The 67842-nt window shown below is 37.4% G+C and overlaps 9 protein-coding genes and 1 long non-coding RNA gene across 24 annotated transcripts; 3 read left to right on the top strand and 7 right to left on the bottom strand.

The window, feature by feature from the left end:
• Positions 1–5807: 5807 nt before the first annotated feature.
• Positions 5808–6857, bottom strand: LOC126593402 (18.1 kDa class I heat shock protein-like). Its single transcript, XM_050259468.1, has 2 exons — positions 6678–6857; positions 5808–6340 (listed from the first exon to the last, which is right to left on the bottom strand). Exons 1-2 carry the CDS (start codon positions 6784–6786, stop codon positions 5895–5897), a joined length of 555 nt encoding a protein of 184 aa, XP_050115425.1. The 5' UTR covers positions 6787–6857; the 3' UTR covers positions 5808–5894.
• Positions 6858–8398: 1541 nt separating this feature from the next.
• LOC126593401 (inactive protein RESTRICTED TEV MOVEMENT 2-like) lies at positions 8399–9466 on the bottom strand. The gene is made up of 2 exons (XM_050259467.1): positions 9294–9466; positions 8399–8960 (listed from the first exon to the last, which is right to left on the bottom strand). Exons 1-2 carry the CDS (start codon positions 9397–9399, stop codon positions 8533–8535), a joined length of 534 nt encoding a protein of 177 aa, XP_050115424.1. The 5' UTR covers positions 9400–9466; the 3' UTR covers positions 8399–8532.
• Positions 9467–9773: 307 nt separating this feature from the next.
• LOC126593400 (GPN-loop GTPase QQT2-like) lies at positions 9774–12910 on the bottom strand. 2 transcript variants are annotated; one of them, XM_050259466.1, is made up of 6 exons: positions 12651–12910; positions 12372–12510; positions 12014–12240; positions 11343–11633; positions 10436–10641; positions 9774–10300 (listed from the first exon to the last, which is right to left on the bottom strand). In XM_050259466.1, the coding sequence occupies exons 1-6, from the start codon at positions 12747–12749 to the stop codon at positions 10030–10032; spliced, it is 1233 nt and encodes a 410-aa protein (XP_050115423.1). In that variant the 5' UTR covers positions 12750–12910; the 3' UTR covers positions 9774–10029. The 2 variants fall into 2 exon arrangements, with proteins under 2 accessions (XP_050115423.1, XP_050115422.1); XM_050259465.1 differs by having other exon boundaries at positions 12372–12513; positions 12651–12909.
• A 984-nt stretch (positions 12911–13894) lies between these two features.
• Positions 13895–15383, bottom strand: LOC126593399 (uncharacterized). The gene is made up of 4 exons (XM_050259464.1): positions 14846–15383; positions 14535–14753; positions 14343–14432; positions 13895–14241 (listed from the first exon to the last, which is right to left on the bottom strand). The coding sequence occupies exons 1-4, from the start codon at positions 15281–15283 to the stop codon at positions 14023–14025; spliced, it is 966 nt and encodes a 321-aa protein (XP_050115421.1). The 5' UTR covers positions 15284–15383; the 3' UTR covers positions 13895–14022.
• An 8554-nt stretch (positions 15384–23937) lies between these two features.
• LOC126593397 (binding partner of ACD11 1) lies at positions 23938–28335 on the top strand. The gene is made up of 8 exons (XM_050259463.1): positions 23938–24120; positions 24217–24320; positions 24743–24818; positions 25402–25470; positions 25554–25619; positions 26194–26528; positions 27342–27465; positions 27928–28335. The coding sequence occupies exons 1-8, from the start codon at positions 24109–24111 to the stop codon at positions 27943–27945; spliced, it is 804 nt and encodes a 267-aa protein (XP_050115420.1). The 5' UTR covers positions 23938–24108; the 3' UTR covers positions 27946–28335.
• A 4057-nt stretch (positions 28336–32392) lies between these two features.
• LOC126593398 (uncharacterized) lies at positions 32393–34849 on the top strand. Its single transcript, XR_007612937.1, has 4 exons — positions 32393–32415; positions 33218–33313; positions 34110–34199; positions 34820–34849. It is a non-coding gene; the product is annotated as an uncharacterized LOC126593398 (long non-coding RNA).
• A 1609-nt stretch (positions 34850–36458) lies between these two features.
• Positions 36459–42000, bottom strand: LOC126593394 (choline/ethanolaminephosphotransferase 1-like). Of its 6 annotated transcripts, none has more exons than XM_050259456.1 (19): positions 41709–42000; positions 41082–41324; positions 40508–40517; positions 40369–40419; positions 40085–40162; positions 39867–39942; positions 39745–39767; positions 39564–39664; positions 39272–39366; positions 39085–39153; positions 38747–38816; positions 38143–38206; positions 38020–38060; positions 37828–37912; positions 37581–37730; positions 37338–37396; positions 37169–37221; positions 36958–37030; positions 36459–36734 (listed from the first exon to the last, which is right to left on the bottom strand). In XM_050259456.1, the coding sequence occupies exons 2-19, from the start codon at positions 41216–41218 to the stop codon at positions 36713–36715; spliced, it is 1257 nt and encodes a 418-aa protein (XP_050115413.1). In that variant the 5' UTR covers positions 41219–41324; positions 41709–42000; the 3' UTR covers positions 36459–36712. The 6 variants fall into 6 exon arrangements, with proteins under 6 accessions (XP_050115413.1, XP_050115412.1, XP_050115414.1 ...); XM_050259455.1 differs by having other exon boundaries at positions 41082–41288; XM_050259457.1 differs by having other exon boundaries at positions 41082–41246.
• Positions 42001–42429: 429 nt separating this feature from the next.
• Positions 42430–50403, top strand: LOC126593393 (uncharacterized). 3 transcript variants are annotated; one of them, XM_050259451.1, is made up of 12 exons: positions 42431–42741; positions 43637–44215; positions 44891–45068; positions 45175–45403; positions 45840–45979; positions 46188–46477; positions 46653–46865; positions 46967–47449; positions 47759–48430; positions 48958–49485; positions 49665–49898; positions 50023–50403. In XM_050259451.1, exons 2-11 carry the CDS (start codon positions 43961–43963, stop codon positions 49896–49898), a joined length of 3222 nt encoding a protein of 1073 aa, XP_050115408.1. In that variant the 5' UTR covers positions 42431–42741; positions 43637–43960; the 3' UTR covers positions 50023–50403. The 3 variants fall into 3 exon arrangements, with proteins under 3 accessions (XP_050115409.1, XP_050115408.1, XP_050115410.1); XM_050259452.1 differs by having other exon boundaries at positions 42430–42741; positions 49668–50403; XM_050259453.1 differs by lacking the exons at positions 42431–42741; positions 43637–44215 and having other exon boundaries at positions 44907–45093; positions 49665–50403.
• Positions 50404–51103: 700 nt separating this feature from the next.
• On the bottom strand, positions 51104–65328 carry LOC126593396 (uncharacterized). Of its 7 annotated transcripts, none has more exons than XR_007612933.1 (6): positions 64812–65327; positions 63713–63942; positions 62342–62734; positions 62171–62229; positions 52489–52604; positions 51104–51675 (listed from the first exon to the last, which is right to left on the bottom strand). XR_007612933.1 is itself a non-coding variant. In XM_050259461.1 (4 exons), exons 1-4 carry the CDS (start codon positions 65191–65193, stop codon positions 62405–62407), a joined length of 816 nt encoding a protein of 271 aa, XP_050115418.1. In that variant the 5' UTR covers positions 65194–65328; the 3' UTR covers positions 62278–62404. The 7 variants fall into 7 exon arrangements, 2 of the variants coding, with proteins under 2 accessions (XP_050115418.1, XP_050115417.1); XR_007612936.1 differs by lacking the exons at positions 51104–51675; positions 52489–52604 and adding an exon at positions 62007–62040 and having other exon boundaries at positions 62342–62422; positions 62549–62734; positions 64812–65328; XR_007612934.1 differs by lacking the exons at positions 51104–51675; positions 52489–52604 and adding an exon at positions 61985–62040.
• On the bottom strand, positions 51427–52590 carry LOC126593575 (hydroxymethylglutaryl-CoA lyase, mitochondrial-like). The gene is made up of 2 exons (XM_050259676.1): positions 52489–52590; positions 51427–51675 (listed from the first exon to the last, which is right to left on the bottom strand). The coding sequence occupies exons 1-2, from the start codon at positions 52588–52590 to the stop codon at positions 51427–51429; spliced, it is 351 nt and encodes a 116-aa protein (XP_050115633.1).
• Positions 65329–67842: the final 2514 nt, after the last annotated feature.

The following is a 67842-nucleotide window of genomic DNA, read 5'->3' as shown; positions in this document are numbered from 1 at the left end:
CAAAATAAACAAACAAGAAGGAGCCTTCACAAAGGTTGCTTAGGGGAAGTCTCAGCAGTCGGTAGAGCCCCAGAAAGAGAAAGCACCGGAGGGTGGTTATCCGGAGCCTCAGTACTGGACAGAACCCCAGAAGGAGGAGGCATTGGAGGTTGATCATTTGGAGCTTCATTATGCGGTACAGCCCCAGAAGACGAAGGCAATAAATGCCTTTGGAACAAACCCACAAACCTTTTATGATCAAGTAAAGCCTGACCATCAGATTCCTGCATCTGGTCAAGTTTCCTCTTCATATTTGTAGCATAGTCATGCGCGAGCCTGTGCAACTGTTTATTCTCATCCTTGAGCCCTCTAATCTCCTGTTTGAGACTTATCACTTCAGCAGCCAATGATTCAACTTGGCGGGTTCTAGCAAATAGGCGTTGGGCCATATTAGACACAGAAGCTGCACACTGAACACTAAGAGCCAGAGAATCCTTAACAGCCAACTAATCAGACCGTTTGGAAAGTAGTCTGTTATCTCTGGGAGTGAGAAGGTTCCTGGCCACCACCGCAGCGGTCATATCATTCTTCATCACAGAATCCCCAACGGTAAGAGGACCAGTAGAGGATATGAAGGATGGGCGCCATATGTTGTCTGGAGAAGGCGTGGCTGCATCTTCTCCAAGGTTCAAGTCAAAAAGACGGTCGGAGGGGCCAGACATTTTCAAAGGTGTTGAAGAGAGAAGAGGTCAGACAAATCAAGATCTTAGAAGTGCAAGAAATGAGCTTCTACTGGTGGAGATTCAGGTGTGATGTGGAACTTAATGCCAACCTCTATAAAAATCTGCACTCGACGGAGCTTCAGAAATCGAAGAGGCGTTTGCTTTCTCAAAAGCTGGGCTGCTCAGAGACCACGAGGGCCGATCTCAAAAATCGAAGAGGCGCTTCCTTTCTCAAAAGCTGGGCTACTTAGAGACCACGAGGGCCGATCTCAGAAATCGAAGAAGCACCTGCTTTTTTAGCCTCGTCAGCACCTGTCACATGCACACTCAGCTTTGCGAAAATTACGGGCAATCTGTCGAAGATTTCTGGTGAAGTAGAAAGCACATGAATCTTACTGTTCAATCACTACTCTCCACACGCACCATCAACTCCTCGGGTACCACATATAACTTTGCCAAAGATCTCTGACAAAGTTTAGGCACGAGAATTTCGAAGTTCCAGCTACCCTACTATTACCCACAAGGGTAAAGGAACAGCACCACTGCTTGACAACTGGAAAGTCCCTATGTGTGTCGACCTCCGTGTTCCGTGGCAAGACAGGCTAGCAAGAACGTCCAACCTTTACTCACATTCGAGAAAAGACTCTCAACATAATTACTTTCTCAAAAACCGAAGCGGCACCGCTTTCCGAATCTCGAGAGCCAGATCCCCGACGGGATTGCTTGTTCTAAAACCGAAGAGGCACAGCTCTCAGAACTTCGAGAGCCAGATTTCCTTAGATAAAGCTTGTCTGTAATCTTCACACGCAACATCAGCTTTCCAGATACCACATACCATTTTTTCAAAGTGCTCTGACAAAGTTAAAACACGTGAAGCCGGCAGCTCCCACTACATTGCTGTGACCAAGAAGGGTAAAGAAATAGCATTACTACTTGTTATTGGGAAATCCCTATATACATCGACCTCCCTCCTCAACGGACAGGCAAACCTGCAAAAATGTTCAACCCATTCTCGCATTCGAGAATGCACCCTCAACATAACCTCTCGAAATACTCAACTTTATTTCCCCCCAATAATACCTCAGCAAATAAGCCACACCAAGAACAAGAGTATCTCATATCATCAGGGTCGAAAGCAAGAGTATCCCATATCATGCTTTCTCCCTGTCCTTGTCTTCGTCCTTGTCCACACCTGCAGGACAAAGAGAAAGAGAGCAGTCAGTCGGAACCTGAAATCAAACCTCCAATCTGGAACTGACTGTCTGAGACCTTTGCCTGGTTGTTTACTTAGCATTGCTCTCGAGAACTCATCCTCAACTGCTGTCAAGGTCATGAATTCCACCGGCACATACCTCATGACAGTTGATCAGATATTGGCTCTTTACACTGAAGCTGCCAAGCGTGGATGAGTCACTATGAAGGAATGTTCTGAAGGACCATTTAAATGCAAAGGTTGCACACCACTTCTGCCATGCAAAAGATTGAAGCAGAAGGTTCAACGGTGAGCTGAAACAGATCACTACAGCACGACACCTTTCCATACCACATTCATTATTCCGTCAACAGCAAAAGTATCCCATATCATCAAGGTCGAACGTACTCTAGATTTGATGGACTTGTTTTGACCCTCAAATTCTTGAGTCGGCCTTATACTCTGAAGGGAACCAGAAAACCTTCCAGCACAGTTAAAGAATAAGCCTGTGGAAAGTTACTTCTTCAAAAGCAAAAGTATCTCATATCATCTCTTCTCCATTTGCTTCTCCTTATCCTGGCAGCTGAATGAGAGACAAGGAGAAGGAGAACAATCAACTGGAAGTCAAAGTCGAACCTCCGATCCTGGATTGCTTGCTTGGAAGTTTGACTGCTTACCTTGTCTGTCACCTCTTTCGGCAGATCTCCTAGCTCGGCGACTTGGGGGACTCCTACTATAGGGTTTGTATCGCACTTGACCAAGCCCGAAACTACAAGTAAGCTTCAAGTGAAATTGATACATTACCTTGTGCATCTTCATCGGTTAAAGATACCACCCATGGATGGAGGAAAAGTACTTCCAGAGAAGATGCCACATCTACATATGAGACAAATAAGGCACGTGAAAATGATACCACACTTCGGTACTTAGAAGTTTCGTGATTACTCAATGGCTTGGATTTTGCAAGTCCCCAACCGAGGAGCTTCCCTCACTCGGGAACTTAGGGGAGCACTGTTTGTACCATACTTGACCAATCCCGAAACTACTGAGCACCGGTCAACGTTATACCGTCAAGGACCCAGAAGAGCTTCCCTTCAACCAGGAGGCCAATCACAATGCGACACATGTCGACATCAGAAGCCAATCACAGCGCGACACGTGTCAACATCAGAAGCCAATCACAACACGACACGTGTCAATGTTAGAACAAAACTAGAAACTCTCTTCTATAAATAGGGATCATTCTCCCACAATAATCTCTAATGTCATTTTGTACTAAACTATTCACTAGAACTCACAAAATGAGAGCTTGAACCTATGTATTTGTGTAAACCCTTCACAATTAATGAGAACTCCTCTACTCCGTGGACGTAGCCGATCTGGGTGAACCACGTACATCTTGTGTTTGCTTCCCTGTCCCTATTCATTTACGTACTTATCTTCACTAGTGATCGAAGCAACCAAGCGAAGGTCACAAACCTGACACTTTCTGTTGTACCAAAGTCCTCGCTGATTTTGTGCATCAACAATATTTATCCAACACACCATTGCCAAACCTTGCATGAATATCCTTAGTGTTATAAACATTGCGATGAAGTTTGAATTTTTGGCGGAAGCGGCTCAATCTACGTTCACGCTAGCTTGATGAATTGTTCAATCTTGAAACCTACCAAAAATTTAAACGTATCAGAAAACTTCTATTTAAAATTGATGAGCAAAGTGTGTAATTAAAGAAACAAATAGTATGAGAAGTCTCTTAAAGAATTATTAACTTTGGACAAGCTTTAAATAAATATGGTGAATCTACATATAAACTTTGTATATTTTTCATATGTTAAAATACACAAAACAAAGAACATGAAGAGTACCATGGAGAGGAATCTGGTAAGTGTCGAATTGTTCCTCTTTTAGGAACTTGCAATAAGGCATAAAATCGTCGTAAGAACGTATAATGTCAACGAATTCACCATTGGAATCCATGGGATAATCAGTCACTAGCTACTTTTCTAGATTTTTGGCTCTGTCAGAGGTATATAGTATATATAGCTTCATCTTATTTACAGGTTTCTTGTAGGCTTGGTCGATCTACGAAGATCAAGAATTGTTCTTTAGTTTGTTTAATATCCTTTATCTTGCTTTCTGTCTTTGTATTTCTTTAAAACAAGGCATGCAGAGAAACTTAGCTATAGCTGATGATGCCTTTCTAACATTTTGTAGTTGAATAAAAGTGTATTCAGCTTCAAGGGATCTGACGATTGGATTCATCATTATTTCCAATGTATTTGCAGTCCTAAGCTTCTGTGCTTCCAATTGTGTATTAAATAAAGACTCTCTGTTTCTAAAATTCTTCCTTAATAATATTTTTTTGTATATATAGGACTTCGGTTGCAAAGGGAAATGCTCTTAACCACTAGCTCTACAAGCCTTTTTTTTTTTGTTACAAACTCTACAAGCCTCTTTGCTCGATCTTCTTAGTAATACATAGGTTATAAGATAGTCGTAGTTTTGTTACAGTAAATTCTGGAATGGAGTCAACAACACCATAGCGGAGCCAAAGACAACTATTTATATTTATAAACTACCCCCTTCTTAATAAACTAATTCTCATATGGTTATATGAACAAGCTAACAGTATAGGTTTTTATTCCACAACAAATAAGCAAGGAAAATTCTAGAAAGATTAAATTTGATAGACAATATGATGTGCCGGTTTATGGTTAGATTTTTTTTTTAAATATTTTTTTTTAAAAGAAAATAATCATTAATCGCTGCATCATGTGGTCTACAACATATAATTACAATAATTAATCTCTCTAGCATCATCAAATGAGCAAATACCACTATAGGAAAAGCGAGCAATAGTTACAAAGACTAGTAGTTATTTGGTGGTTGTTGGCGTACCAATGATGTTATCAATTAGAAAAATAGGGGAAAAAAGCTAAAAAGTACTAATGGCCACACCACTATGGTCACTAATGCATTAAAATATATTATTTTTTATTTTTGCGCCTTTTTCTCATTGGTAACACATTGCTATACCCTAGCAAACATCAACCAAGTACAATGGCGCGGAGCCACGTTAGGGGCCAAAGGTGACCATGGCTCGCGGCCCATTTTATTCTTCAATGTAATGCAATATCAAGAAAAATTGCAATGATATGTTTTAAATTTAATGAATTTCAGCTTTTCGACAAAAAAAACAAAAGAAAATTGCAACGGTTTTGGTAACAAGTAATATTTTCATGGTGAATTGTTCATTTGTTGTATGCATTTGAATGGCTAAAATATCTCTAAATGAAATGATTTTTTGCAAATAGGATCTTTAAATGATAATAAAGAGAATAAATGATTCCGATTATGATGTTCAGACAGTAAAAATTCTTTAATAGTATATAAGAGGACAAATAAGTACCCCAAAGACACAAGCATTATCGAATAGATATTTCTTTTCATATTTAAGCTTCACTATTCTCTCCCTCGCCCCTCCTCCCTCCCCTCTCCCCCCTCCCTAAAACGTTGAATTTAATGTTAATATTCTATTATCTTCCTCCAATCCTTCATCTTTGAAAGAACGTACGTCTACCACTTTATCTCTTTTTATTCATTCATTTCCTACTCTTCCTTCATTAATTGGTTTAGTAGTTGGAGACAAATTTCAAACTCATATTCCACACAACATGGTTATGAGAAGATTGAAATGCTTCTATGAGTCTTTTTGTTCCCAACCCCTAGAATGGTGGATTGTGATGGCGAAGCTACCAACTAGTCCTTTAAAAAAAAAAAAAATATATATATATATATATATATATATATATATCTATAAGTGCCACTCTTTATTTCACAAGCTGTATTTTCTTAAATCTTTTAATTTTAATATTGTGTGTGGTTTGTGTATTTGGTATTACTTTAGTCGGTTAATTAATATATATGGTGTTATGATTATAATTGATTACAGTTTTTCAACGGTACTTGCTAGTTTGCTAGTATTGCTACAAAGGCATTCATGGAACTTGATCTGATGGAAGTTCCCTCAAATCAAAGGCATTCAGGGAGCTAGCTGACTTTGGATATCTAGATACTGCATAACCTCCCAGCGCCATGACCAGAATAACCACCACCGCTGTCTTCTTGCTCAGTCTTGGCCTCAAAACTCTGCTTCTTAAACAAACTAAGTAGTCATTAACTGACGACCATGCAGCATTATCTGCCCCGTGTGATCCAGCTGATGCGTTAGAATGCTGAGCTTTCTTTGGAATAGTTATGGAAAGAATTCCACCAGAAAACTTAGCGCGGATTCCGTTCGTAGTACAATTTTTAGAAATTTTAATCTCTTTACAGAAGCGGCTGGGTAAAGCAGATGTAGTTTCTTCAACCCTAGGTTGCTTTCCGCTAATGTTTAGGATGCCCAAATTGTTGATTTGAACTCTAATATCTTGTCTTTTGAAACCTGCATGCGTGCATCAACGAGTAAAACAAAAATTACGTAAGAGAAGATGACAGGAAACTTGGTCTCTTGCCAAACAATTGTCATGTTCACATTGTCGCATTGCATGTACAAGCTCATATTTAGACTGTGAATCTTGACTACAATTTAACAAAAATTCTAGCGGAGTTATTGTATAGCATGTATTATTACTGAATATAACACACAACTAGATGTGCGCTGAGAATTTGATGAAATTTAACTGGCGAATCTGAGTCAATTAAAAAGCAATGTATACTATACATTGATGCATAACAGAAGGACTCGATATTTAGTCAAAATCAATTTGATCTAGTAATACCTGGTAGATGTACTTCAAGAATGTTAAATCCTTCCTCCTTATTCCATTGGCAAAACGGTTCAAAATCCTCATAAAACTGCTCATCCTGTACTGCAGTTTTGGTTTCCATTGGTGATGAATAATTCTTTTCTCTCTTTAAGGGTTTCAATAGGGAATGCAAAAGGAATACATGAAGGTCTCTCTTTCTTTCATCTTATAGATACATGCTGAAGGGGTTGGGGACAAGGTAGGTATAGCCTAAAAGGTTTCTTCTGGGTTTCCTTTCAAAAGAGAATGATTCGATTTCTTTATTTTTTATTTTTTACTCTTCTTAAGTTTTCGTGTTCCTGCATTGATATAATTTCTTCATCCTTAAGATATCAAGCATATGCTACTACTTCCAGAGCACACCATCAGCTAAAGGCTTTATACTGAACTGTGGAAAAAAGTTATTTTGACGACAAGGAAGCAAAGCGTATATACTGAACTGTGGAAAAAAGTTATTTTGCCGACAAGGAAGCAAAGCGTATAATTGCTATTAACAATCTGCAATTAGAACCGTTCAATTTCTCAATAACTATTTAATATCATCTCTTTAAAAATTAATCAGATTAGGGATCATTTAGCCATTATCAACAAATTGACGGTTCCTGATGAGGATTTTAACCATATCAAACTGTTTTATTAAGTTAATTTTTTGAGCGATGATCTTTAAATTATATGACGTAAGAAATGAACTATTTTGGTTTGTGATGTGTATGATGAAAATTTGATACGCAATTCGGATGAGGAAAGGCCCTCCGAGTGTTATGATCCTCTCTCCTCCGAGAGGGTTGCCACTGTGCACCTTTGTGAACCAGAGTAAGGTAGCTAATAAGAATTGATCAGACGTTCTTCAAGAAATTACATTCATTAAACTTATCTCACAAAATATAATCACGATTATCGTAGTGAAATAATTGGATTATACGTGGATTGTACAAATATAATCTTTGCATCTTTTTCATATGTAAAAAAAATAACAAAACAAAGAACATGAAACAGAAGAGTACCATGGAGAGGAATCTGGTAAGTGTCGATTCGATCCTCTTTAGGGAACTTGCAATAAGGCATAAATCCTCGTAAGAACATATAATGTTCTTTACAGGTTTCTTGTAGGCTTGGTCGATCTACAAAGATCGAGAATTGTTCTTTAGTTTGTCTAATATCCTAACCTTTATATATCTTGCTTTCTGTCTTTGCATTTCTTTAAAACAAGGCATGCAGAGAATCTTAGCTAGCTGATGCGCCTTTCTAACATTTTGTAGTTAAATAGAAGTGTATTCAGCTTCAAGGGATCTAACGATAGGATTCGTCATTATTTCCCATGTATTTGCAGTCCTAAGCTTCTATGCTTGCAATTGTATGTTAAATACAGAGTCTCGATTTCTAAAATTCTTCCTTAATAATACTTTTTTAGTATATACAAGACTTCGGCTGCAAAGATAAATGCTCTTAACCGTTATCTACAAGCCGCTTTGCTCTCCTTAATTAGTTATACATAGGTGAAAAGATAGTCGCATTTTTGTTACGATAAATGCTCAGTGTGAGTACAAAAGGGGTTAACAACACCAACTGATGCATAGCATAGATGAGCCAAAAACATAGCCATTTCTATTCTAAACTTTCCCCCTTCGTTATAAGTTAACTCTCATATAGTTATTTGAACAGGATAAAAGTATAGGTTTTTACTCCATAACAAATGAGCAAGTATAGGTTATAAATTAATATTCATATAGCTATATTTTCCTAAATCTTTAAAATCATATACATTAATGTGTGGTTTATGTATTTGGTAATACTGTATGATTATGATTGATTACAGTTTTCAACGGTACTAGTTAGTATTGCTACAAGGGCATTCAGGGAACTTGATCAGAGGCATCAGGGAGCTAGTTGACTTTGGAAATCTAGACACTGCATAAACTCCCAGAGCCACGACCAGAACAATCACCACCGCTGTCACAGCCCTCTTCTTGCTCAGTCTTGGCCTCGAAACTTTGCTTCTTAAACAAACTAAGTAGTCACTAACCGACGACCATGTTGAATGCTGAGCTTCCTTTGGAATAGTTACGTAAAGAATTTCACCGAAAAACTTAGCGCTGATTCCGTCCGTATTAAAATGTTTAGAAATTTTGATCTCCTTACGGAAGCGTCTGGGTAAAGCAACAGATTTAGTTTCTTCAACCCTAGGTTGCTCTCCGCTAATCGTTAGGGTGCCCAACGTCGTGTTTTTGTGAATTCTAATATCTTGTCTTCTGAAACCTGTACCCATGCATCAACAAGTAAATCAAAAAGTATGTAAGAGAAGATGAAACGAAACTCGGGTCTCTTGCCAAACTTATGTTGTCAGACAATTGTCATGCTTACATATTGCATGTACAAGCTCATATTTGGATTATGAATCTAGATCACACCTTTAACAAAAATTCTAGTATAGCATGCATTACTGAATTTAACACACAGTTAGATATGCGCTAAGAATTTCATGAAATTTAACCGGTGAATGGAAGTCACTTGAAAGGCAATGTATACTCTACATTGATGCATAAAAAAGTACTCGATATTTAGCCAAAATTCGATTTGACCTAGTAATACCTGGTAGATGAACTTCAAGAACCTGAGTTCCTTCCTGCTTCCATTGGCAACGCGGTTTAAAATCCTCATGACGCTGCTCATGCTGTGCTGCAGGTTTGGTTCCCATTGGAGAGAAATATTTTTTTTTTTCTCTTTTAGGGTCTCAGTTCAAGGGAATGCAAAAGAAATATATGAAGGCCTCTCTTTCTCTCGTCTTATATATACATTCTGAAGGGGTTGGGAACAAGGTAGCTATAGCCTAAGGTTTCTTCTGGGTTTCCTTTCGTAAGAGAATGATTCGATTTCTTTAATTTTTTGTTTACTTTTCCTAAGTATTCTTGTTCCTGCATTGAATTTGAGGCAATAATTTCTTCAACCTTAAGATGTCAAGCATATGCTAATACTTCCAAAGCACACTTCCAAAGCACATCATCAGCTATAGGCTTTATAGTGAACTGTGAAAAAAGGTTCTTTTGACGACAAGGAAGCAAAAGTGTATAATTGCTATTAACAATCAGAACCGTTCATTTTTATAATCACGATTATCGTAGCGAAATAGCTAGATGGATTATACATGCATTGTACGACCAATTTCATAGCATTTTCACCAACAAAGTTTACATCCAAACAAGTTGATGAAAAAATACTCCTTTACCAACGTCCACCCCCAAGTGATACCATCCATTCCCTTGGTAACTAATAACTAGTGAGTTAATACTTTACAATCCAAAAAACATCTGCCAGCAACGAAGCATCACTAAAACGAGAACCTGCCAACCTCTTCGTCTTCATCTTCATCTATACCTTCCTCATCTTCAGAAAAAACCTCATCTTCCTCTTCGACTTCATCTTCTTCATCCTCATCCATCATGGCTTTACCCCTCTCATCTTTGTCCTTCAAACCGGTGCTCAAGACCACAGTTTCTCCCCTGGATTTCTCCATATCCTTCCTTAACTTCTCCATGTTCTCCTTTCTGTGTTCCTCCTCTAATCGTTGCTTCTCTGCCCGTCTCTTGTCCAGATCAGCCCTATTCAAGCAATCAGAAGCAGGAAATTATTAAAACTAGATCAAATATACATATAATCATGGCCTACATCATAAACATATTCCCACTGGCATTGTAGCATGGAGGGAAGGTACGTTCTTGAAGTTCAAGCATTACTTATAGGTTTCCATGTACTCGTCAGCACTTGCTTCAATGGTGTTAAAGAAATCCTTCATTCCAGCACCAGTAACCGCAGACACTCCAACAGACCGCAAGTTCTTGTAGAATTCATCCAACACAAGGGAGAGGCTCTGAGCCAAATTTGAAGAGTATGAACTATCTGCATTCACTGCTGCTTGAAATGTCTCAAAATCCTCCATCCACTGCATGAACACAGCAGTTTTCAGGACAAAGTAAAAAAAAAAAAAAATCAAAGAACACGTTTTACATGTTTGAGATTACAGCAAAAATGGAGAAACCCCAAGAGCATGGTAGAACAGCTGCATCTTAAGTGCATGACAGTAATTTAGATGAACAGAATCAAAACAGGAAGAGAAAAAATGCAGTATTCCAAAAACAAAGTAGATTGAACTACAATTCTTCCATATAAATTTTCTTCAGGCTACTTAAATCCAGACATATAAAAATGGTATTCCAACACTTGAATCATAATAAGGTTGAACAGAGCTTGTATACTCAGAAAAATTGCATAATATAATCCCCGAGATTGTTTTATGCTCTGCTCCCTGTCACTACTAGAGTTTCGTATGACAAACTGGCCCCTAAAAGAATTGTTGCACAATCTCTACATTCGTTTGGTATTTTAAACCTAAAGAATTATAAACCACCTGAGTTTGAGACAGATTCTACCGCTAGGCCCGAGCAATATGTTCCTGGAACCATCTACTGCTTATATTATGGCCAACTGACTTAACTTATGGTTTACCGTAAAAGCTTGCAGACACACCATATTCAAGCACTTCAGTGATGCGAGTATGTCATTAAAGTGCTTATGTATATGTGTATCATTCTATGTCTGCATGAGCTCTCCTGCCTGCACTTACATCTAAAACTGTAAACATACCTCCAAAGCAAACTGATGTTGAGCAACGTCAATCTTGTTGAATGCCAACACAAGAGGCAGCCTTGTCTTGTAAAGGATACTGCAAGCATACAACATATTGCTCATAAAAGTAACTGGGCTAGCTGAACGAGGCGTATCTACCACATACGCGATTACAGTGGGAAATGTTGAAGCAAATGCTTCTGTGATGATAGCACCAGAAGCCGACCAAGTGAATATCTCAATCTGACCAGGAGTGTCCACAAGAACATAATCAAGCTGATCCGCTCGCTTCTCAATGACAGAGATAACCTGAAAATTTAGATCATGATGACAATTTCATTTTTTATTAAACGAGACAAAAAAGAATGAAGCAAATCAGAAAACATGAGTTACAAGAACCACATTAAGAGCTTAGTCATATGGATCCAACCAAAATCGCCATGCATTTGGAAACAAATTGAAAAATTAGAACCAGTACTCAAGCCAACGATGCAATACAATATACAAAGTTATTGAATGAGATCACCATAAAATCTGATGTACTATGCATGTGATGCAAAACTCTTCTGAATGCTTATGAAGACGGGTTATGATAGTAACAAAATGGCACCATGTCTCATTCACAGGGCTCTCCAAACGCTCTAGTCAACAAAATGATTTAAGGTGAAAATTCAAAATCAAGTTTTTACCTCATCAAACTTGGTAGCAAACAAGTTGAGTGAAGTCAAAATCCCACCATTTGGTCCAAGATTGAACTGTTTCATCACCTCCTTGTACCGAACAGTGTCCCTTATGTCAATGTTGGCACCAAACGGGAGAGTCATCACAGCCGGGTCGAGATTCATCACATAGCCACGAATGTTCGATTCATGTGTGTGTGAAACCAACCGATGCATAAAGGTTGTCTTGCCACTCCCTAAGTAAAAACCCATAACGCATTTCAATCGCTTAACTTCGAGTAGTCACATAGTAAGTTAACAACACAATTCTTCACCAAATTAGGAACCGAAATGCATCAAGTAAAACAACCAAATTCGATGAAGTAACCTGCCATGCCCACAACGATTACGATAACCGGTTTTCTCTTGAAGTTGGACACTGCTGCCTGCCCTGATCCCGAAGACGATTCCTCAACTTGTAGTTTCTTCATTGAATTAGTAAGCTCCTCATTTTCTTTCCCATCATTCTTCTGAGCAAAATCATACACAAAAAGCTTAATCCAAGTTCAATAAAAAACCCAATAAAGTTAAGAACTCGACAAAACAAATCCTAGTGTGCGAATGAGAGAGAAGGTGAGAGGGAGAGAGAGAGAGAGAGAGAGAGTACTTTGATGGCAGACGAGTTTTCAGAGTCCATGGGAACTGGCGGGTCGCCTGCTTCCTGCGATTTGATATTGATTTTCTGGGAATCGGAATCCATGTCCATTTGAGTGAAGGAGAGTTGCTGGGTTTCGATGCTCGTCGGAAGTAGGGCTGCGACACTGTGAGCTGCGGAGAGGGTGTGGGGTTTATGGGAGGTTCGGGGATTTATCGGCCGAAATGGAATGAAAAAGCCGAATTTTGGGAACTACTTGACCTGTATTTCAGGCAAATTCTGAAACCCTATGCCTTTTATTGTGTATACGACGTCGTAGCGGGCTCCAAAGTATTAAGGGTGTGCAAATATACCACCCGAACTAGTGTTTTAGCACGCGTGAGTCGTTTTTCAAAAACATTTTTACTACTTAAGTATCTATAGGTGACAAGTGAGAAACCAATTGACTAAAGCTCGTAAGACATATCTTATGCCACTTCAAAAACAAGTTGTAGACTTGTAGTCAAGAAAATTATAACTCAAGTCGTCTAACTAACTAATGGTGTTTATACTTTATTCTTTCTGTTTTTCTTAAAAAATAAAATCAGCTCATGATTTTGTTATGACAATCTACTCTTTTGAAGTCTGAGAAGACTCACAAATGCATTGTAACCTTTTCTAGTCAAGATCGTGTGATTTACGAGTCTCAGAAGTCAAATTCAAGATGTATCGTTTGAAATATGGGTCTAAAATACATTCATGACGCTGAGCCACTCCATGGTAGTTAATAATTGATATTTAAAGCATGCATGTATGACACTTGTACAGTGGTTGAAGAAAAAAGAGGGCGCAAGGACCATTACTATTTCAGTGAAATTTCTTCTCCCCAACCGGAGGCACCATCCACTTTGTCCAACGGTAACCCATTCGCACACACATGGGCCATGGCCCTTGCAAAGTCTCTCCACCCACCTAAGGAACCAGTCACGTTTATTGAGTCTAGAGTCGTATACAGCAGGCGGACACAAGTCTTTCTCGTCTTATGTGAACTTGAGTGGACAACGTAAATTGCAGCTATGTATTTTTCTTAATAGGGAAGGGGGAGGACCTCCAATTGTTGTGGTGCTCTCTCCTTTGAGATCGAGATTTGGGGCAACGCGTCTTGTGGATTAGAATCGAGGGACTAATCTCACCTAATTTTTAGTTCAAATAAAAAAAAGTCTTCAATCCTTAGTGCTAACTACGATTTCAAATTAATTAAGAGGTAATAGTAGGAATTGATTCAATGTTTGTGCTATAACTAGCTAGATTAAGTTTAAAATGTACTTTAACTAACAAGATAAATCCAATAAACAAAACCCAATAAGTTGTTGAAATATAAAATGATGATGCTTCAACACATAAATTATGCAGATTCATTTGATTTCGAGACCGTCAAAGCAACAAGAAAGTCTCTATAGTCGCCGGACGGGATGTTGTCACAGATTGCATCTCTCAGTTCCATCCCATGCGTCTTCTTAAACTCCCTTTTAATTTCATCCATGTCAACTTCTGCCCTGCTCACCATCACACGTCGCACTGCACCTTCGTCGCTGATGCACCCCTTCATGCTTGCATACAACACCTGCTAATTAGCTCAACTAGTTAATTCATTTGTTTAATCTTCTCCAATTCTTAATCTCAAGAAATTAAACTTAGCAAAAAATAAATACAACAGTAATTTACCGCAGCGAAATAGTCAGGTGGATTGTAGATGCATTGTACTACCATTTTCATTGCATTTTCAAGTTCTCCATAGTTTCTGGTTTTCAGGGACTGCAGCACACAAAATAATAAGCTGTTGTTTAAAACTCCACAAAACTGAGCAGAATGTGAAACTGTAATTGGAAATTAACAGTTAATTAGTTAATTAATTACCTTTGTATACTCATGTCCGTAGATGTGTTTATAGCATGAAAATGTAAGCTTAAGCTGAGGAATACTCCGTTTACTTAGTATTTCTAAGACAACGGCTTCTTCTATGGGACCGGAACTCCCCTCCCCAGTTTCGTAAAGCCTCCTTGCATCCGCCTTCGCGATATGTTGGCTAACGTCCGCATGGTGTGCCTTATGTGATGCAACCAATGCTACCAGTATCTGTTGAGTAATAATATGCAAACGTTGTGTGCTATTTCATTTTTTAGGCTTCATTAATTACTATATAACAATGTTTAATTAATGATAATTACCTTTTGGTAAGGATTGGGAGGCTCGATGTTGATGATATCTTGGTCTAACTGCCTCCAAAATCTTCTGTAGTATGCTTGCTTGATAAGAAGGATATGACTCGATTTTCGACCCACAAAAATCTCTACAAGCGCGTTGTAGTTTGTATCACCTTTCTGATCATCAAGGGCCTCGCGGACCACGACAGCATCACGCTCGTGCTGCTCAGTCATCCACATAGACAAGGCTGCACATAATTTTGGTGAAATCCCAGCAGCAGCTGCATCTTTGAGTCTGTTTACCAAGTCATCCCCATAGATTGACTTGTAAGTTTCTCTAATCTGTTGCCTCTCATGCCGTGTTCGATTCGCCAAAGCTCGAGCCAATCGGTTTAGCTGTCCCCAAGAACCATGAATCTCTCTGCATTCAGTTTCAAAATTGAGGATCGACATGGCCAGCATTATTTTTTATTGGTTATTGAAGTGCAGAGACTACATATTAATGCAGGGATGACTTGGAGACCAAGGAAGGGATATTTCTTTTCACTTTTTGGGCATGTCAATTTTGTTAAGTGGTAGTGCTGGATGGTAGTGTATTTATTCATATAAGTGGAAGTCCAGTGGAAAACGAAGCATGTGAAATTTGTTTGGTATCAAAAGGTTGGTGGATTCCTATTAGACAATGACTATGAACCGACCTACTTTTTAGCAACTTTTCTAAAGTCCGTTCCAGCCTCATCCGTCTCTCTTTTCGTTTAGCATTGTAGAAGTACCATTTTAAGTATTGTTGACCTTAAATTACAAAAATTTACGTGATGCGCAAGTTGAGTAATTTAATGAACTAACTACGTTCTTATGTGGTTGATCGTTGATGCAAGTGTGCCGCTACCAAGCTCCGCGGGGCAAATACTTCTGAGTGTGGTAGTATACGATGAAATGTGTTTCTGATTTCTGAATTAGGCGAACTCAGCCGAATAAGGAACGCTCTTGGCTGGGTTCTAAAATCTGAATACAAGGTTATGCTTTTGGTACTAAATTCAATCTTCAACACCAGGTACTACATCTTTAATTATATTTGTAAAAATACAAGTGCATTGAATCTGTATGAAAATGTAGGGGCAAAGATACTCAAATGAGACGAGTGTCTTTCTAACAAAGATGGTTCGGCCGTCGTTTGGCGAAAGAATCAAAAACACTTTGCCAGCGGAGACTTGAGATAATAACCAGTCGAAAGAGGAGAGCTTGTTGTTTAACCAAATTGTCAAGACTCCTAGGCCGATCTAATTCTACATATCTGTTTAATCAAATTGTCACTTTCGCCAGTTGTCAACCTAGCGATGTTTAACCAAATTGAATTTGCGCTGACGTGTTAGTGGAGTAGTTAATATTTTTTTCAAAGGTGTGAGAGAGTTTCATGTAAAGCGTTGATTTGTGTGTTGAGTTGAAGGTCATTTTTTCATCGTATGCAACTTTTTATTGGTAGGGACATGCATGACTTGAATGATAAGTCTGCGGAATTGTAGAGTCAGAGAGCACCACTTTAGATTCCCTTGACCATACCCTTATAATTATCTCAGCATCCATGCAGAAAGAAATTGGTTGCATAAAAGACCAAATTCATTTTGAATTATGGGATAAAAGCACATGCTAATGGTTAATATCAACTCACTGCTCCTTGTAGAGGTGTGATATCTACACTCTTTTTTACTTTTCTCACATCCTTCTAATTTTTCGTCGTCGAATTAAATAAGTTGGAGAAGATCAAATGACATAAATTAATAAGAGATGTGGATAGCACACCCCTACTCTTTTATCCTTATATCTTGCATAGAAAAACGTCAAGATAATTCCACTAAACTGTTAATAGATATTTTTCAAGATTAAAAATCATAATATTATCTGTCAACAACAATAAAAAGTTATCTTAATAGTTTCTCCATCCAACGGTCTAGAATACATAAGTTAATGGTGCTAAAACGGGTACAAACAAGTATACATACAACAAGCACTATCGTGAGGTATTAATGTGTTTCCTCCTTATGCAACGAATTTGAATCCACTTTTCCATAATTGAAAATGAATTAGAGTAGATTATCGTCTTTTAAAAAAGTTAAACAAGAAGCTTTTTGGTCTCATAATACATGAGAAGTACAATTAGGCATTTATTTATTTTATTTTGGAGGATGAGCCAATTGAATTCGATGCAATACCGTTGTTCTAAAAATTTGATATCGAATCGTGTTAAGTAATAGAGAGATCAAATTCCACATTACCCAATAAAATTGAGAGTATTTTTGCTCACCATCATTTAGTGTGGTGTATCTCATCACCTTATTTATCATCATTATATGAGTTTGAATTTCAAAATTCGTGTAGTAGATAAACACAAATTTCAAAATTCAAACTCATTTAATGGTGATAAATAAGGTGGTGTGAGCATACACCACACTAAATGGTGGTGAGCAAAAATGCACTCAATAAAATTAAACTAACCTTGACTTTACGTGTAAAGAGGGAAAATATATAATTACCAAGAGAGCAGCCAAGGGTGAGAGAGATCATAAATTTGGGGTTTAGGAAGAGTGCTAAAGGGGTCAGACAGAGTGTTCTTGTTACTAAAATTATTTGTTTTCATATATATGAGTGAAATTTCATTGGTGATCACTTTAGAATTCCACCTTTTTAATACAACGATATTGGGTGGTAAGGTAAGTTTTTGGTCTAAATCACACAATTAACTAGTTATAGTTAAGTATTAACTTTGCCGTTTATACTAGTAAAATATAAAATCTTTCACTTACAAGATGGATGAATACCCTTAGAAAAAAATAAGTCACCGGTTCAGGTACAACATACTATCATTATTGCCTAAACAATTAGACAACCAAAACGATGCAATTGCAACAGCGAAGCTCTACCAACTGAGCTATATCCTCCGAGCCAAGTGGAATGATAAGTCGATATTATACTATATATTTTACCATATTCTTAGTATTTATTTATTAGTTATTTTTGTAGAATTTTTGATACTTTTGTTATGTATTTTCAATGTAAGACATTCGACTTTCTTTGGAGTTAAAAGTAACCAAACGGATGAATTTTAGAGTGATTCCAATTGGAGGATGTTCGTGAGTTTTTCAAGATGTTGTATCAAAATTTTAGATTTTTCTACCAAACCGTTTGACCAAGGTGAAGAAATAAAGGCCCAGTGTGCAGCTTTCCCAGATTGACGTTTCTGGACGTTTTGGGTATTTTGAAGGTCAAGATGGCATATTTTAAAGAAGATTCCTTCTAAATATTTGTAGGGAACGTCTCCAGCTTTCAAAATAGACCTTTTGGGACCAAATCAAAGTTGATTTGGTTGGTCAAAAGTCTGATTTTCTGAGAACTCCGAATTCTAGTTCAAATAGGAAACTTTTTATTTTCTGTTTTATTATTTTATTATGTTTCCTAGTTTTATTCTAAGACCTTTTAGGGTTTTATTTTGTATTAGTATAAATAAGATATTTAGCCATTAGGGTAAAAAGATGGGAGAAAACACACGCACACTTTAGAGAGCTTTTGGATTCAAGTTTATTTTCAAGGTGTTTTCTATTCATGTTTTTAATAATATTTTATTTTATGATTATTCGTATCTAGTTTCGTTTGCTAGAACGAGGCCACGAGCCTTAGCATGGAGCATGCATGAATATCAAAATCGTGATTTAACATACAAAGTGGTATCGAAACTCGTGGTGTTTTGGATGGCTCCCTTGCGGACTTTTGGCATATTTTTTTGTTGGGGACCAACTCCATGGAATGGTCGAAACATGCATACTGGTGTCTGAAGGAAATTAAGACAAAGGTCATCACATGCATATAAAGTAAAATAACATGCGTGTTCTCACTTTGGAGTACAAAGAGGAAACATCACGCCCTCAATCCATCAACCGGAGCAACCATCCCACGATCTTGGATAATTTTCCATTCGGTGTGTTCAAGATTAAAGTGTTGCTATATTTTAATCATATAGGAAATGAATAAATCATCGTGTAATTAAACATAACCTTAATGCATAAGAACAATAATAAATAATACTAAATGCACATGGAAGTGAAATAGAAAATATTGAAAAATCGGCGGTGAAGGCAAATGTTAGAGATTTCATCTTAAGACAATTTTACGCCCCACTATTTATCAGTGGTTGATTGGCGCTTGTTTCTCAAAATACAACAACCACGTCTTTATAATAATAGCATTTTAAATCACGAGGTTCCAATAAATCACACAATTGTTGAATACCCTTTCATATGGACTCAACGATACATGACTACCTTTACCAAAAAAAAATATGATACATGACTACATTGGGACTTGTCTATTTGTAAAAGTTGAGATGCTACTTTGGAAATTATGTGACCATTCATGAAAAGTTAAAAGTTACAACTGTTTATTTGAATTCCATATTAAGATAGACACATTTTTTTCACCAAAACATCACTTAAAATTTACATTCAATTATTAAATTTAATATTAGAATAATACTAAATTTTTCAACACGTTCAAGATTAATGTGGACGGTTTTGAAACCGTTGAAGTATGTCTCACGTCATAAATCTAAGGGAACTTTAACGAAAAACATCCGGTATTGTTCACTATAACGAAAAACCATATTTTTACACTAAAAAATCAATTATGGTACTATTCACTTTACCATTTATTTTGTCCTTATCATTAAAACTCAAAGTTTTCAAGCCATTTTCATTAGTTTTCCATAAATCTAGGGAAATTTGCTCTTATATTGTAAGTGACCCTCTAACATAGTGGTGGAAATGAACGTTGCCCTTACACCACGGTGTGGGTTCGAACTTTGTCGGCTTTTTAATCTAACATCTAATCTGACAAATCTATCGTTAACAAATTATATTGAACAATTCTACTACTAATTCTATTGTATCAAGACATTATGTGTAAAATCTCACACCTATTAAACTGAATGTGTGGTTGAGTCGAGGACAATATCAATATTGATTACTGTTGCGTGCTAACTGCATCAAGGCCTTTTGTATCGTAATCAGCTTGTTTTGACATGCTTCGTCGTGCCAATGGAGTCACTGAAGTTAGCTGATACAATGTAGCACAAGATTTGGCTTGTTTTGTGATTAGTTATGATTTTGCATCTCCTTTTTGTTTTTCCTTTCTTTTTCCTCTCTGTCGTCCATCCTCCTTCCCGTTTCTCCTCGATCCCACCTTTTAGATTTGCAACCACTAATCTTCCTCGCAATTCTTTCGGAAGGTGCGTTTAGTTCCGGCTCCGCTGGTAATACACACCACCTCCTTCCATCTGTGCGCCATTGTTGACACTGTTGCTTGTGGGTTGCTTCTTCCCGCGAGCTTCCTTAATTTGGTCCTTCAATTGGTGGCTGCAACTTCTAGTGTGCTCTTTGGAGGACGATCGATCTTTTGCTCTTCCACTTTTTGGATACTGCTTGGCTTGATTTCAGGCAGTTGTTGGGTGTTGGTTTGCGGCGTTGGATGCTGGTTTTTTCTTTGTGGTTACTTTTGGGGTCTCTTTTTGTTGTGTGCTTATTTTGTATTTGGGCATTTTTATGTAATTATGTTTTCTGTTTGTTGGTAATGAAATTACCTTTGACCAGAAATATATTTTTGTAACATGGAAAGCATGTTATTACTGTCTTTGAGACAGTGCTTGCACATAAAGAATGTGATGCAGCATATTCTCTTTAAAAAATATTGGTGTTGGTGTTATCCTCAATGCATAAGCAGGCAGTGACAAGAAACTAGCATCCCACTTTTTTATATACATTGATTATAAAGAAAACTAATGAAAAGTACCTCAAATTTTTACATTTTAATAAAAAACCACCTTCTAACATTATTTAATAATAAGGACAAAAGACAAAAAGAAACAAAAAAGAGAAGAAAAAAAAAACACCTGTAAGCGATCTGTTTGCAGAACATTCAATTTTTTGAAAACTTGGATTTCAACTTCGAATTTCTGTCTAATTCTACACTTTCCGTTGCCAAAAGCACATTGATTTAGTTCGGGATTTTCCGAAATTAGTTGATTGTCGTAGTGGCTGGAAAGTGTTTGATGATATGCCTCTGTGAGAATTTAATTAGGTATTTGGGAAGGGCATCCTATTTTTCTCTATTGGATCGGACCACCGCCTTGAGGAGTCACTACGATGGCGCGCAAGTGTAAGCTTCGGGCATCTACAAGTTGTGAATCTGAAGGAACTTGCTCTGAAAGTGGAATGAACAAATTTAGTGATCTTCCAGAGGAAGTTGTTCATCGTATTCTTTCCTTCCTCAATTTCAAAGACCTCACTCGAGTGGGTGTTGTATCCAAAAGATGCAGACAATTTAGTCTCTCAGTTCCAACAGTGAATTTTGGTACAGATGAGTGGACAAGCATAAAAAAAGTGGATCTAGGGAGGATGATGACTTCTTTTGATCGGTCTGATCCAATAGAGGAAAGTTTCTGATGAAGAAAGTTTATTGGGAACTTTCAAGAAGAGGAAAAAAGAATGTAGTACAGTTAAGTTTCATAAACAGTGTAGTAAGTTTCATAAATAGTGTCGTAAGTTTTCATAAACAGTGCAGTAAGTTTCATAAATAGTATTGTAAGTTTCATAAACAGTGTTAGGACGAGTGGATCTGAGCGTCAGATTTTTTTTTAATATTAAAATTATGTCTTTTTCATTAAAATTTAAATTCTTTTGTCATTTTTATTAAAATTTAAGTGTTTTTCATTAAAATTTAAGTTCTTTTGTCATTTTTATTAAAATTTAAGTGTTTTTCATTAAAATTTAAGTCTTTTTAATTAGATAAAGTTATAGCATGTTTTTTTATTAAAATAAACTTAGTCAAAGTCCTTTTCATTAAAGTTCCCAATAAATTCTACTCGGAGTGAAATGAGTTAAACTACACACTGAATTAGTTATGATTATATTTGAACATAACATAAATATTTGTCACTTATGTCGAACATGAAACTTCTCATTTTCAATTAATAAAAATACTACTTGGCCGTATTATTTTTTATAAATATCTAACCTAGTTATTTTCAATTTTTATTGGTTTTTTTATTTAAAATGGTCAATGAGATTGACATAATGTTTTCTATAGTCCCTACAATGAAAATCAATAGAAATGGTCCATGCATTTGCTCATTGTAAATACTTTTGGTCTTTCCGTGAATAATCTATTAATATACTCATTAACTTGTCACAAGAACGACCACGTGATCATCTTTTTTTTGATATTTTTGTCAAACCAATCTCTCTACTTAACAATAATATTGATAGATTTTTAACTAGAATAATTTATAATGAAAAACTCAAATACTACTTCTGTCGATTTTCATTACAAGAGACTAAAGTAAAAAATTACGTCACTTTCAGAGGCTAGTTTTAACTGAAAAACTTTTTTCATACGAAGAGTAGAAAACTAGCATCCGATCTGTGTGTTAGAGTAGAGGTTGGTCAAACCAACACAAGATTAAGACAAATAACAGAATAGTTAAGAATAAAAAAGGGTAAGTCGATCCAACTCATCCCGTCCCGTTCGGCGCGCGGACTCTAATTTCAGTTTTGGCCAATTGGAACGCACCACACATTGACCAAGAAAGGAATCATAACATGCTTTTGTCCTTTTACTGTACTACCCATCTTTTTAGCCTTCTTTTTCTTCATAAAATAGTATGACAAAGAGAATTGTATCTTCCCTTCTACTTATTCTAAATAAAAAGTTTGAATTTTTTTGCTCAAATCATTTTCTTGTCAAACGTTAATTTGTTTTTGTTATTTGTTAAATTCGAATATAAATGTTTGTATTAAAAGCAAGAATGTTAAACAACCATTCAAAAAATAACATATTCTCATGTATGAATTTCTCCATTCTTATTTATAAAAGAAATTATTGAGTACGCTGCTTTGCATTGTCGAGAAGCAAAACAACAAGAACTCAACTAGCTCCAAATGTGTTGCTAACTCCCTCCTTTCAAGTAGGATGTCTCAATAGACACATCAACAACCCTTTCTCAAACGTTATTGGAGAAAGGAGGAATTAATCGTCCGACATAAAATGAAAGGATAAATGCTCGTAAACATTTAAATTACAAATTTCTGATTATAATCGATGTGAACTTTATGCGATACTGGTAAACATTTTTCCATTCATCTATGCGATGAGATCTCAATTTAGAGACCACGAAGAACGAAAACACAATATTACTCCATTCCCTTGTCATTTCTAGGATTAATCAAAAGAAATATCAACGAATTTGATGTGAAAGGTGATTTTAAATGTACAATTATGCCTCTTTTAGTTTTTTTTTTTTGAAAATTGCCTCTTTTAGTTTTTAAATAAACTAATTTAATTAGTTAGCTAATTAATTAGATGTTTTTTTACTTACAAAGAAGAAGCTTGTAGTTCAAAGTTTAAGATCATTTAACTCTGTGACATAAAAAGGAGAAATTGTAGCAATGGTAAGTTAACTTAACTTAACTGGATCTTTCAATAAAAAAATTATGATCATTGGTTCCTTAATTCCTTAAAACGTGCAGGTACGATACTTTTCCTTAATTTTGTCAGAACATCCTTTAAAATGAGTTATGGTGTAGGGATCATGGTACAACTGAATAAATTGAGAGACCATTGCTCTAATTAGATTAAAGTTGAGGGATCATTGTTAGAATTTTCTCATTTGGTTTTCCATATCTGCCATTTGACAAAAATTATGACGGAATTGACGAAAAAGACCGTAGTCTACGTTTTAATGTGTTAAGAGATCAATAATCATAAATTTTTAGTTCAAGAACCATTACTCCAATTAAGTTAAAATTGAAATATCACTACTACAATTGCTTCGCATAAAAATGACTTGGGCCAAAAGAAAAGTCTTGTCAGGGACTTTGTTTTGTTATTTCTTCCCTTTGCATCAACTGTGAAGAGCAAAAAGAATAAATCACAGAAATTAGTAGAATAAAAAACTAAAAAGCACATAAAGTGGTGTCGTATCATGAAGCCAAAAGGGCAAAATAGGAAGTTCAATAAAAGAGAAATTTGAGAAGATAGCAGGGTTATTTAAGGAAAATGATTGTGAAGCTACCCATCTCCACAAAAATACATTCCTTCTCTCTCTCTCTCTCTCTGGTTTGGTCTGGTGGTTGGCACTTCAATTTTTCTCCCCCAAGTCATAGCTGTACCAACCACCGGCGCCGCCGCCAACAACCCTTCTGAAAGGAGAAGACTTTCCTTCTTTCACAGAGCTCACACTCACAATGCAGCAGCAGGTCTTCCAGCAAACCAACTTACAGATACAATTTTACTTTTTAGTACTTAGATTTTGTGAATTTTAGAAATTAATTTTGAATTTTATTTTTGGGCAGACGAGGACAGTCCAAGTAAAGCAACTGTCAGATCTAGCTAGTGAGAGAGAGATTCACGAGTTCTTCTCCTTCTCTGGGGAAATCGAACGCATTCATATCCAACGGTACGATTTTTCGTTTTTTTATTTTTATTTTTATACTTGCATTAGGGGTTTTCATTCTGTTTGGTTCCCGAGAAAATAAAATGTAAGAAGAGAAGATTTTTTTCTTAATTTTCCCGGTAATTTTCAGAGGGAAAGAAAGGTAAATAAAGTAAAAGGGTAGAGTCAACTTAAGTAAGAAAATATGTATTTACTTACATGCATGCATACTTACATTAAACAATTGAGAAAATGGAAGAAAAAAGTATTTGACTTGAGTTTATTTTCCAAAAATTGAAAATTTGAGCTTGTAATCAGATATATCCTGTAACCCAGATTTGTGTTTCGAAATTTATCGTCTTTCTTGCATGTTGTGAGCAAAAAACTCAGTGGTAAGTTTTTGTTGCAGTTGTTAATCTTGTTTGCTGAATTGGTTGTGTGTGCAGTGAGCCAGGGAAATCAAAGACTGCATTTGTTACTTTCAAGGATCCCAAAGCTCTTGAAATCGCGTTGTTGTTATCGGTATTGTTCTCAAATTTGTTTTTCAATTTCTTGGAATTGAAGTCAATGCCTAATAAGTAATAATTATTTTCTTCATAATCAATGCTTGTTTCTTTGTTTTCCTTAGAGGTTGTCTGTGGAGTTGATTAATATGCAGTTTTTTGGAAGCGAGCATTGAACACTTTCTTTAGCTTCAAGCTAGGCTTTTTGTGCTTTTATTTGTATGCTCAATGTGAGTTGCTTTGAAAAGCACTAAAAGAACCCTGGTATCTTAAATGGTGATATGTCAATGGAAAAAGTTATGAGAAAGGGATTTTCCATGCTGCTTGTTGATTGCATGCTTAGTTTTTGGTTCAAATTTTACAAATTTCAATTGTTTGAAGTGTAACGTACACAATCCATTTCTTTATATATGCTTGATCTAAGGCTGTCGCATGTTCAATTCACTTGTGTGACATCTACTACTTTCCTTGACATCATCTGAAGAAGCAGATTCTTCAATTAAATGTTTTGTCGGTTTTAACTTGTTTTGGGAGTCATTTTCAGTGAATACGAATCTTCTGCTCTTTGGCTCTATATAATGGAAACTGTGTTTTGGTTGCAGGGAGCAACAATAGTAGATCAGATCGTGACTATTTCTCCTGTTCAAAATTATGTACCAATTGAGATGCATGTAAGCTTCATTTAAAAGTGTCTGCAATCTTGTTTCTTTCCTACAGCCAAAGCTTTGGATTTCATTTTGTGCAATTCATGCAGGAGGTTAGGATGGTTGTAAGTGCTGATTCTGTTGCCCCTGCTGAAAATATTTCACCAGATGCTGAGGTAGCCAATGACACCACCACATATTTTATGATATTAAGAATCTTACCTGTTTAAAAACTTCAGATATATAGTTATTTAAGTGCAGTTTCAATGGATATCAGAGAAATACTGGAAATGGAAAAAATTGTGTGTTGAGAACTTGAGAATGTCAAATCCCACATTGGGATTTAAACCTTGCATCACTAATAAGATCTTTAATACGGATGAAAATTTATGTTTATATACATGGGTCGTCATGTATGTCATTTCTCTGTTCTTTTAGGGCATTGTAGTGTATGAATGAGAAAAAATACATGACTAGAAAACAAAGATTAATGACTTGACATGGAGTACGTTTTTCCAATTTCATAGCCTTCTGCCTTATAAAATATCTACTAGCACATTCATTTTTTGGATTGCGACATCTAGTTGGTCCATCTTCAATATTATGATAATGACTGATGATGTGCTAGAGATGAGCAAATACCCAAGTGATCTATGCTGAAACCTCTGTTTCCTAACATCTTCAGCAGTTGACTTATTTTTAAATAATTCCTAGTTTATGGGCTCAAGGTATTTTATTATCTCTTCGCAGGATAAAACTGGCTCCCCTACCAGGGTGTATGTTAATAAAGCACAAGATGTGGTGACCACTATGTTTGCAAGGGGTTCGGCTATTGGACAAGATGCCGTGAACAAGGCTAAAGCATTTGATGAAAAGCATCGGTTGACAGCAAGTGCATCAGAGAAGGTCATTTCCTTTGACAGGAAAGTGGGGCTTACAGAGAAATTGACAGTAGGCATTTCCGTGGTTAATGAGAAAGTGAAGTCTGTTGATCAGAGGCTTCATGTCTCAGATAAAACAATGGCAGCAATATTTGCAGCAGAGAGAAAATTGAATGATACGGGGTCAGCTGTCAAAACAAGCAGGTATATGAGCCCAAAGTCAATCTAGTTAGCAGTTTTCTGCTGTAAATTGTTGCATGCCTTCTTTAAGAATGATGGTGAAAGTGCAAAATGGATTGTCTGTAAATTAACCAGGGTAGTGGTATACATTGTTCATTTGTTTAACTTGAAGCCTTTTTTGCTTGGCACACATTCTTCAAACACCAAAATACTCATATAGGCCACTTCTATAGTATGTGCTACAAATAAAAATCTGATATTGGGTATACAAAACCCGGTTGCTCTTCACGTGTTTTCAATTTTTCTAGGTTGGGTTCCACAACTTTGGTAGTATATATTTGTTGACATATACCAGGATCTTTAACTTAAGTAGCACTCATTCTCATAACGCTTTAGTTCTATGGATTGTTTAGAGTCAGTTTGTGGTTTCAAGTTCTGATTTTCTTGTTCTTCACAAATTACTTTTAATAGATGACTGAAACATCATCGCTGTGTGTACCAAAAAATACTTTTTGTTGACCCTTTTTCCATGGACTGGTTTTTCCTATGTTAGTGTTTGTTTGATGGTTCTATGTTCATGTTTTGACTATAGTGGACTCACCCCTTAAAAGTGACATAAAAGTAAAGAAGGGAATTGTTATTAGCACTCCAAACAAGTTAGCCTACACTCCTCTTTTATTATTATTTCACTAGGAAGGAATGCGGGAAGACTGTTTTGGAGTGCCAATAGCAGCTCAAATAAAGAATTGATAGTGTAAATGACAGCATAATCATCTCTATTGATAGATGAGAATAGAAGAGAATGTTAGTTGACAAACTCTTATGTGGTGCTGACAGGTATGTGACTGCTGGAGCAGCGTGGCTAAATGGTGCTTTTGGTAAGGTGGCAAAGGCGGGACAGGTTGCAGGTACAAAAACCAGAGAAAAGTTCCATATGGCTGTCTCAAACTTGACGGCAAAGGTATGTTTACTTATCTATCATTATTATTTACATTATTGCTTTTCTGTTTTGGTAAAAATTTACGTTGAGTTCTGAGAACTTGTAATTTTGTACTTTAGTCACAGTTTTTTTCTAATTTAAAACATAATACGCATAATTTTTCCAACCTTAAAGGGCCACAAAGCCGTATCCATCTTTCTTTAGGTTGAATTTAAGAAATGACTTACCCTCTGTATCTGTTGTAATGCCTTGCTCAAATGTGCTAGAAACTCCAGGGCATTACCCCTTTGAAAAATAAATGATTAAGCAATTAAATCTTCAACTAATTATTCAATGCAAGAGGAATAATTGTGTCTCCAACCAAATCTCCTACTATTTAGGGTAACTGTATATAATCCGAACCAGAAATGAAGTAAATTTATGCTTGGTAATGTTCTGTTGTAAATTTGTAAATTGTAATCGCGTCTCTCTCCTCAAATGCAGGATCCAATTGCTGCGTAAGCCAAAGGTTTCAGGTGGGAGAAACAAACCTCGATGCACATTCTTTCATGAACACACTCAACAACCATGTTGCGCTGGTGATCAGTTTGAGGACGGGGTTAAATTGAAAACAGGTTGCAGGTTTGGTAAGGATTTGGATGAATCGCTTTGTGATTCACTCTTTATGGTGTGATGTGTGCACTCAAGTTTTGCATTCATTCTTTTCGTTCTTTATATCATTCGATGCGTAGTGTATTGCCTGTGGCTATGTGTAATTTTTCTGTTAAGTTTTGTTGAGTGGAAGAACATATATAAAAGAAAAGAAAAGAAAAGGTATTTGATTGAACAGAAAGAAATCAGAATTGTAAGAAAAATGTTGTTGGCAAAGACATTTTCTGTTCATTTTGTAAATTTGTTCTTACAAACCACTGTTCATTACATTCAAAATAACAAGAATGTAATAGATGAGTAAATGACTATTTGGTGTCCCCGTCGTCGGAATATTGGCCGCTAGTATCTCAGCTCCGGGAGTCGGAGTCCCATGCCAGATTTGAGTCCCGGTAGTCTCCATCCTGAGTTCTGGTATTTGTTAACTACATTGCTAAAGATGGAGAATTGGTACAGAGGAGGGAAAGAATTGATAGAGATGAACAAAAGAGATTGTATTGATTGATTAGAGAAAATGTATACAAATGACCTTAAGGAAATGATAGCTATACAATCCCTTATATATAGCCATATAACCTAATTACAATAATACCCTTCTAACTATACTAACCAATCTTATCCTTATGACAACCTACCAACACATTTCAACTAACTATATTCTTCATTACTAAGTAACCATGTCATCACTAATGACTATGGTTAATACTCCCCCCTCAAACTGAACTTGGTGTAGCCAAGTGAAGGTTGAACGAGCTAGAACGCTGAAATTGATCTGGAACTGCAAGACCAAGATGTATGCAGGGGCTGTTGTCGTTCATCAATTCTGCCATGTTGGCTATTTCTCATTTATTGGTGGTGGTTCTGTGATGGCACAAGATGTTCCAAAGTACATGATGGTTGCGGGAGAAAGAGCTGTGCTTCGTGGTCTTGGTCTGAACATACCCAACAAATTTTTTTGACTGTGAACTGAGAAGCCATAGTTGACACTGCCAAGAAACTAAATCTACCAAGGAGAATGACACTCCCAAGAAACTAAACTACCATGGAGAATGACACTCCAAGAAACTAAATCTACCAAGGAGAATGACACTCCAAGAAACCTAATCAGCCAAAGAGAATGACACTCCAAAGCACAACACAAATCTCAAACTTATACTAAAAAATACCAAATAAGGAGACTGACACTCCATGAACACAAATCATACTGCAACTGAGGAGAATGAAACTCCAAATCATACTGCAACTTAGGAGAATGAAACTCCAAGATTCATAGAAAGAATGACACTTTCTTCTTTAAATCGACAAGAAAACTAATACTTGCAGAGATCAACACATCAAGACCACAGCTTCACTTCAATTAAACCTCGAAAGTACATCAAAGACCACAGCTTCAAGAAATAAGCGTTGCAGATCACCAAACAATTCCAAATGACTGCTATCAACACTTCGATGATCTATCGCACAACCCATATACCAGAATGCATTTACCAATTCAGAAGAACACATAACCAAAATCCCAAATCAAATTCGAGAAAAGAACCCAGATGAAGAAAATATGGGCAATTCGTCAAACACTTAGGCTGCACATAGTCTAAACGTTCTGCCATACCAGAAAACAGAGCACGGATCAAAATCACAGAAAATCGAATTCAGAAAACTGCTCTGAAAACACCACCAAGATGAATGAAGAAGTAGATAATCAACAGTGCAAAGAAAGCAAACTCTGCTCTCAGTCACACAGAGTCTCATGCATCGTCGTCTTCCGCCAAGACCGAGTGACTCGACGGCAAGGCTGTCGTCAACAAGGCGGCTACACGACTTTCCCAAGAACGATCAACCCAACAAGAATACGCAACCAGAACAATCGCAGAAAACCAATGAACACGAAACCCAGAAAATTCTCACCGAGACATTATCACAAACAGTTGATATGCTGGAAAGAAAACCAGTAATCGAAAACAAAACCTGAGAACTTGAATCTTGAAAACCCAGGAAACCCAGATGTGGCTGTGCCGTTGGCGGAGGGCGGTGGGGATGAAGACCCACAAAATGGATCTGGAATGGGAATCCGAGTCGGTGTCGAAGAACCCGTCGTTGATTCCGAAAATGATGAAGAACCCATCGTCAAGTGATCTCATTGAGGCACTTGTTCAGGACCTTCTTGTCGATTACAGTCGTATTGCTCATCTGTTGGAGAGCGGAAGCACCGAAGGGCTTGACGGAAAATTCAAGAAAATCTGAAGAAACTAATGAGAAAAGAAGTAAAACTAGAAATAGACTAATGACAAGTGGAACCACCAGAATCCATGGCATGAGCCTGGTGGCTCTGATACCATGTTAACTACATTGCTAAAGATGGAGAATTGGTACAGAGGAGGGAAAGAATTGATAGAGATGAACAAAAGAGATTGTATTGATTGATTAGAGAAAATGTATACAAATGACCTTAAGGAAATGATAGCTATACAATCCCTTATATAGCCATATAACCTAATTACAATAATACCCTTCTAACTATACTAACCAATCTTATCCTTATGACAACCTACCAACACATTTCAACTAACTATATTCTTCATTACTAAGTAACCATGTCATCACTAATGACTATGGTTAATAGTATTGGGTGCCAGGAATTAGGGTTACGGATTTGGGTCCCGGGGGTTAGGGTCTTGCATTTGTGTTTGGGGCGCTGGGTCCTTGGAGTTTTGTACTGTTTAATGTTTGCCTTGCATCCTTTCACTCGAGCTTGAAATGTTTTTTTATAAAATTAGAGTAGTTTAGAATATCGTTGTCAAAAGAAAAGAAAGAAAAAAGGATTAGGTTGCATTTTAAAATGAAAACACAAAGTTAAACGAAAAACGATGGAATTTAAAAATTAAGAAGGAAAATCTGAAGGTTATAGTTGGGGGTTGTTTATTTGGAGTACAACAAATTATGTACACTAAAAAGTACGGAGATAAATTGATTCGAACTTGCCATTAACGAAATTCAAAATTATGAGACTACTAACTAGTGAAGAAGAAAAACTCATTTTACAACGATTAAACGAGTGGAAGCACATGGAGAAAGCATGTGTTGCAATGTGTTGCAATTTGTTTGAGGAGGAAGGAAGGTTGCCTCATTTTACAATATTAAATAAATATGATAGCTGTAGTTGAGGCAATTGGAGGTTACAATAAGCATAAAGATAATGAGGTTTTTTATTTTTATTTATTTTTTTCATGGTATTTTAAAACAACGATACTAAGTGCTAGGATTTGGGTTAAGCTAAATGACAGATAAGTCATAATTAGTTATAGGATTTCTCATTTATGGAATTCGACAAAGAAGTATTTCACTTACAAGCGAAGTGAAACGTCACTAGACTATGGTATTAATAGATAAAGAAAGAATTTCTCATAACATTTCTTCAACTAATTCTAACCGTTTAGATTCCAAGTCATTCTTAAAGGTCAACTTAGCGAGCCCAGATCCTCTTCGGATTCCAAAAAAATTGAGCCTAAAAATCAAATAATCCGGCCCGTTGAAATTTGATCTAACGGTTACAATTATTATAACTTTTAGAGGCCCCCCTATTTATAGCTGTTAGATCAAATTTCAACGGCCTGGATCATTTGATCCTTAGACTCAGTTTTTGGGGATCCGGAGAGGATCTGGGTTAACAATCAATAAATTCTGAAATTATTTAGTCATCTAACTGTTATCCAATATAAATAGATGAACCATGTTATTCAGTTAGAGTCTAACTGTTATCCAATATCATTTAGTCAATTAATGAATTTAGTCATCTAACTGGTAAAACCGAGCACAATTGAGTCTAAACACTAAAATTTTGACAACGTTAATTGAACAATTAAATAATTTATTTATTTATTTCTAGAGTGCAAGGTTAAAAGTAGAGTCAAGAAGATTAAAATTTGGACTAAGATTCTCTCATCTCCTCTTTTTATCCCCTTTCACCCCCCTCTTCTCACATTTTCTATTTTATCTTTTTCTTTCTATAAAAAATTAATATAAGATATTCACGTGGCTTAAAGAGAAAAAAAACATTTTTCCAAAAAAAAAAAAAATGAGAAAGAAGCTGCAAGAAAACGAGAACCAAAGTTGGTAGCAACAATGATAATCCCCAAAATGCCCTTCTAGTTAAAAGACGCGGTTCTCCTCTCTATCTGAAGAAAGAAAATAACAGAACGCAACACAGCCTTTTAAATTCTCTCTCTCTCTCGCGGAGGAAAAGTCAGGTATTTTCATATTATTCTTGTATTGCTTAATTATTTTTTGCGATTTTATTTTGGAATTTGATACGATCCAATTGAGTTGGTGAGCTAATTATCTCTGTTGTTGTGATTTATACTAGTTTTTGTAAAATGGGTGTTGATTGTTTTCTGGTATATTGATGTGCTTTGGAAACCACCATTTTTGGTGGTCAGTTGGTTCATTTTCTTCCTGTAAATCCTTTATTTTCTTTGATTGATAATTTGGTACTCAAATTCATGTGCTTTTTTCTTTTATTTAGTTTATTTATTTTATGTTAATTATTACTTGATCAGTGAGTTTTGTGGCTAGTTGTGATAAAGTTTACATTTTAGTTGATTGGGTGATTTGGGGATTTGTTTCGAAGTTTTTATGTTTCAATTTGTGATTGGATTATTAGCCAACAGTTGAGCAGAAGCAAGTCTTAGTTTATGTCTGGGTTTTCATAAAATGATGGTATTATATATATATATATATATATATATATATATGTGTGTGTGTGTGTGTGTGTGTGTGTGTGTGTGTGTGTATGTTTATTGCAAGCAAGCAATCCGGTTGATGTTACCGCTGATATAGTGATCTTGCCATTAATTGCTAACATATCTATATAGTTCGAGCGTAAAATTTTACTTTCATTCTAGCATGTTTGAAGATGGATTTGGCAGTCATTCAGGGTTGGATCTTAGATACATTTACATGTACTCGTGCATGCGCGTGTGTGTAGCCAAGCTATAAGCTATTCCGTCAACTTCATCCGACTAGATTTTATATTACTGGAATTTCTGTGAATTGATATTTTTCTTGTATTGATGTACTTATGTATATTTTCTTCTACATTGTTTATGTATTTTTAACTTATTGTTTGTAGATTGTGGAGTTATGAATTGGGTTCAACGAAAGATCTATCTCTACAATGTCACATTTGGGCTCTATATGTTGGATTGGTGGGAGCGTTGTCTCTTCAGTATCCTACGTTTTACATCTTTTTTTCTTCTTCATTCATCTTGATATTTGTCTTGTTTTAGTTTAGAGATCGCATAGGTTTACATACTTTTATGATTAAACTTATTTCCTTTAACATGTGAGTCTAGAGTGTACAATTAAGAACGTTTGATAACATTCGTTTGTAATTTTCATTTTGTGTAGAGATAGAGGGAAATACATGGGAGAAATGAGAGATGTAATAAAAGGAAAGACACACAAAATCAAAACTAAAAACCAAAATCATTTCAAGTTGTGTTCACTTTCAAGACTATGTTTTATTCCTTCTTCTTTATTTCTTCACCTCTCTGTCATCACCTTCTTCTTCCCTCCATTTTTTGTATACTTCCCTCATATCTCAAGCACAAAAAGTGAAAACTAAAAACTAAGAACGAACTAATTATCAAATGGCCCTTGGCATTTTTCTTGAGCTTGTAAGAAATTTCTTCTTGCTGTTATGATTTGGAAAGGTGCCTCTTCTTTGGCAGTTTCTCATATCAACGTGTACTGAGAAGTAAGAACTGACCATATTTCTGAGCTTGTTTTACTTTTTTCTACCATACTGTCATATATAAGTATCCTAAAAAATTGTGTTTTTGGTCATCAGCATCTGCCATATGGTGCAATGCTATAGTTCTTGATGAATAGCCGGAAAAATGCATTTTGAGGAAGTAATACTGATGAGGATTCAAGATTTTTACTAATTATCCCATCATTTTTTGTCAGATTTAGTTTAGGGTTCTCCAGCTTCCTCTCTGCTGTTATATTGCAATTTTCAGTTCCTTAATCTTGACAGATACTTTGGTCATTGTGTTGCTGTGGTTCGTGTTTTTCAATGTGTCGCGATATTTAATGGAGTTTGGCAAGAGGTAACATTCTAACATCCTTCTTTTGTCCGATATCATTAGGTGATAAAATCTTATCATTATGTTATATTAGACTTCACTATATGTACTTTGCTATGATGTTTTTGGATGTGATAGTATCACGAGCCAGTATGTAATGTGGGATTGGGATGCCATTTAAAAAGTAATCAGTTTACATCTCATGGTTTAGCCTCCTTTGTGGCTTTCAACTTCTTAATACTAGTATAGATGTTGAGTTTTGTTCGTATACCTTCACTCTAGTTTACTCATCTATTTTGGCATAGAAGAATTTCTCTCTGTTCATAACGGGCTGTCTAACAAATGCTCGAATTAGTTTCTGAATTCAAAGCACCATAAACAATACACCTGAACATTTTGAAGGGTTTATATCTCCTTCGTTCACATAATTTCGATAGGTTTTTGTGGCCTCTACGTACTGTCCAGGAAATGTGGCAATATAAACTGAAAAAGTTCTGAGGTTTTCACTAGTATTTTTAGACAGATTATTTCTATACAAGTTAATAGTGTTCTTACAGATTATCTGCCAGATGTTTACGGACTGTCATTAGTTGAATTGGAATACCGTAATGTATGTGGGTTTAATTTGTTTTTTTTTTTAATAGTGTCGTGCCAGGCATCTACGGTGAGTCCTGGAGGAAGAATCGACCTGGACTGTTCACTTCCGGTTGACGACTGAACGATAATTTGAATGCAGCGGCTGCACCGTGTATTAAACTCTGTATTTAGATTTGAATTGTTAAGTGTTGACTTTGTGAGAGCAATTGAGCTTGTCCTACACCATTTTTCTCTTGTTTTATTGCATAAATTTCACTTAATATAGCAGATAGTTTTACTCCATGCTGTATGAGTACGACGGCATTATTCGTCTAACAGTCGTTTTGCCCGTTACATGTTGTGACTCGCTTTGTTTTTCCCCTTCCCGAAATCTGTTATTTATTTGGTTTCTTCCCCATCTCTTTGTTCCCCATTTGTCGAGACTCTTTAAACGATAGGTTACTCTGGTCGGGGTTAAGGTTTTGGGACAAAGTGGCACGAATCGCCGTTGCGGTTATGTATACCACAGAAGTTTAGGATATCGTTTTGTCAAAGAAAGAGGAAAATGATGAGTTGCATTTTAAATCTGAAACGTAAAGTTGAAGAAAAAAATGGATAAGGAAAAACCGAGGCCAGTGGTTGGTTGTTAGTTGCAGGGCCGTCTCTGAGATTTCGGGAGCCCTGTGCGAAATTTATAAAAATGCCAATTTTTAAGATATATATATATATATATATATATATATATATATTTTAAAAGTATGACAATATATTAGTACTAGAAAATAATAACTTAAATCCAAACAACCTTTACGACTCATTGATTGTAAGTTTACAAATGTCATTAAATAAGTAAAAAGAGTTACAAACATAACTTTCACAAAATAATAAAAAACAGTTCAATCTTAAGCAAGCAAATAAAGAAAGAAAAAAAGCTTCAAAAACTCTAACTTTAGAATTTCACTTGAATATATAACATTCTTATATAATTAATAAAATTGAAAACAAAGTCGTTTTTTAAGGTGTTGTTATTAGCATTCCTAATATCTCATTATGCACTCCAAATTTTTATATTTAGAAAAACAAAAAAATTTACACTTATAAAAATGCACTATAAGATTTTAAAGTGCTAATAACAATATTTTTTTTAATATATAACATTATTACATATAAATTTAAGATACCAAAATTGGGGGCCCTTCAAATTTGGAGACCCTGAGCAATTGCACATTTCGCTCCCCCTCAGCACCGCCTCTGGTTAGTTGTTAGTTGTTAGATGGATACTAGATTAGATTATAAGTAATCACGTTGTTTATAGTTGCCAACTAATGAATCTTGGCTGTTACGTCCAGCAACAAGAAAAACGGTTTAACGACTGGAAGCACATGGCGAAAGCATGTGCTGTGCTGTAGCCTATAGGAGCCAGTTGCGATTGCTTTGATGATGGATGCCTTCATTTTACAATATAGGCATAAAGATATTGAAAATGAAGTTTTGTTTTTGTTTTTGTTTTTTAAAACGACGATATTGGGACGAGGACTTAAGCTAAGCCACACAATAGACCAATTGAAATTAGGACTAGGATTTGGGAATTGAATTTCTCGTTCATAAGGGTCAAACATGAGGCCTACTTAATAATGAAGATACAGAACATGAGGTCCCTACTTACCAAATCTTATGGATCAAAGGGAAGAGAAACAAAACATAATCTTATACAACAGCAAGAACGAATTGAAATGGATTTTAATCACTCTCTTCACTCATCTGAGAACAAAATTATACTGACGAGAAACCTCGCTCGAGCTGCATCATTCTCGACTTAGCCCGCAGGGCCGGAACAAAAATTGGAAAAGATGTAGAGAAAGGAGAAAATGGATGCAATGTCAATATTTCTAATGTTCTATTTATCGAAACAATACATGTACCGAGAATAAAAGGTACCCTAAAGTTGACACCGGCATAACTCAAGCTTCCTTCCTAGTTATCCTGTAATTCGACAAGAAACCGCAAGTTAGGATCAAAGGTACGGTATCAATTGGCACTCCAAAGAAAAGGAACAAAATTTGGTGAACGGAAGCAAACTGTCGTCTAGGTGAAAGAATGAGCACAGAACACCGTGCTCAATCAAATTTCAGGCTGTACTAGTCAAAAAATTATTTGGACTTGGTGAGTAATATGCTTCGATTTTGAATGTAACACACATTCTCACCTAAAGCAATAGATTCCCAAGGCTGTTGTGATCTCGTGAATGACTGACGTTGCAAAGTGAAGATAGAGTGTCGCTGCATTCAGAGAAAAGTGAAATTCAGCCACGAGGTATGGTACCGTGTAATGAAATTCGTATGTACATACTACATCCATAAAAATGGCAGTGTGTCATGTATTTCCAATACGCAGACCTTCATAACAAATTACCATACCTGTAAATGCACAGTAACCAAGAAGAACCAAGCTCTCATCAACCAAAGGAACTCTGCAACAAAAAGGTACACAGGAAGTTCAAGAAATCAGAAACATCTAGACTATCGAGAACAGAAGAATCCCGTTTTTACTTAAAGAGCTCACGACGTTATATCAAATACAACATACCCATCGTTCAGTTTAGCTGTGAGTGCATTTGCAATGGCAAATGGAAGATACAACAATGACTGCACAGAATAATAAACATGGAAGTTAGTAATATAATCTGGTCTTGAATTATAAAAAAAAAAACCATGCAGAAGTTGTTGATATTAACCAATTCTGAGAAATATAATGCTGCTATTACAGCGTTTCCAGAAATACACACTCAACAGACTGTAAATTTCCAGCAGTTTTGGGATTGTTACATACCATGCACATTCCAGTTTTCAAACCCTTTGGCTCATCACACAAGTGCGCAAGAATCAATCTTCCCTGCCAAAACAGAGCTTTCCTTTCAACAACAATGGTAGAAAAAACAATTTGGTTGTCTACAAGACCCCTTAGAACGACATTGGAAATCTAGCACAGTCACAGCCCTGATAGTAAGCAATTACATTCGAGATGGACAAACCACACTTTCAAAAGATATGGTTATAAAGAAACACGGATATCTTACCACAAGGTACCCAAAAGCAAGCCCACTTCCCAAAACGACTAAATGTGGATAGTTCCCCACAATGTCAGCTGGTGACAAGTAACCCCTGCAAATAAATTATTACTACATTGAAACCATTTTTTAAAAGAAATAAAAAATAGCAATAATTTTAAGGAAAAAAAACAGGGGTGGACGCAAAGTATAAAGACATACCATGCCAAAACTCCTACCAAAAGGACTAAAAAAGGGTAAATCTGAGAAGAAACAACATGAAACACCCATTAGGCCAATCAAGTGTCTAGAACTAGCATAAAATCCGAAAGATAGAAACAATACCATTGCCAGTGCCAATATCATACTTGCTTTCCTTGCTTGAACAACCTTATGAACATTGGATACACTGCACACAAGCATAATCCAACATAAGGTCCAAGTGTAATGGCCTTCAAAGGACTGTTCTTAAGTTTATACGTGAGCTCTGAGCCTCTGATACATGAATAGTTTGGGGAAGTGGTAAACTATACCAAGGCACTCACAAAAAAAAAAAAAAAAAAAATCGTGTGAATATTAACACCAGATTGCTGCTATATCTATAGAAAATGGTAATATTAATTCAATCCTATACCCCAAGGATTTCTAGGTTAGTAAGATTATGAAGATAGCAACATAATAGTTCTGAGTTCATGCCCACAATGTGTGGTTAGCAATGCAACCCTGCTTCTGTAGCTTGAGTCTTCACAGATACGCCAAAAGTAGTATGGATAACAATTTACAGGTTCCATATAGAACCATTAGAAAAATAACAATTGAGTTGAAAAATTCATGATACATGTATTAAGAGCTCAGGAATAAGTTATAAAAGAAAAAACAGAAAGAATTATTATACATGAGAAAGTTAAGACTCAAATTTCAAAAAATTAGGGAACAGAAAATTACATACTTGAATGTGAGCGTTGGGATGACAGCAAAAGCTATCATGAGATACAACACAGCTTTGTATGTTGGGATTTCTGAAGTTAAAAAAAAAAAAGGAATTAAATTTCAGACCAACTGCAATGGAAGTAGTATATGTTGTGAAGCAGCCAAAGAAATATTCATCCACAACAAATATAAAAAAGGTAATCAAACCGCGTACATGTCAAAGAGACATTGAGCTCTATATAGATAGGTACTGCAAATTAAATACAGAAATATAGCATGCGGTCAAGTCTAGCAAAATGTAGTGTTTGATGCCAAATATCACTTGTATGGTATCAACTAAATTAGGCTTGGCCTTACCACTAAGAATGGGGACCCAACTCAGAAAAGGCAAAGACTTTCCAAATTGTAGAGCCCACCACTCAGAACCTGAAAATGTAAAGAAATAAATGTACTTAGAGAAAATAAGAGGTTTTAGATATTGGTTTAGAAGTTAACTTCAAGCTGTACATACAAGTAGAGTAGCAGAATGAAATTAGGAGTTTACCAACGATAGCTGTGAAAAAATGGGCCAAATATATCAGCATTAGACCCTCCGTGGGCCCATTAACAGCAGGAAGGATTAGGGTATTGGTAAAGTAACTGGATCAACAAAGTCATAAATCAGAACATTCTATTTTTACATGTGAAATATTCTATGCAGGGTCATGGAGTGAACAAACTTATATGCTAGCATATCGAATCAACCCACTCCCCCACTCCTTTCCCCAAGAAATAAAAAAGAGGTGGTATATTCCCGAATGACTAATAACAAAATCAAACTCAGTTGGACAACTTACGACTCCCAAGTAGCAAAGTAAAATGGAACAGCTGAAATCACCCAGAACCAGAAAGTAGATCTTCCACACATCGCAGTACTTCCAAAGGCCAATGCTTCAAACTAAACAAGCACATATAAAACATGAAAAAGAAACTTGAATTCCAGGGTACCAAATGACCAGAAAAGACGAAGACACATACCGCACACGCAAGGGCATCACAACCTGCAATTCATTGAGATCCGCCAGAATATAAATCATCAATATTCAATTGTGAATGTACAAAGGCAATAGAAGGAAAAAAAAATGATAGCAGTGCATTACCATGGTCAAAAAGTTCCCCTAGTGGACTCGAGGAATTTGTCCGTCTTGCTTGTTTCCCATCAACGGCATCAAAGGTCTATGATTTTTTTGTGAAAAACAGGAAAGTGATAGAAAATGAGACAACGAAGATAGAAATAAAACAGCAATGTGTAACAATAAAGAGGACACCACAGAAAAATCAAAGGCAACTCTGCTTGCATGTATGTATTTAAGCAAACCTGGTATAAGAAAAGTAGCAATCCATGAGCGAAATTAACCCATCTAGGAGGAGCTGAATCCAGTCGTGGTGAATATATCTGGGAAAAACACATAACACAAATTCATGGGAAGCTTACTAAGTAATAACATTCCCATTTTAAGCATCATGCACACCAAAACCAGAGTAAAAGATAAATGTGAACATTTCTAAAACTAAATGTGAAGCTTGAGTTAAAAGATTAGCATTATAAACAGGAAAACCTAACAGCAGAAAATTAAAAGATGATAAGAAAAAACCACTCACATAGCCAAGCAGAGCAGATGTGAGCAAGAACATGAATCCTGTTAGAGTTATCTGGCAAAAAAATAAAGCATAATCATCAATAGAAAGGCAACAGTTTGAAAAAACGATTAAGCATAGTTGGGAATAAAGGTCACTCTACCATGTTGGGCCTGAAGAAAAAGTCAGAAACGGAAGAGTGGGAAGAAACCAGGGAAAAAAGGAAAACGTTAGCAAACGTCAGAAAAAATCACAAACATGTAATGTTAAAAATCATAATCAGTGAAGGAGATATTATCTAGTCTCAGAAAAAAAATGCTATAAATTTTCATTCTTGTAAGTCCGCATTATCAATTAAAAGAAACATTCCATCTTCTAAGCAAAACATAGCTGCATATTGTTGGGTTTGTAAATTTACATGAAGTCAGCTAAAGATCTCGAACTCGACGTGCAAACTACAAATGTTTGCTTGTCCATTTCGAAGTATTCTTAAAATAAATGTATCAAACGTAGACTAGCGAATAACATAAATCCATGATAAACCCAGCAGAAACTACTAAAACAGAAAACTTATGCACCTAAATTCGAGAACAAAACATGAAAGCTTATAACACCAGAAAACTCATGACCTTACCCACCAATTAAAGCACCAATTAAAGCCAAAGAGAAGAGTATATAAAGTTAACTTAAGTCAATCAGTAATCAATAAAATCAGAGAAGAAGATTAAGAAACTTACGGCATCCAAAGGGGAAAGATTTTAACGAAGCTACTCCAAAAGGGTTGCAAGACATATTTGGCAGTGTAAGAGTGATCCACGCCACTGTACTTGTATTTATGCAAAGCAGTCACACCATGTGCCCCAATATACCCCATCTCTTCCAAATCAAGCTTCGATTTTTCGCTTCGAAACAAAATGCAAATAAGCCTCAATACAACCAACCTGCTACCAAAACGAACTGAAATAACTCAATCCACGCATCTGAACAAACCCATCACTGAATACAATCATACATGCTTGTAAACTTGCCAGCCAAGATAATTGGATCAACACGAAAATCCAACTTCAAATTTTTGTGATTCAACACATTAATCATCTCATCTGGGTAATGCCCAGAATGCAGAAACAATGAAGGAATACAACCCAGTAGATATTTTCTCCAAAACAGAAAGAAAACATCCAAAGCTCTAAACTTTGTGAATAAAATTAAGTACCCAAAAAAATGGGTGAATGGGATGGTAGATATATATGATGCATGGATCTAAATTCACAAAATAAATTGCAAATCAGACTGATGAAGCAGATCAGAGAAACGCGAGAAGAACAAACAAAATCTAAATTTAAATTTAAAAAAAAAATGTTTACCTGTTTGAGACTTGAGATCGTTGGTTCAACAGAAAAAGGGGTTCTTCTGCAAATGAGCGGCTGGCCGAAAACAATAGAGAAAAGGGGAAAGGTAGAGATTTTATTTTATTTTTTAAATTTACTTATTATTTTAATTCGCGGGTTCCAACCCCTAAATGGCAAAGCAGAGAAAAAAGGTCCCAATTTCCTTCTCCTCCGTTTTTTTTCTGGGGAAAGTGACTTTTTTTAATCGTCTGCAGTGACCGAGTGGCTCCAACGCCAACCGTGGTCTGAGCGTGGAGGTGTGGTCGGGTCGGGTTAGTGATGAGTTGTTTCTTCTCGCCCCGTTTATTTCTTCAATACTTTTGGGAGATAGTGACTTGGGTGGGGTTCTACTTCTAGTCAAGATTCTCATAACTCAAAAATCATTTAAAAAAAGCTCTCTGCAACGGTATAAATTTGAATAATCGTCCGATTAAGTTACGTTAATATATTATATTAATTTTTATAAAAAAAAAAAATTAATAAAAATGGTTTGAAAATTTTGAGTTTTAATGATAAGGACAAAATAAAGGGTAAAATGAATAGTACCAGAATTGATTTTTTAGTACAAAAATTTGATTTTTCGTTAAAATAAACAGTGGCGAATGTTTTCGTTAAAGTTCTTAAAAAAAAAAAAAAAAAAGAGAGGAGAAAATAAGGATGATGAGAAGAGAAGATGGAAAGATCCAGTCCAAAATTTTCCGCCTGCGAGAAATATGTTTCGTACACTAAACGGAACAGAGCTCATGAGACCACCCAACTCTCTCTCGCAAGCACACGCGCCAACGCCATCTCCGTCAAATCCAAGAACCACCACATTTTTCTTCACCCAACAATTTTAATCCCCAAAATGCCCTTCTAGTTCAAAGAACCGGTTCTCTCCTCTCTCTCTGAAGCGTTTATGCCTTTCAGTTTCTTTTCAGAACAGAACGCAACACAGCAAGGGCTCCTTTAAATTCTGTCTGTCTGTCTGTCTGTCTCTGTCTCTCTCTCTCTCCCAGAGGAAAAACAGGTGATTTTATTTTCGTATTATCCTTTTCTTGGGTAAATTTTGATGATGTGAGTTAATTTCTGAGCTAATTATCTCTGTTTTTGGGATTTATTTTCGTGTTATCCTTTTCTTGGGTAAATTTTAATGATTTATTTTGGAATGGTGGGATCCATTTGAGTTGGTGAGTTAATTTATGAGCTAATTATCTCTGTTTTGTGATTTATTTTAGTTTCTGGACAATGGGTATTGGTGTTTTCTGGTATTTCGGTATTGGGAACCACCATTTTTGGTGGTTAGTTTGTTCTTCACATTGCTCTTCTTACCATTCCAGTATTGTTAGTTTCGTATCTCATTTTTCTTATCGGAAATCCTTTTTCTGGTGGTGGGCATGGTTTGGTTTGATTGGTACTGCTCAAATTCATGTGATTCTTCTTTTATTTGGGTTTTGAAAATTATAACTTGATTCGTAGATTTGTACCGAGTCATTATTGTGATGAAGTTTGAATTTTGAATTTTTGAGTCGATTGGGTGTTAAAGTTTGAATTTTGAATCGATTGAGTGATTCGGGGATTTGTTTTGAAAATTTCGTCTTTCGATTCGTCATCGGACTATTGGCCAACTGATGAGGAGAAGTGGGTAGACGAACAAATCTTGTATGGATAGATTATATTCTGTACCGAAAGTAGACAAGCAATGTGGTCCATGTAAGAACTGATATAGTGATCTTACCATTAATTGCCAATATGTGAAAAAAAAGCATCTACGTAATTTGGGGTAGAATTTTACTTTCATTTCTAGCATTTTTAGGATGGAATTGGCAGTCATTCAGGGTGTAGCTTTACGACATAGGGAATATATCCTTTTGGCAATCCATGCAATTTGTTTAATTGTTAATGTTGTTTCAAATTTGTTTCAGTTGGTCAGCGTGAAGGGTATATTGTACTGTCAGAGTAACTTCGAATACAGTCTCTCGCGTCACTTGTCTACTGAATGTCTCTGTTAGAGGAGGAACGGTGATTGGGGTCTGTGAGGGGATTGTGTTCAGCACAAGGATGCCGACGCTGGCATAACTACTTGGCTATCTAGATATTGGATTAGAAATCAAATGGAACATGGATTAGACGACACCAACTTCAACAAGAGCCTCCAGGGTTTGTTGGTCATGAACTGACATTCTACTTGTCTGGTGACAACATATTAATCGTTACGTAGTGGCATTCAGCCTTGTTTTTTTATACTAATGGAAGCCTCACCTCAAGGACAAAAGCCTCCTCGCAAATTTCTGTCGACTGGAACCCAGAAAGATCTTTGCTTTGTTGTGCGAGAAGGATCATTGGCTGATGTGGATTCAGCACTAGGTTTACTGAAGAAGAGTGGTGGTGATATAAATTCAAGAAACATTTTTGGTCTCACTCCTCTTCATATTGCAACATGGAGAAACCACATTCCCATTGTCAGGAGGCTTCTTGCGGCTGGCGCTGACCCAGATATTAGGGTTTGTTACTTTACCGATCATTATGTGACATGAATGCTTTTATGTTCTTGCTAGTGGCTATTAAGCTGTTTGTTTTATATGCTTGAGATTTATTTCTTTCTTATTGCCAATCGGGTTTTTTGAGTTGCTGTCTGTTGTGACTTCCATAAAATTCAGTTAATCAGACCTGCAGTTAAATAAATGTTCTAGGAAATAACAAATTATTAGAGACATAAAGCAACCGGAGGTCAAGGATATAATCGAACTGCTATGATATCATCCCATGATATGATATCATTTGTTTCACTTAATTTCCATGTTGAGTTTCTAGTAAATTGCTAATCTAAGTTTTTACCATTTAAAAAAAAGGTAAATAAAAGAATTACTCAATTTTTGGATAACTACAATTTAAAACTGTTTGGCCATGAATTTTTACAAATAGGCCTCATTTGCAAAGAATGTGACAATTTTGTGATTTTATGGTTTTTTTAATGCTTTTACTTTCTGAAGGCTATAATTTCCAATTATTTCAAACACTTTGATCAGGAAAGTAAGATTCATTCATATAACAAAATGAATTGATATTTTGAGTGATACTTTTGTGTTTTGGTTGGGTTTCATTTTTAATTTTCATTTAATATCAAAACTGGTATTTATGATTTCTCTTTGCATGGCCCTTCGTATCCTTTATTGCAGGATGGGGAATCTGGATGGAGTAGCCTTCACAGAGCTCTCCATTTTGGTCATCTTGCAGTGGCAAGTATACTTCTCCAGTCTGGTGCTTCTATCACGCTAGAGGATTCTAAATCTCGAACACCTATCGATCTCCTCTCTGGGCCTGTCTTGCAAGCTCTTCAAAATGGACACAACTCTGGTATCTACCGCTGTGTTTCGCCAAGGTTTCTGAGGATCATAATATATTTTTTCAGGCTGATCTTACTTGTGCTTAGAGATTAGCTGATTCCTGTTGTTGTCTTCAGTTACGACGGAGGTTTATAGTTGGGGAAGTGGTACAAACTATCAACTTGGAACTGGAAATGCACACATACAAAAGTTACCATGCAAGGTTGATGTTCTTCGTTGTTCTTTAATCAAGTTGGTTTCTGCTGCTAAGTTCCATAGTGTAGCAGTCACTTCTCGAGGAGAAGTCTACACTTGGGGGTTTGGAAGAGGAGGACGACTTGGTCACCCTGATTTTGATATACACAGGTACGGACATTTACTATACTATAAGTTTATAACCTTGGTTGATTTAGCATTTCCACATACTGTGTAAAATTAGGTACCGAACAGTTCTTAATGTGTGAATTGTTTGGACAAATTAAATTCATTAACATAACCAAATTTAAGTGTGTAATACTCCTAACATTATATATCCATGTATGGGTACACTATTATGCTTGTCCTTATGTGTGAATGTAGTTTCTAAGTTGAAGGAATTTTTCATCTTGAACTTGTAAAAAGATGAGATGCAAAGGAAAAAAGCAGTATATTTCTGAAGGTTTATTCACTGTATGAAGTAGAAGTCGAGTTTTGTCACCTTTCACTAAAAAAATGTGGCTAATCAGTTGAAATCTGCGTGCTTTACCTAGTTACACTTTTTTGCGAATCGCCAGTCAAATCCATTTTATCATATGCATTTCAGTGGTCAAGCTGCAGTTATCACACCGCGTCACGTGACATTTGGTATAGGGTCCCGTCGGGTGAAGGCAATTGCAGCAGCTAAACATCACACCGTTATTGCTACGGAGGGTGGGGAAGTGTTCACCTGGGGGTCCAATAGAGGTAAATCATATGGGGATTTAAACTGCCAACTAAAAGGGTTTGCAATTTTCAAATTACTTACTGATCATAATAAAAGAAACACAAATTTTGTATTCTTTAGTCAATGGCTACATTCACAATTCAACTTGTAAGAAAATTGATTTGTGATCAATTTATTGCTGAGATTGACGACCATAGAAAATTGATTCATTCACGTGATGTTATGCAGAGGGTCAGCTTGGCTACACTTCCGTGGATACCCAACCTACACCTCGTAGAGTGAGTTCCCTTAGGTCAAAAGTTGTTGCAGTTGCTGCTGCCAACAAGCACACTGCTGTTGTTTCAAACGGTGGTGAAGTTTTCACATGGGGGTGCAATAGGGAAGGTCAGCTTGGCTATGGTACATCTAACTCTGCTTCAAACTACACTCCAAGATTAGTTGAATCCTTGAAAGGCAAGGTTTTTAAAGGGGTTGCAGCAGCAAAATATCACACAATTATCTTGGGAGTTGATGGGGAGGTAATTTTTAACCTGATTTAAAATTGCATATTTTTCAATAGGCTCAAACATTAGTACTTTTATCTGGTATTCAGTTCACGATACATTTATAGACTATGTTCGTGCCTGGGATCTTGTGAAAACTTTCCTCTATTTGCTTTATTTGAGCCTAATTCTGTATGTATTTATGTGCCAGGTATACACTTGGGGTCATCGCATTGTCACGCCAAAACGTGTCTTAATTGCAAGAAACTTGAAAAAGAGTGGAACTACTACTTTGAAGTTTCATCGCAAGGAACGGCTTCATGTGGTTTCTATAGCTGCAGGGATGGTATATAGCACAGCTCTGACAGATGATGGCGCATTATTTTATTGGGTGTCATCAGATCCGGATTTCAGAAGCCAGCAGGTTTTACTTTAGTAAATTAGTGATTTGTTGATTGTTTTATCCTTTGGGCTACGCATGTTAAATCACTAATCTTCTCTCTGTTCTTTTGTTTGTTTGTACAGCTGTATTCATTGGGTGGAAGAAGTATGGTGAACATATCTGCAGGGAAATACTGGACTGCTGCAGTTACAGCTACAGGTGATGTTTACATGTGGGATGGGAAGAATGGTAAGGATAAGCCACCAGTTGCGACTCGGTTACATGGTACGAAGCGGGCTACTTCAGTTTCTGTAGGCGAAACACACTTGTTGATTATTGGCTCCCTTTATCACCCTGCCTACACTTCCAATAACCCTCCGAAGCAGAAGTCAAATGCCAAAGATGAGCTAGAAGAGCTTGATGAAGATCTTATGTTCAATGACATGGAGTCTGACAATGTTTTACCTACTATCCAAAATGATGATGCTGGGAAGAAGCCCATACCGAGCTTGAAAAGTCTTTGTCAAAAAGTGGCTGCAGAGAATCTAGTGGAGCCACGAAATACTATTCAACTGCTCGAAATTGCCGATTCACTTGTGGCAGATGATTTGCGGAAGTACTGTGAGGTATTCTTTGACTGCTCAATATTTGAAAGAAAAGTTATTTAACTTTTAATCTGTCTCAAATTGTACCTGATTTGAATCTCTCTCCCTCCCTCTGTGTCTGTGTGTGTGGTTGGATGGGCGTATCACTGATGGCTGAAATTATCAGATAGGTCTTTGTATTTTCCTAAAATTTGTCCAAAAAACATTTGATATTTGAGCTGCGCCATTGCCTTATGCTTCTGGTTTTGCAACTTGTGATGCAAAGCTTTCTATTTTACATGTTATATTAATTGATTTTAATTATTGGGGCTGTTCTTTTTTTAACTGCAGGAGATTGCCATACGCAACCTTGACTATATTTTTACGGTATCATCACAAGCTATTGCTAGTGCTTCACCAGATGTTCTAGCTAACCTTGAAAACGTATTGGACCTAAGGTCATCTGAACCATGGAGTTACCGTTGTTTCCCAACTCCTACAGCTACTTTTCCTGCTATTATTTATAGTGAAGAGGAAGATAGTAACGGTGAGGTTCAAAGGACGCGTGACGGCCATACAGAGCAATCCATCTGGAAAAATGAAATCCACCAAAGAGCAGATTCCTTTCTTCAACCCAAAGATGATCCAAATCATGGTATTGAAAAGCAAGTTCGAGCCTTGCGGAAAAAGCTGCAGCAGATTGAGATGCTTGAAGCAAAACAGTCTAGGGGGGAAGTTCTTGATGACCAGCAAATTACAAAGCTCCAAACGAGGTCAGCTCTAGAGAGCTCGCTGGCTGAGCTTGGTGTTCCAGTTGAGACACCACAGTTGAAGACACCATCGTCAGTTTTGCTAGATGGAAAAGTGAACAAAAAGGTTGAGCCATCAAAAAAACAGAAGAAAAGGAACAAAAAGATGGCAACACAAGTGGAAATAGGGTTGTGTTTTTCGGGAAATGAAGGAGAACTAAACCATGCTAATGGTTTCTTGAATACTGAAACCTCTCAAACCTCAAAGGATAAGGTGAGCTCGTGAATTTTTTGAATTAATTTTCTTATCAAGATTGAGTAAATGATGGTTATCGACTACAAATCTATTGTCAGTTCATGTTAAGCTGATTTTGTTTTTCTTTTGTGACGTTTGAAACTTTAAATGGGCTTGGGAATCTTTTCAATAATAAGGATTTACGGGTTTAGCATGTGCATAATGAAGCATTCTGTAGATAGAGGTATTGAATTTGACCTTCCCTTAATTACTTCCTATATCACTTCACACCACCTAGATGGGAAAATGTATATATTAAACATCAAGGCGCACACACTAGCGCAATCATTTAGCTTGATCCTGCCATGCTATTTACCCACTAGTATAACTTGCATTTCTTAATTTTCATCAGATTATTGCCTTCTTGCTAAACAAGGGCTTGATTTTTGTGACCCTTGTGTTTGTTTAAATATGTTATATTGCTTAGTGTGAACAGAAGTTTTATATTATGTATGTCAAGCAATTCATCTCATTTTCTAAATTGTTTGAAATTTTACGTGTGATAGGAGGAGGATGCCATGATCGAAGGGATTGCGACAAGCCAAACCAATCAAGAGTCAGCTTTGTGTGTTAAGAAGGACAATTTAAACCTAACAAATAACAAGTGTTCATCACCAATAGTGTCCAAGAAGAAGAATAAAAAGGGTGGGCTTTCTATGTTCTTGAGTGGCGCTCTTGATGATGCCCCCAAGCATGTTGCACCCCCTCCACCATCCCCAAAAAGTGAAGGCCCGGCATGGGGTGGTGCTAAATTTTCCAAAGGGTTTGCATCCCTTCGCGAGATTCAGGATGAGCAAAGCAGAACCAAGGAGAGTCGGTCAACTGGGAACAAAAGTCACCCAGAAGATCCTTTCGATGATAGAAGTGATGGAAAGATTCGTCTGAGTTCTTTTTTACCTTCCAAGCCAATACCATTGGTTTCAACCCATACTCCACTGGCATCTGATGGAGACAGAGGTACACCTTCTTGGACTGCTTCAGGAACTCCTCCCCTTGTTTCTCGCCCATCTCTGAGGGACATCCAAATGCAGCAGGTATATGATTTGCACCCTCTTTCTCGCATTCTATGTGTGCCGACATTTTATTATCTTTCTTATGTGTTGGGAATTCTGTATTTTAACTTTGGATTACGTTCTTGTTACTGCATTGCCAGTGATGATGTTTTGACGGATTTAATTTACGGAACTCTTACCCGTCTTTTTATGTCTCAAAGCAGGGCAAGCAACACCAGAGTGTATCCCACAGTCCAAAGACAAAAACCACCGGATTCTCAGTCACAAGTGGTCAGGGATCGCCACTGGATACTTCTGGAGTGAACCGGTGGTTCAAACCGGAGGTAGATCAACCGTCACCAATTCGGTCAATTCAGATCGAGGAAAAGGCTATGAAGGAGCTTAGGCGCTTCTACGACAGTGTTAAGATTGTCAAGAAGCCGATAGTAAATTAGGTAGAAATTTAGGCACCTCCCTGTTTTTTCCTTTCAAATCCATAAGGTTGCAGCACTTGTTTTCTCCTCATCCTCCCTTTTATCCTCTCTTTTTTTTGGGACCATTTTTCCTCTATGATTTTAGGTTAGGGCAATAACTGGTGGGCTGTGTGAAGGATAACGATAATTGCAGAGGTGGCGGCATCACAAGAGACCATGCAGGATAGATATCGTCATGAGAGTCGAACATGAGACCCCTACTTAATAATAATGAAGAGTGAGAACATGCGGCCACTACTTACCAAATTGTATAGATTAAAAGTTTGTGATTCTTTTTTTTTATGTTTTTGGCCCAAGCCTGAGGTATTCTACACCTCGAAGGATAGGACTAATTGCCAATGAGGTCCCAAATTGCCATGTCTCATCATACTTTCCTTTTCCTTTTCCTATAAATGTAATCATACTTTCCTGTTCCTGTAAATGTATCGCCATGTCTCATGCATTTTGTGCATAATATTTTCTTCAACTTTGTTCTACCCTTATTATGTTGATGTTAAGCTACATTATAGGTAGGGGTGGATTTTTGTCAAATTACCGTGCCAATCGTATCATACCGATTTTGTGCCAAACTTTTTGTCTTAATCGGTAATGGCACGGTAATGTACTAAACCAAAGTTTTCTGGTACAGTCTTAGTATTTGGTGCCATTACCACGGCATTACGTTACTGTACTGAAAAATATAAATCTATATTATTATATATATTTAGTGTTTAGTGCATGAAATATATATAAAATCATGTCAACCAACAAAAATGGCTCGAAACAAAATGGTACTTACAATTACCATACCATGTCAACCAACTATTTGGCATACCAAACGTTGGTAGTACTGAAAATTTGTCACGGTAATGATAATTGATTTTGCAATACCAAAATTTTGGAATGGTAAATGGTACAGAAGTTTTGGTACGGTAACCATACCGAAACCAACGATAAAAAATTGAGAGACAAATATTGGTGACCTGCGACTCGACGGCTGCCGACGAGGAGGTGTGGACGCTGCTTTCGACAGCAACATCATATAACCCCTCTATATTTTACGTCGAACCCAATCCAACTCCGGACACTCCTCCCGACGTCCCCATCCACCTATTCCGACGACCCATCCATTTGCCGGTTGGTAATTTCAATAATTTTATCTCAGCACCCATTCACCTATAAGGATATATTAAATAACCCACTCTATTTTGGATTCATAACTCATCATGTCCATCTCACATTTTAACACAACAAACAACAGACTGAACTCATGTCCATTTCAATTGGTCACAATCTATCCCAACCAGGTCACCAAACATGCCTCAAGTCTCCATCTAGTCCTCATCAATTCTCTAATTTGATTCACCTCACATTTGCTTTGCACAAATGTACTTGTATCAATACATCACACATCACCAAAACAACTTACAGTGACTCCCCCTCTTTATTTCAGGTATCAATAAATTTAGAGCGTAACACATTGAGACTTGCACAATCTAGTGGTGGTACCTCATAGCTTCGAGGCAGGAGCTGTGTCTTTACCCAAGGCAACTGCTGTCTTTGAACCAGATGAGCGCCCCAAGTGCTTACTGATAAAGTCCCAAGCCAACATGAGTTTTTTAACATCTACATTGGTCTTCACTCCAAGTCCATTCAGCATGTACACAACATCTTCTGTGGCAACATTTCCGGAAGCTCCTTTAGCATACGGGCAACCCCAAAGACCTGATACTGATGAATCCACTGTGCTGATTCCTATCTGCCAATACAATAAATGTCATTGTAATTCTATTACTTTTTTCTTTTGCGTGCAATTCTATTATCCTTAAACACTAAGATTAGTCGGAATTCTAAAAGTATAGTCCACAGAATCATGTAGTCACAAGAATGGGAATCAGTTTGGTGATTTCTCATTGTGTCATTGTTTCCTTGGGCCCCAACTTAATGTGTTGAAGTGCCGATAAATCTATTGTCTTTCGTTTGAGTTCAGATTCCAAGTATTGCTCACTTTCTCAAGTTTGAGCTTATATTTTGGATTATGCACCTTCTTCAAGAGCTCCATTTGCTTATTTTGATGTTCATCACACTAACTGTGACAAGCTCAAGACTATGTAGATGACTTCCAATCCAATATTGCATGTCCGTACCAACTTCATTGAGCTTGTTATCACTTGATTTTAGCAACGATGAACCCACAAGAACTGCTAGCGCTCCAAACTAGTCCTCTCAGACCATTGAGTTGGCAAGGGCATATTAAGTACCGTCCTTGTCCCTTAATAAGTGCCAAATGTACTTCGTTGTACATCTTCTAGGATTTTAAATAACTATTATTGAGGCATTTACACTTTGCTACACCTATTAATTAAGTCTTTGCACTTTCCTGCATGAATTCTGAAAACCTTTCAAACATGAACTGTTTATTGATAGTGTTAATCGGGGTAAAAAATTTCAAGACAAACACAATTAGCCTGAGGACTAACACTTTAATTTTGTCAGCTCGAACCATATCAAAATTTATAACTACCTACATATTATTTAATTTCCTGCTAAATTCAAAAGCAATGTGGATTACCTGGAGTGACGCTAGTATGTTTGAAAAAGCTTGCCCATAAGTGTCATGAAAATGGACAGCAGGCTTGTCAGTCGGGACCATGCCAATAACAGCTTCAAGCATTGGAACGACAGTACCTGGATAGGAAAGAAACCCATAGAAGTTAACACACAAAATACGTGGTTAACCTTACGGTTTATGGTAGCTCAATCATGTATATACAAGCGGAGCATTAACTAAACAAAATTAGGAAATTTAGTTTTGGTCACAATTCTATGTTCTATTTTTCTTAATTGGAAATGCAGTAACCATAACTTCGTCTATGTAAGTTTATCTTACATTGCCGGTCTCAAGCCCGGATAAAGGAGGAGGGGGAGGGCGTCAGGTAGTCGACAGCCGGCACTCCTAGTTTACGTCGAATCCTTATGAAAATGAATCCAGAACAAAATCGCGCTAAAGCTAGGGCGTCACCCGTAAGTGGCGCGCTGTGTTGCCCGAGCACAGTGATAAGTGAGAAAGGGTCGCTGTATCTCCATCGGCACCCGGATGCAGTGTTAAATGAGCAAGGGGGCCATAGAAACTTCTTTTCGAACGACTCCACTCAAAGTTGTTTGGGAGCATATGCTCCTATCAACTTTACACAGGACACACAAAAGAAGTACTTTGATCCTATTAGACGGGGGAGGTTGAAGAAGCTAGGACAGAAGGGTAGAGTTCAAGAGAGTAGAATGCGTTTAGGAACGTGGAATATAGGAACCCTAACGGGAAAATCTATGGAAGTAGTGGAAGTTATGATGAGGAGAAAGATAAATATTATGTGCCTACAAGAAACTAAGTGGGTTGGTCTTAAGGCAAAGGATCTAGAAAACTAAGGGTTTAAACTCTGGTATTCGGGCACAAATAGAACGAGAAACGGTGTTGGCATCATCGTGGACAAGACCTTGACACAAGATGTTGTAGATGTCAAGATGGTAGGAGATAGAATCATGACAATCAAGATTGTAATAGGACAAGAACTCATCAATGTGATTAGTGCGTATGCACCTCAAGTAGGGTTAGATACGAGTTCGAAGAAGAAATTTTGGGAAGACCTTGGAGACTTGGTGCAAGGAATTGCTCAGACGGAGAAGTTATTTATATGAGGAGATTTAAATGGACACGTGGGTAAGGAGACATGCAACTATGGAGGTTTTCATGGTGGCCATGGTTTTGGGGAGAGAAACGAGGATGGGGAAACTATCTTGGATTTTGCAATGGCATATGATCTCTTCTTAGCCAACACCTTCTTTAAGAAGAGAGAAGAACATATGATCACCTACAAGAGTGAGTCGTCAAAAACACAAATAGATTTTCTTCTAATGAGGAAAGGGGATCGTATAACTTGTAAGGATTGCAAAGTTATACCGGGAAAGAGCTTGGCTAATCAACATCGCTTGTTGGTGATGGATGTACATATCAAAAGAATGAGAAAAAAGAACAAGACTTGGAAGTGCCCAAGGACTAGATGGTGGAATCTAAAAGGAGAAAAACAAGCCATTTTCAAAGAGAAAGTAATCACCCAATGTGTGTGGGATAAAGAGGGGGAAGCTAGCCAAATGTGGGATTTCATGGCTAGTTGTATCCGAAAAGTAGCAAAATAGGTATTAGAAGAGTCCAAGGGCTTTGCTTCACACCAAAAGGAATCTTGGTGGTGGAATGAGGAGGTACAAACAAAGGTGAAGGCTAAGAAGGAATGTTGTAAAGCCTTATACAAGGATAGGACATATGAAAATGGTGAAAGGTATAGAAGAACGAAGCAAGAAGCGAAGAAAGCTGTGAGAGAAGCTAAGTTAGTGGCTTATGACGATATGTATAAGCGACTAGATACCAAAGAATGAGAGTTGGATATCTATAAACTAGCTAGAGCAAGAGAAAAGAAGACAAGAGACCTAAACCAAGTGAGGTGCATCAAGGATAAAGATGGAAATGTTCTTGCTACAGAGAACGCGGTTAAAGACAGATGGAGAGATTATTTTCATAATCTTTTCAATGAAGGACATGAAAGGAGTACTTCTTTAGGGGAGTTGAGTAATTCAGAAGAGTGTAGAAACTACTTCTTTTATCGTCGAATCAGGAAGGAAGAAGTGGTTGTAGCTTTGAAGAAGATAAAGCATAGAAAAGCAGTGGGCCCAGATGATATACCGATCGAAGTGTGGAAAGTCTTGGGAGAGACAGGTATAGCATGGCTCACTGACCTTTTCAATAGGATTTTGAAAACGAAGAATATGCCAAATGAGTGGCGAAAGAGCACTTTGGTGCCTATCTACAAGAATAAGGGCGACGTACAAAATTGCATGAACTATAAAGGTATTAAGCTAATGAGTCATACAATGAAGCTCTGGGAGAGAGTCATTGAGCATAGATTGAGGCAAGAGACACGGGTTTCGGACAACCAATTCAGGTTCATGCCAGGACGCTCAACCATGGAGGCAATCTATCTCTTACGAAGATTGATGGAAAGATATATAGAGGGGAAAAAGGATTTACACATGGTCTTTATAGATTTGGAAAAAGTGTATAATAGGGTCCCAAGAGACATTCTCCAGAGGATTTTGGAGAAGAAATGAGTACGAGTAGCATATATCCAAGCTATAAAGGATATGTATGAAGGAGCAAAGACTGCCGTAAGAACTCATGAAGGACAAACCGAAAGCTTCCCCATAACTGTAGGATTACATCAAGGCTTATCCTTAAGTCCTTACCTTTTTGCGTTGGTAATGGATGAGTTAACATGACATATTCAAGATGATATTCCTTGTTGTATGCTTTTCGCAGACGATATAGTGTTGATAGATGAAACTTAGGAATGGGTAAATGTGAAGCTTAACCTTTGGAGGGAAGTGTTGGAATCTAAAGGTCTTCGCCTAAGCTGATCAAAGACAGAATATATGGAGTGCAAGTTCAATGCAAATGGAGGCCAAAATGAGTTAGGGGTGAGGATCGGAGATCAGGAAATACCAAAGAGTGACTGCTTTCGCTACCTAAGATCTATCTTGCAAAAGAACGGAGAATTAGATGGAGATCTCAACCATAGAATACAAGCTGGATGGATGAAGTGGAAGAGTGCATCTGGCGTGTTGTGTGATCGCGCGTATGCCATTGAAGCTCAAGGAAAAATTTTATAGGATGGCAATAAGGCTGGCGATGCTGTATGGCACATAATGTTGGGCGGTGAAGCATCAACACGTACACAAAATAAGTGTAGCGGAGATGAGGATGCTTCGTTGGATGTGTGGGCACACGAGAAAGGATAAGATTAGGAATGAGGATATCCGAGGTAAAGTAGGAGTAGCCGAAATTGTAGGAAAGCTAAGAGAAAATCGGTTACGGTGGTTTGGACATGTGCAAAGAAGGCCTACTGACGCTCCGGTTAGAAGATGCGACTACGGGATAGAAGTTTAGGGCCGAAGGGGTCGAGGAAGACCTAGGAAAACTTTGGAAGAGACTCTAAGAAAAGACTTAGAGTACTTGGATCTAACGGAGGACATGACACAAGACCGAACACAATGGCGTTCTAAGATTCATATAGCTGACCCTACTCAGTGACTTGGATTTTTCAAGTCTCCAACTGAGAAGTTTTCCTCACTCAAGAAATTAAGGGACCACTACCTCAACCTACATGCTTCACTCACAAAGCTTCAACATACAAGCTTCAACAAAAGAAAAATTCAAAGAACTTAGTGAAGAAGGCTTTGGTGTATTTAACACAATACGTTGAAATGAAACAAAACTTATTTATTGATATTTCCGATAAGTTACAAATATGTACATATACATGAGTTAAAATAAACAAACAAGAAGGGGCCTTCACAAAGGTTGCTTAGGAGAAGTCTCAGCAGTCGGTAGAGCCCCAGAAAGAGAAGGCACCGGAGGGTGATCACTTGGAGCCTCAGTACTGGACAGAACCCTAGAAGGAAGAGGCATCAGAGGCTGATCATTTGGAGCTTCATTACGCGGTACAGCCCCAGAAGACGAAGGCAATAAATGCCTTTAGAACAACCCCACAAATCTCTGATGATCAAGTAAAATCTGACAATCAAATTCTTTCACCTGGTCAAGCTTCCTCTTCATGTTTGTAGCATAGTCATGTGCGAGCCTGTGCAACTGTTTATTCTCATGCTTGAGCCCTCTAATCTCCTGTTTGAGACTCATCACTTCAGCCGCCAATGATTCAACTTGGCGGGTTTGAGCAAATAGGCGTTGGGCCATATTAGACATAGAACATACACATTGAACACTGAGAGCCAGAGAATTCTTAACAGCCAACTCATCAGACCGTTTGGAAAGAAGTTTGTTATCTTTGGGAGTGAGAATGTTCTTGGCCACCATCGCAGCAGTCATATCATTCTTCATCACGGAATCCCCAACGGTAAGAGGACCAGTAGGGGATAAGAAGGATGGGCGCTATATGTTGTCTGGAGAAGGCGCGGCTGCCTTTTCACCAAGGTTCAAGTCAAAACGACGGTCGGAAGGGCCAGACATTTTCAAAGGTGTTGAAGAGAGAAAAGGTTGTACAAATCAAGATCTTAGAAGTGCAAGAAGGGAGCTTCTACTAGTGGAGATTCAAGTGTGCTTTGGAACTTAATGCCAGCCTCTATAAAAATCTGCACTTGACTGAGCTTCAGAAATCGAAGAGGTGCCTGCTCAGAAATCGAAGAGGCGTTTGCTTTCTCAAAAGCTGGGGTGCTCAGAGACCACAAGGGCCGATCCTCAGAGATTGAAGAGGCGTTTGCTCAAAAGCTGGGCTGCTCAGAGACCACGAGGGCCGATATCAGAAATCGAAGAGGCACCTGCTTTCTTAGCCTTGTCAGCACCTGTCACATGCACACTCAGCTTTGCGGAAATTACGGGCAATCTGTTGAAGATTTCTGGTGAAGTAGAAAGCACGTGAATCTTACTGTTCAATCATCCACTTTCCACACGCAACATCAGCTCATGGGTTCCACAAATAACTTTACCAAAGATCTCTGACAAAGTTTAGACATGTGAAGCTTGCAGCTCCCCCTACATCGCTATGACCAAGAAGGGTAAAAGAATAGCAAAGAAACAGCACTAACAAAGTTTAGACACTTAAATTTTGAAGGTTTAGCTACCATATTATTACCCACAAGGGTAAAGGAACAGCACCACTGCTGGATAATTAGAAAGTCCCTGTGTGTCAACCTCTGTGCTCCGTGGCAAGGTAGACTAGCAAAAATGCCTAACCTTTACTCACATTTGAGAAAACACTCCCAACAAGATTGCTTGCTCCAAATTCGAAGAGGCACCGCCCTCTGAATCTCGAGAGCCAGACTCCCAACAGGATTACTTTCTAAAAAATCGAAGAGACACCACTCTCCGAATTTCAAGAGCCAGACTCCCAGCAGGATTGCTTTCTCAAAAAATGAAGAGGCATCGTGATCCGAATCTCGAGAGCCAGATCTCCGACAGGATCGCTTGTTCGAAAACCGAAGAGGCATCGCTTTCTCAACTTCGAGAGCCAGATCTCCTTGGGTAAAGCTTGTCTGTAATCTTCACATGCAACATTAGCTTTCCAGATACCACAGACCACTTTTTCAAAGTGTTCTGACAGAGTTAAAACACGTGAAGCTGTCAGCTCCCACTACAGTGCTATGACCAAGAAGGGTAAAGGAATAACATTACTACTTGTTGTTAGGGAGACTCCTATATATGTAGATCTCCACCCTCAACGGATAGGCAGACCTGCAAAAATGCTCAACCATTCCTCATATTTGAAAGGGCACTCCCAACGAAGCCTCTCGAAATACTCAGCTTTCTTTCCCCCCGATAATACCTCTGCAAATAAGCTACACCAGAGTAAGAATATCTCATATCATCAGGGTTAAAAGCAAGAGTATCCTATATCATGCTTTTTCCCTGTCTTTTCCTTTGACCTTGTTCTTACCTGCAAGATAAGAAGAAAGAGAGCAATTAGTTAACACTTGGAATCAAGCTTCTAGTCAGGAACTGACTGCTTGGACCCATTTACCTGATTACTTACCTGACATGGCTCTCGAGTACTCATCTTCAACATCTTATGCTTCCAGAGAAGATACCACATCTGCCTGAGGAACAGATAAGGCAAGTGAGAAGGATACAAGGAAGCATGTGGAGACAAGCGTAACAGAACATGTGCCGATACTTCCACTACTTTGTCAACAGCAAAAGTATCCCATATCAGCAGGGTCGAATGTACTCTAGATTTGATGGACTTGTTTTGACCCTCAAATTCTTCAGTCGGCCTTATACTCTGGAGGTAACCAGAAAACCCTCCAGCCCAGTTCAAGAATAAGCCTGTGGAAAGTTACTTTTTCAAAAGCAAAAGTATCTCATATCATCTCTTTTCATTTTCTTCTCTTTATCCTTCATGCTGTCTGCAAGATAAGGAGAATGAGAACAATCAGCCAGAACTCGAAATCAAACTTCTGATTTGGGACTGATTGCTTGGAGCTCTGATTGCTTACCTTGTCTGTCACCTCTTTCAGCAGATCCCCTAGCTCGGCGACTTGGGGGACTCTTACTACATGGTTTGTATCGCGCTTGACCACGCCTGAAACTACAAATAAGCTTCAAGTGAAATTGATACATTACCTTGTGTATCTCCACCAATTAAAGATACCACCCCTGGACGGAGGAAGAGTACTTCCAGAGAAGATGCCACATCTACTTATGAGACAGATAAGGCAAGTGAAGATGATACCACACTTCGGTACTTAGAAGTTTCGTGATTACTCAACGGCTTGGATTTTGCAAGTCCCCAACCGAGGAGCTTCCCCTCCAACCAGGAGGCCAATCACAGAGCGACACGTGTCGACATCAGAAGCCAATCATAGCGCGACACGTGTCGACATCAGAAGCCAATCATAGTGCGACACGTGTCAACATCATAAGCCAATCACAACACAACACGTGTCAATGTCAGAACAAGGCTAGAAACTCTCTTCTATAAAATGAGATCATTCTCCTAAAATATTTCCTAATGCCATTTGTACTAAATCATTCACTTGTACCCACTAAAGGAGAGCTTGAACCTATGTACTTGTGTAAACCCTTCACAATTAATGAGAACTCCTCTACTTCGTGGACGTAGCCAATCTGGGTGAACCACGTACATCTTGTGTTTGCTCTCCTGTCTTTATTCTTTTACATACTTATCCACACTAATGACCAGAGCAATTTAGTGAAGGTCACAAACTTAATACTTTCTGTTGTACCAAAGTCCTCACTGATTTTGTGCATCAACAATCCTTAAGTCCTTACCTTTTTGCATTGGTAATGGATGAGTTAATAGGACATATTCAAGATGTTATTCCTCGATGTATGCTTTACGCAGACAATATAGGATTGATAGATGAAACTCAGGAAGGGGTAAATGCGAAGCTTAACCTTTGGAGAGAAGTGTTGGAATCTAAAGGTCTTCGCCTAAGCCGATCAAAGACAGAATATATGGAATACAAGCGGGATTGATGAAGTGGAAAAGTGTATCCGGCGTGTTGTGTGACCGCCGTATGCCACTGAAGCTCAAGGGAAAATTTTATAGGACGGCAATAAGGTCGGCGATGTTGTATGGTACAGAATGTTGGGCGGTGAAGCATCAACACGTACACAAAATGGGTGTAGCGAATATGAGGATGCTTCGTTGGAGGTGTGGGCTCACGAGAAATGATAAGATTAGGAATGAGTGGGTTGGACATGTGCAAAGGAGGCCTACTGACGCTCCAGTTCGAAGATGTGACTACGGGACAGAGGTTCAGGGCCAAAGGGGTAGAGGAAGACCTAGGAAAACTTTGGAAGAGACCCTAAGAAAAGACTTAGAGTACTTGGATCTAACGGAGGACATGACACAAAACCGAGCGCAATGGCGTTCTAGAATTCACATAGCCGAACCCACTTAGTGGGAAAATATTTTGTTGTTGTTGTTGTTATTGTTGGAAATGCAGTAACCATATTCAACGAACTATGTCCAAACAGTGGTATTCTATGTTTAATTACTTTTAGCCTAATTTCAAAACATAAAAGCGGATGAGACCTTTTTTAAAACCATAAGAATAATATTAGTTAAACATATATAATTGTCATTCAACCGTAAAACAAACAATTCAACCAAACCATCAAACTTAAATAGAAACCAAACAAGTATAATAAAAAAGAAATTAGGAAAAGAACAAATCTACTTCACTCAGTCTAGTCTCTTCCCCCGCATCATTAAGATAACAATGCAAACTACTATCACAATCATTGGACTTACAAAGAGAGTTTCTGAAGTTTTTACTTTTAGGACCTTTAGACATCCTTTGGGGAAGTTTTTTTTTATGCTTTCGAAGTGTTAGTTTATCCCAGAAAGAATAATCCTGCACGAATACACCTCAGCCAAATAGTGTATGCTATATGGAATAAATGCTAAAATGAGTCTTGTCAAGAAGTGAACGGCACGCCACGACCCGAGCCTCAGAGTGCACATTTTGTGCGATTTTTGGTCTTGAACTTCTGGTTTGCCTTTTAAACTTTGTCCAAAAATCAAGAAGAAAAATTATAATCTGATTGGTTCCTAGTATTGAGAAAAGGGTTTTTACCTAAATGAAACTAGCCCAAGAAAAATTAACTTTCCCAAAGTCAACAACGCCCGATCACTGGCCGGAAAACCCACATAGCATGAAAGTTTAGAAGGTTTCTTTTTTTCTCCCATTTTGATCAATATGCTAAGAGAGTATTTAGGACGGCATAAGGAAATACTGAAGGACCACAGGTACATGTTCGAATAGAGTCTAAATACAATGTATAGTCAATTGTAGGGCTGTGCCTATCCTTAACTTGAAAATATTCAAGTGCGACACACAAATTAATGAATATTTTATCTATCTGGTTAAAGAAACTAGCAGACGTCACAGTGTGGCTGCATCTTGAGCATATTTGTATTTTCTACATTATAAAGTATATCAGATGCTTTTGCTAGTCTAGTTCGAAGAGTTACTCATGGAGTTGGATAGATGCAACATTGTGCACTTCTAAATTAAACCAAGTGATTGTAAGCTACAATACGAAGGTCTAATTGCATTCAATATCAAATAGTGTCTGAGAACAAGTTCAGCAAGAGCAAAGGCATGACAACCAACTAAATCAACAAGAAAAAAGGTCGCACGAAAATGACCTGGAGTACCATCTGATGGCAAAAAATTGAATGAAATGTATGAGAAGTAAAAGGCTTGCTCACTCTTGCCCTTTTGGTGCTCTCTGTCTCGTCACTCTCGCCCCGTAAACAGCTATCAACCTATGAATACAATCCAGCGTCCAAAGATTCATGGACGGATGCAACGGATTACATTTATGGGGCGGGAGATTTGGCATTTTGTTGGCCAAAATTATGATGAGTATTGGACAAGGATAGCTTGCCATCTAACTTATTACAATCTAGGGACAATTTTCTTTGGCGAGTTTGTTTTGGTTTATGACATTAAAGACCGTAAGATAAGCAAGCACATACATCGAAAGGAAATCCTTCCTTATTTTGCTCCAAATGTGTATATTTGGTGGAATCTGCAAGGTACATTGAAATACTTAATATAATCATACTATTGACAGTTGTAGATATGGTCATTGGATGTCATTACAACATATAACCGTAGCCAAATTCTCAATTTTGATTTTTAGTTTCGATGCGGTGTACCATTTCGTAGTATACATTTCTTCCACATCCGTCCGCCATCCTTCACTCTTTCTTCATGTCTGACGAAAAATTGAAAATTAAAACTGAAAATCTGTTTTGCAACAATGTCATAAATGATCTCAATGCACATAAAAATCTAACAGTAAGTCCACAAAATGAATTCCGCCATACCTTCTATTATTCATAAATCTTGAACTTGTCAGGGGCTTCCTTACGTATTCATCGTACGTTTATTTATTTCTCTACTCTTTTCTGTTCCTCATGAGTACAAATCTACATAAAACTTCAGAGGGCAGAGAAAATAGGAACACCTGGCAAGGTGGTTCCTGCATCAACAATGTAAATGTTGCCAGACACATATTCAGAAGAGTCATGTACCAAATATCTAAGTAGCGATGTCAATGCTGGATCCGAAGTCCCATATGTTCGTAAAGGGACAATTTTCATAGCCACATTGGGTATCCATTTCTTTTGCATAAGACCCTCCGTAATTTCCGACCTGAAAAGTCCAGGTGATATTGCGTTCACTCTGATTTTGTGCACCCCCAACTCCATAGCCATAGTCTGGTTAAAATAATAAGATTTAGTATAGTTCCATCAAAGCCGTCACCCACACTACGATGTGCAGAGAACTACAGAACATAATCCTTAAGAAAATTCTCAAAACGAAATACAAATAGTGAAACTTATGAGAGAAAAATAAAACAACGAGAGAATAAGCAAAGGTAGTACCGGTGCTATGACAAAGTTGAGGATAAAATCTTAAAATGGGAAAGAAAGAATAGGCAATGATAGTGTTGGTGTCCGTCATATTAGTTTTACTGTGTCTCATTCCCAATTCTAGTAACTTCAATTCTCTTAACACCTCCACTTTTCCTTTCGACAAGCATCTAATCCACAATGATCAATGTCTAGGATGTACAATGGTTCAAACTGGAAACTTCGACCATGAGCTTGCGGTAACCACAGCTTTGTGTAAACTCACTTTAGTGACTGATGATAACCCAAGCTGCTCTGAACTTAACCCAACAAAGAAACACATTATTTGGGTTGAGCCAGAGATGAAATTGGATACTAATTAAGTTTGGGTAAAGTCTGGTAACTTGGTTAAGCTTACGCCAAAAAACTTCCAAGTCTTTGGGAATTCCCCATACAAAAGTTACAGCACATGAAGATGGCAAGCATTTTGGCATTTAGATGTTACGACTAATGAACTAAAGAGACCGAGAATCAAAACCGGCTTAAAATGGGCGCATAAGGGAAAGTACAGGGTATAGCCCATAGCCTCAATGGCAATATTCCTCTACAAGACTAAAAAAGAATTGAAATACTCCAAGGCAGATTTTGGTCCTTCAGTCTATGTTTGGCACTCCAAAAAAGTCATCATGCACTCCATGTACAATTTCGGCCTTATGTTTCTCAGGAGGCAGGTGTCCCTTCAAGTTCTTATATTTCATATATAGGCCAAAAGAAACAAAAATAGAATGCCTTCAACTTACGCGATTAATATGATTTTCCCTATGATCATGTTAGAGATAATACCTTTGTTAAGGTGTTTACGCCAGCCTTTGAACAAATGTATGCTGTACCTCCAGGCAAATGTCCACGATTAATACCAGCAATGGAAGATATATTGACGATTGATCCTCCCTGATCAGCATCTCGCATGCGTATAGCAACAAACTTTGAAACCAACCAGGAACCCGTTAAATTTGTCCTGAAAACATGATTCCATTCCTCCTCAGACAATTCCAATGCAGAATTCACATTACCTAAGAAACACAGATGGTAGTAAGCATCTATTATACACCAATACTGAAATATATGCTCATAGAAAATTGGGACTTGTACTACTAATGAAAAGAACATCATATTTAACTTTCACAAAATGATACTCGTCAATCAAAAACTTAGACCTTAAAATCTATATTTAGGGAATAACTTTTCTGTGTAACTGACCTTAACAAGAGTGTCATTGGCTTTGAAATTTTGTACGTATGAAGTGTATAAAATATCTATCATGGCTTGCAATAGCAAGGTCCAACCACGAACTATTCTGACTAGCTGATAATCCATACATAATAAGTGAATATGTGTGTAATTGTAGTTGGCTTATAACGAGGATAGGGACTGAGTCTAGTCCAGTCCGAATCCGATAAAGTCCCACCCCCACCCCTCTAGAGGTAGCGTAGAGGGCACATGTTTGTATACAATACTTGGGACAGTCAATCAAACCCGAACGAACAAAGTGTTGAATTGAATCGTACCAGTCTCTACTGGGGTCGTGTTCAGTAGTTCAGTATTGTCATTGGTAAGTTCATTTTAGTTCATGAACTGAAACAATCAAAGAAGCAATTTGGATTACCAAAATACAATTCTAAAGTGAAACTAACATACATAAATCAATGAATGCTCGCACAACAGGATTCCTATTGCATTCTATGTATCGTTTTGTTTACAAATTCGAGTTTCCAGGTTTTCCTCTCGAGTCCAAACTCTATGAATTTATCATGGAATGAATTCTAAGAGCCTATATGCAGCTTAATTTGATCGTTGGTTTCTCTATAATAATTTAACCCCAAACGAGAAAGCAAATCCAAAACAAATAACATAAAAAGGCAGGGAAGCTACCCAAACCAACCTCTAATACCGGCATTGTTAACAAGGGCATCGATGCGCCCAAACGCGTCCCAAGCCTTGTTCACAGACTTCTCAATAGCTGGGCCATCGGCGCTGACATCCAGCTCAACAGCCACGGCCCGCGGGCCACCTCCAGGAATATTATCAGCTACAGCAGAAGAAGAAAAAGACGGAGCGGTAATGGAGAGCTGGTTGATTTGATCACAGACGGACTGAAGGCGGTCGATGCGGCGAGCGGCGGCTACGATTCTGCATCCGGCTTTAGCCAAGTCTAAGCAAAACTCGCGGCCGAGGCCAGAGGAAGCGCCGGTGACCATGACAACCTTACCGTGGAGGTGGCGCCACGGCTCCAGGTGGTCCGACACTTGATGAGAATTCTCCATATTTGATAATCGACAACTATGAGCTCTGAATTATAGATGTGAAGAAGACATACATGTGCAACTGTTACTGCTAAATCTTGATATTCATATGTGCAAGTGAAACAGGGTCCACTGCAAGATGATAGAACCTACCCATCACCAATTAAAATGACACATACGCCAAAAAAAAAAAAAAAATATTATATAATAAATCGGTTCGGATTTCACCTGGAGAATGAGAACCTCCTCAAAATGAATTTTAAATATTTTTTATTTTCTTCAACATCTTAACACAACTATTTCACCAAACAATATTCCTTGCAACAAAGTTGAATAGTTAGAGATCATACGTTACACTTACTATCCTTCCTTGTTTTGTAATGAACAATATATCAAAAAGTCACACAATCTTTTTAGCAAAAAAACAGTCACATAACTGTTGCTTACCTCTATACAATTCACATGTCTCGTATCCATACAATTAACATGTCTCAGTTCTCAGATTCATAATGTTACAGCATACATATTATTCTTCTTCTTCTTTGTCATAAAATGCCAAAACCACTTGCATTAATCAAATCAACACTTACATGAACAACAACATGCCAACAAAAATTGACTAGGAAAAACCCGCTGTCATATGTTTTATTATTTTGCTAATGTGACGTGCTCAAAATAAATGGTTAGTTTGGCCCAAGTGTTACGTTTTTCATGTATAAATTGATAATGTTCGTGGTGGTGTCATCATCTCTTCTTGTATATACCAGACAAGCAAACAAATCAACAAAAACCCTGAAAAGCAGCTCACAAATGTAATGATATGAATGCAAGAGGACTCGGCATCTTACTTGATAATATCAAACTCGTGTCTATGATCATGATAAACTCTTTAGGATACAAAAAACCACTCTTTTCTTTATATACAACTCAGGCCATCCAGGAAACACTAAAGCACAACCCTTAAATCCAATTGAATCAGAGTAAAACAAATTCAAATATAATTTTCTAAATTCAGATTAAAAAGAATCTATTTGTTTTTTTTTTGTTAACTAAAGAATATATTTGTTTGGAACAGATGAAATTGCAGTCACCATGAGCACATCTTCGTAAATGCGAAATTTCTAATCGTTAAATTGGATTAGACAAAATCATGAAAGTTTTTCTAAAGCCCATCTATATTAAATCACAAATTTGAAGCAGATTTTGACATGCAAAAGGTCAATAAGTTAGGAATCATTCAGACTAACCTTGATGGCGGGCGTTGGAAAAATCGTCCAATTACCGTCAGAAAGCTTGAATCCGAACAAAGCTCCTAGGTTATAGGGAGATGCTGTTCATGTGAAATTCAACAAGCAAAGGGTGAAGGAGAGGAATTTCAATTTGAAAGATAGCAGAGTGGCTGCTTGGTGAGGAGAAGTCGGCAAGTCGTAGAAGATTTTCTAGGGCCTTAAACAAAAACCGAAACCTACCGAGCCGGTTTCAATGAACTTCTGTTTTCTGTTCGGATTTTTTGGTTTTGGAAACTACGACTAGCCTAGATTTAGGCTTTTTTTTTTTTTACCTTGGCCAGCAGCCCAGCCTCTGTAGAGGTTGCCTACATTCAACCCGCACCTAGTTTTGGGCATGCTTTTATTTACTAGTATGCAGTCGACATTAAATCACAAATGGGCTTAGAAGAAAAAAATTATCTTACTTATATTGCTGATTCCTGATTGGACTTGATCTATGATCTATTGAATTAACTTATTGACCTGTAGTCCACTTTTTATAAATTACAACCCAAAATTTTATTACAACCTTGCAGGTACCTGAAGAAATCCAAATCAAAATCACTACTCACATTGGGCCTCCAAAGCAATCCAAATCACTACACCATTTGTGTATTGTATATTGTGTTCTTGCAAGTACCCATTTTTTGAACTTGAAGTTCACTTAAATCGAATCTGAAGTTTCGAATTAGTTTTTGAAACCCAAAGTTTTCATCATAAAATAATACACCCATGAAAAATTCAAAGTTATTCATGCAAATTAAACTAAACCATGTCTTAGAACCCAGACGTTCTAACTTTGATGCTTATGGAGGCTTTTTTTTTATTACCAGTAGCACCAACCATAATCTTGTCCCTCCATTTAGTAGATTGCCAAACCTTAACAAATTTGATTTCACTGCATGGAAGTTTCTGACAGAAACTACTTTATGCGGATACAATACATGAAACACCACTTGACTATCAAAAAGTTGAGAATTCATTGAAGCCAACAATGACATGGAAGAGTTGAACAAGGATGATGAAGGAAGAAGATGAGTGACATTGGAAGAGTTTAAGAGTTTAATGCTAGTAAACTCTCCCAATGTGGCCGGCCTCCTTGAGAGAAAGAGAGAGCAAAAAGTTCTCTCATCTTTCCTTAAAGAAACCCTAATGAGGGATGAAGTTATAAAGTTGCTTTTATAGTCATTCCAAATGGGACAAGGATTGTCTGCCCTTCCACTTCTCGTGCTCTCCTGTTTGTGTGGTTACGGTTAAGCCACGTCAACATTTTATATTACTATTCATTTTTGTCTTATTATCTCTATAAAAAAAAAAATATAAAATGTTGACGTGGTTTAACCATGACCACACAAAACAGGAGGGCACGGGAAGTGGGAGGGCAGACAATCATTGTCCTTCC

The sequence above is a fragment of the Malus sylvestris genome, chromosome 12, assembly GCF_916048215.2.
Source record: "Malus sylvestris chromosome 12, drMalSylv7.2, whole genome shotgun sequence".
NCBI lineage: Eukaryota > Viridiplantae > Streptophyta > Magnoliopsida > Rosales > Rosaceae > Malus > Malus sylvestris.
This window is presented reverse-complemented; position numbering and strand designations above follow the sequence as displayed.

What these genes read in the sequence shown, in the direction of transcription:
- LOC126593401 (XM_050259467.1), bottom strand. Translation starts at nt 9,399, where the DNA reads ATGGGAACCAAACCTGCAGCACAGCATGAGCAGCGTCATGAGGATTTT. An exon ending in TCTTGAAGTTCATCTACCAG is followed by an intron (nt 8,961 to 9,293) that starts GTATTACTAGGT and finishes GCATGGGTACAG; the next exon opens with GTTTCAGAAGACAAGATATT.
- LOC126593396 (XM_050259460.1), bottom strand. Translation starts at nt 65,193, where the DNA reads ATGGAGAATTCTCATCAAGTGTCGGACCACCTGGAGCCGTGGCGCCAC. An exon ending in TAACAATGCCGGTATTAGAG is followed by an intron (nt 63,943 to 64,811) that starts GTTGGTTTGGGT and finishes TGTGTTTCTTAG; the next exon opens with GTAATGTGAATTCTGCATTG. An exon ending in GCGTAAACACCTTAACAAAG is followed by an intron (nt 62,735 to 63,712) that starts GTATTATCTCTA and finishes TATTTTAACCAG; the next exon opens with ACTATGGCTATGGAGTTGGG.
- LOC126593399 (XM_050259464.1), bottom strand. Translation starts at nt 15,283, where the DNA reads ATGCTGGCCATGTCGATCCTCAATTTTGAAACTGAATGCAGAGAGATT. An exon ending in CTCCCAATCCTTACCAAAAG is followed by an intron (nt 14,754 to 14,845) that starts GTAATTATCATT and finishes ATTACTCAACAG; the next exon opens with ATACTGGTAGCATTGGTTGC. An exon ending in CACCTGACTATTTCGCTGCG is followed by an intron (nt 14,242 to 14,342) that starts GTAAATTACTGT and finishes GCTAATTAGCAG; the next exon opens with GTGTTGTATGCAAGCATGAA.
- LOC126593575 (XM_050259676.1), bottom strand. Translation starts at nt 52,590, where the DNA reads ATGCTTGAAGCTGTTATTGGCATGGTCCCGACTGACAAGCCTGCTGTC. An exon ending in ACATACTAGCGTCACTCCAG is followed by an intron (nt 51,676 to 52,488) that starts GTAATCCACATT and finishes TTGTATTGGCAG; the next exon opens with ATAGGAATCAGCACAGTGGA.
- LOC126593393 (XM_050259451.1), top strand. Translation starts at nt 43,961, where the DNA reads ATGGAAGCCTCACCTCAAGGACAAAAGCCTCCTCGCAAATTTCTGTCG. An exon ending in GCGCTGACCCAGATATTAGG is followed by an intron (nt 44,216 to 44,890) that starts GTTTGTTACTTT and finishes CCTTTATTGCAG; the next exon opens with GATGGGGAATCTGGATGGAG. An exon ending in CACCTGGGGGTCCAATAGAG is followed by an intron (nt 45,980 to 46,187) that starts GTAAATCATATG and finishes GATGTTATGCAG; the next exon opens with AGGGTCAGCTTGGCTACACT.
- LOC126593397 (XM_050259463.1), top strand. An exon ending in GAACGCATTCATATCCAACG is followed by an intron (nt 24,321 to 24,742) that starts GTACGATTTTTC and finishes TTGTGTGTGCAG; the next exon opens with TGAGCCAGGGAAATCAAAGA. An exon ending in TCAGCTGTCAAAACAAGCAG is followed by an intron (nt 26,529 to 27,341) that starts GTATATGAGCCC and finishes TGGTGCTGACAG; the next exon opens with GTATGTGACTGCTGGAGCAG.
- LOC126593394 (XM_050259456.1), bottom strand. Translation starts at nt 41,218, where the DNA reads ATGGGGTATATTGGGGCACATGGTGTGACTGCTTTGCATAAATACAAG. An exon ending in TGCTACTTTTCTTATACCAG is followed by an intron (nt 39,943 to 40,084) that starts GTTTGCTTAAAT and finishes AAAAAATCATAG; the next exon opens with ACCTTTGATGCCGTTGATGG. An exon ending in GTGATGCCCTTGCGTGTGCG is followed by an intron (nt 39,665 to 39,744) that starts GTATGTGTCTTC and finishes GTGCTTGTTTAG; the next exon opens with TTTGAAGCATTGGCCTTTGG.
- LOC126593400 (XM_050259465.1), bottom strand. Translation starts at nt 12,749, where the DNA reads ATGGACATGGATTCCGATTCCCAGAAAATCAATATCAAATCGCAGGAA. An exon ending in AATCGTTGTGGGCATGGCAG is followed by an intron (nt 12,241 to 12,371) that starts GTTACTTCATCG and finishes GTTTTTACTTAG; the next exon opens with GGAGTGGCAAGACAACCTTT. An exon ending in AACATCAGTTTGCTTTGGAG is followed by an intron (nt 10,642 to 11,342) that starts GTATGTTTACAG and finishes GTGTTCATGCAG; the next exon opens with TGGATGGAGGATTTTGAGAC.
- LOC126593402 (XM_050259468.1), bottom strand. Translation starts at nt 6,786, where the DNA reads ATGGAAACCAAAACTGCAGTACAGGATGAGCAGTTTTATGAGGATTTT. An exon ending in TCTTGAAGTACATCTACCAG is followed by an intron (nt 6,341 to 6,677) that starts GTATTACTAGAT and finishes GCACGCATGCAG; the next exon opens with GTTTCAAAAGACAAGATATT.